Consider the following 72,089-nt stretch of genomic DNA (forward strand, 5'->3'; position numbering starts at 1 on the left):
AACCCACCCCTCACCATCTCTGTAATGCCCACCCCTCCTTATCTCTGTAAACCTACCCCTCCTCATCTCTGTAACTCCACCCTCACTCCTCAACTCTGTAACCCCCACCCTTCGGCACCCCTCCTCATCTCTATAATCCCCACCCCTCCACATCGCTATAACCCCCACTGCTCCACATCTCTGTAACCCCCGCAACTCCACATCTCTGTAATCCCCACCCCTCCTCATCTCTGTACTCATTCCCCCTCCTCATCTCTCTACTCGTCCCCCTCCTCATCTCTGTACTCACCCCCCTCCTCATCTCTGTAATTGTCACCACTCCTCATCTCTGTAATCCCCACCCCTCCACATCGCTGTAACCCCACCCCTCCACATCTCTGTAATCCCCACCCTCTGCACCCCTCATCTCTGTAACTCCCACCCCTCTTCATCTCTGTGATCCCCACCACTCCTCATCTCTGTAACCCTCACCCTTCCTCTTCCCTATAATCCTCAAACCACTTCATCTCTGTAACCCCCACCCCTCCTCATCTCTGTAACCCCCACCCCTCCTCATCTGTGTAATCCCCACCCTTCCGCACCCCTCTTCATCTCTGTAACCCCGCCCCTCCTCATGTCTGTAACCCACATCCCTCCTCATCTCTGTAACATCCACCCCTCCTCATCTCTGTAACACCCACCCCTCCTCATCTCTGTGATCCCCAACACTCCTCATCTCTGTACTCATTCCCCCTCCTCATCTCTCTACTCGTCCCCCTCCTCATCTCTGTACTCACCCCCCTCCTCATCTCTGTAATTGTCACCACTCCTCATCTCTGTAATCCCCACCCCTCCACATCGCTGTAACCCCACCCCTCCACATCTCTGTAATCCCCACCCTCTGCACCCCTCATCTCTGTAACTCCCACCCCTCTTCATCTCTGTGATCCCCACCACTCCTCATCTCTGTAACCCTCACCCTTCCTCTTCCCTATAATCCTCAAACCACTTCATCTCTGTAACCCCCACCCCTCCTCATCTCTGTAACCCCCACCCCTCCTCATCTGTGTAATCCCCACCCTTCCGCACCCCTCTTCATCTCTGTAACCCCACCCCTCCTCATGTCTGTAACCCACATCCCTCCTCATCTCTGTAACATCCACCCCTCCTCACCTCTGTAACACCCACCCCTCCTCATCTCTGTGATCCCCACCACTCCTCATCTCTGTAACCCTCACCCTTCCTCTTCCCTATAATCCTCAAACCACTTCATCTCTGTAACCCCCACACCTCCTCATCTCTGTAACCCCCACCCCTCCTCATCTGTGTAATCCCCACCCTTCTGCACCCCTCTTCATCTCTGTCACCCCACCCCTCCTCACTTCGGTAATCCCCACCCCTCCTCACTTCTGTAATCTCCACCCCCATCATCTCAGTAACCCCCACCTCTCCTCATCACTGTAATTGTCACCTCTCCTCATTTCGGTAATTCCACACCTCCTCACTTCTGTATTCCCCACCCCTCCTCATCTCTGTATCCTCACCCATCCTCATGTCTGTATCCTCACCCATCCTCATGTCTGTGACCCCCACCCCATTCATGTCTGCAATCCCCACCCCTCCTCATGTCTGTAACACACATCCCTCCTCATCTCTGAAACACCCATCCCTCCTCATCTCCGTAATCCCCAGCCCTCCTCATCTCTGTAACACCCACCCCTCAACATCTCTGTAATCCCTCCCCATCTCTGCAATCACTCCCCATCTCTGAGAACCCCACCCCTCCTCATCTCTGTAACCCCTCTGCACCCCTCTCATCTCTGTAACCCCACCCCTCCTCATCACGGTAACCCCACCCCTCCTCATCTTTGTAACCCCCACCTCTCCTCATCCCTGTAATTGTCACCTCTCCACACTTCTGAAATCCCGCCCCTCCTCACTTCTGTAATCCCCACCCCTCCTCATCTCTGTAATCCCCACCAGTCCTCATCTCTGTAATCGTCACCACTCCTCATTTCTGTAATACCCACCCCTCCTCATGTCTGTAATCCCCACCCTCCTCATCTCTGTAACCTCCACCCCCCCTCCTCAGCTCTGTAACCTCCACCCCTCCCTCCTAATCTCTGCAACCCCCACCCCTCTTTGCCCCTCATCTCTGCAACACCCACCCGTCCTCATCTCTGTAACCTCAACCCCTCCTCATCTCTGTATCCTCACCCATCCTCATCTCTGTATCCTCACCCATCCTCATGTCGGTGACCCCCATCCCTATTCATGTCTGTAATCCCCACCCCTCCTCACATCTGTAACCCACACCCTTCTTCATGTATGTAACACCCACCACTCCCCATCTCCGTAATCCCCACCTTTCCTCATCTCTCTACACCCACCCCTCCTCATCTCTGTAAAGTCCACCCCTCCTCATCTCTGTAACACCCTCCTCTCCCCATGTCCGTAATCCCCACCCCTCCTGATCTCTGTAAACCCACCCCTCACCATCTCTGTAATCCCTACCCCTCCTTATCTCTGTAAACCTACCCCTCCTCATCTCTGTAACTCCACCCTCACTCCTCAACTCTGTAACCCCCACCCTTCGGCACCCCTCCTCATCTCTATAATCCCCACCCCTCCTCATCGCTATAACCCCCACCGCTCCACATCTCTGTAACCGCCACAACTCCACATCTCTGTAATCCCCACCCCTCCTCATCTCTGTACTCGTTCCCCCTCCTCATCTCTCTACTCGTCCCCTCTCCTCATCTCTGTACTCGCCCCCCTCCTCATCTCCGTAATTGTCACCACTCCTCGTCTCTGTAATCCCCACCCCTCCTCATTGCTGTAACCCCACCCCTCCACATCGCTGTAACCCCACCCCTCCACATCTCTGTAATCCCCACCCTCTGCACCCCTCATCTCTGTAACTCCCACCCCTCTTCATCTCTGTAATCCTCACCCCTCCTCATCTCTGTAATCCCCACCCCGCTGTACCCCTTCTCATCACTGTAATTTTCACCCCTCCTCATTTCTGTAAACCCCACCCCTCTTCATCTCTGTAATCCCCACCCCTGATCTCTGTAATCCCCACCCCTCTTCATCTCTGTAACCTCAACCCCTCTTCATCTCTGTAACCTCAACCTCTCCTCATCTCTGTATCCTCACCCATCCTCATGTCTGTTACCCCCAACCATCCTGATGTCTGAAACCCCCACCCCTCCTCATGTCTTTAACCCACATCCCTCCTCATCTCTGTAACATCCACCCCTCCTCATCTCTGTAACACCCACCCCTCCTCATCTCTGTAACCCCTCTGCAACCTTCTCATCTCTGTAATCCCCACCACTCCTCATCTCTGTAACCCTCACCCTTCCTCTTCCCTATAATCCTCAAAGCACTTCATCTCTGTAACCCCCACCTCTCCTCATCTCTGTAACCCCCACCCTTCCTCATCTCTGTAACCCCCACCCTTCCTCATCTCTGTAACCCCACCCCTCCTCACTTCTGTAATCCCCACCCCTCCTCACTTCTGTAATCTCCACCCCATCATCTCTGTAATCCCCACCAGCCCTCATCTCTGTAACCTCCACCACTCCCTACTCACCTCTGTAACCTCCACTCCTCCCTCCTCAGCTCTGTAACCTCCACCCCTCCCTCCTATCTCTGTATCACCGACCCCTCTTTACCCCTCATCTCTGCAACACCCACCCAACCTCATCTGTGGAACCTCAACCCCTCCACAACTCTGTATCCTCACCCATCCTCATCTCTGTATCCTCACCCATCCTCATGTCTGTGACCCCCACCCCTATTCATGTCTGTAATCCCCACCCCTACTCCTGTCTGTAACCCACACCCCTCCTCATGACTGTAACACCCACCCCTCCACATCTCCGTTAATCCCCACCTCTCCTCATCTCTGTACAGCCACCCCTCCTCATCTCTGTAATCCCCATCCCTCATGATCTCTGTAAACCCACCCCACCTCATCTCTATCACCCCACCCGTCCTCATCGCTGTAACCCCGACAACTCCACATCTCTGTAATCCCCACGCCTCCTCATCTCTGTAATCCCCACCCCTCTTCATCTCTGTAACCTCAACATCTCCTCATCTCTGTAACCTCCACCCCTCCCTCCTCAGCTCTGTAACCTCCACCCCTCCTTCCTCATCTCTGTAACCCCACCCCTCCTCATCTCTGTAATTCCCACCCCTCTTCATCTCTGTAATCCCCACCCCTCTTCATCTCTGTAACCTCAACATCTCCTCATCTCTGTATCCTCACCCAACCATCCTGATGTCTGAAACCACCACCCCTCCTCATGTCTGTAACACCCACCCCTCCTCATCTCTGTAACCTCAACCCCTCCTCATCTCTGTATCCTCACCAATCCTCATGTCTGTTACCCCCAATCATCCTGATGTCTGTAACCCCCACCCCTCCTCATGTCTGTAAAACCCACCCCTCCTCATCTCTGTAACCCCTCTGCACCCCTCTCATCTCTGTAATCCCCACCACTGCTCATCTGTGTAATCCCACCCCTCCTCATCTCTGTAACCACCACTCTTCTGCATCCCTCCTCATCTCTGTAACCTCACCCCTCCTCATCTCTGTTATCCCCACCCCTCCTCATCTCATTAACCCCCACCTCTCCTCATCACTGCAATCGTCACCTCTCCTTACTTCTGTAATTCCACACCACCTTCTTCTGTAATCCCCACGCCTCCTCATCTCTGTATCCTCACCCATCCTCATGTCTGTATCCTCACCCATCCTCATGTCTGTGACCCCCACCCCATTCATGTCTGTTATCCCCAACCCTCCTCATGTCTGTAACCCACACCCCTCCTCACGTCTGTAATACCCACCCCTCCCCATCTCCGTAATCCCCACCTCTCCTCATCTCTGTACACCCATCCCTCCTCATCTCTGTAAACCCCACCCCTCCTCATCTCTGTAACACCCACCCCTCCCCATCTCCGTAATCCACACCCCTCCTGATCTCTGTAAACCCACCCCTCACCATCTCTGTAATCCCCACCCCGCCTCATCTCTGTAACACCCACCCCTCCCCATCTCCGTAATCCCCACCCCTCCTGATCTCTGTAAACCCACCCCTCACCATCTCTGTAATCCCCACCCCTCCTCATCTCTGTAAACCTACCCCACTCATCGCTGTAACCCCCACCGCTCCACATCTAAGTAACCCCCACAACTCCACATCTCTGTAATCCCCACCCCTCCTCATCTCTGTATCCTCACCCTTCCTCATGTCGGTGACCCCCACTCCTATTCATGTCTGTAATCCCCACCCCTCCTCATGTCTGTAACCCACACCCTTCCTCATGTATGTAACACCCACCTCTCCCCATCTCCGTAATCCCCACCTCTCCCCATCTCCGTAATCCCCACCTCTCCTCATCTCTGTACACACACCCCTCCTCATCTCTATAAAGCCCGCCCCTCCTCACCTCTGTAACACCCTCCCCTCCCCATCTCCGTAATCCCCACCCCTCCTGATCTCTGTAAACCCACCCCTCACCATCTCTGTAATGCCCACCCCTCCTTATCTCTGTAAACCTACCCCTCCTCATCTCTGTAACTCCACCCTCACTCCTCAACTCTGTAACCCCCACCCTTCGGCACCCCTCCTCATCTCTATAATCCCCACCCCTCCACATCGCTATAACCCCCACTGCTCCACATCTCTGTAACCCCCGCAACTCCACATCTCTGTAATCCCCACCCCTCCTCATCTCTGTACTCATTCCCCCTCCTCATCTCTCTACTCGTCCCCCTCCTCATCTCTGTACTCACCCCCCTCCTCATCTCTGTAATTGTCACCACTCCTCATCTCTGTAATCCCCACCCCTCCACATCGCTGTAACCCCACCCCTCCACATCTCTGTAATCCCCACCCTCTGCACCCCTCATCTCTGTAACTCCCACCCCTCTTCATCTCTGTGATCCCCACCACTCCTCATCTCTGTAACCCTCACCCTTCCTCTTCCCTATAATCCTCAAACCACTTCATCTCTGTAACCCCCACCCCTCCTCATCTCTGTAACCCCCACCCCTCCTCATCTGTGTAATCCCCACCCTTCCGCACCCCTCTTCATCTCTGTAACCCCACCCCTCCTCATGTCTGTAACCCACATCCCTCCTCATCTCTGTAACATCCACCCCTCCTCATCTCTGTAACACCCACCCCTCCTCATCTCTGTGATCCCCAACACTCCTCATCTCTGTACTCATTCCCCCTCCTCATCTCTCTACTCGTCCCCCTCCTCATCTCTGTACTCACCCCCCTCCTCATCTCTGTAATTGTCACCACTCCTCATCTCTGTAATCCCCACCCCTCCACATCGCTGTAACCCCACCCCTCCACATCTCTGTAATCCCCACCCTCTGCACCCCTCATCTCTGTAACTCCCACCCCTCTTCATCTCTGTGATCCCCACCACTCCTCATCTCTGTAACCCTCACCCTTCCTCTTCCCTATAATCCTCAAACCACTTCATCTCTGTAACCCCCACCCCTCCTCATCTCTGTAACCCCCACCCCTCCTCATCTGTGTAATCCCCACCCTTCCGCACCCCTCTTCATCTCTGTAACCCCACCCCTCCTCATGTCTGTAACCCACATCCCTCCTCATCTCTGTAACATCCACCCCTCCTCACCTCTGTAACACCCACCCCTCCTCATCTCTGTGATCCCCACCACTCCTCATCTCTGTAACCCTCACCCTTCCTCTTCCCTATAATCCTCAAACCACTTCATCTCTGTAACCCCCACACCTCCTCATCTCTGTAACCCCCACCCCTCCTCATCTGTGTAATCCCCACCCTTCTGCACCCCTCTTCATCTCTGTCACCCCACCCCTCCTCACTTCGGTAATCCCCACCCCTCCTCACTTCTGTAATCTCCACCCCCATCATCTCAGTAACCCCCACCTCTCCTCATCACTGTAATTGTCACCTCTCCTCATTTCGGTAATTCCACACCTCCTCACTTCTGTATTCCCCACCCCTCCTCATCTCTGTATCCTCACCCATCCTCATGTCTGTATCCTCACCCATCCTCATGTCTGTGACCCCCACCCCATTCATGTCTGCAATCCCCACCCCTCCTCATGTCTGTAACACACATCCCTCCTCATCTCTGAAACACCCATCCCTCCTCATCTCCGTAATCCCCAGCCCTCCTCATCTCTGTAACACCCACCCCTCAACATCTCTGTAATCCCTCCCCATCTCTGCAATCACTCCCCATCTCTGAGAACCCCACCCCTCCTCATCTCTGTAACCCCTCTGCACCCCTCTCATCTCTGTAACCCCACCCCTCCTCATCACGGTAACCCCACCCCTCCTCATCTTTGTAACCCCCACCTCTCCTCATCCCTGTAATTGTCACCTCTCCACACTTCTGAAATCCCGCCCCTCCTCACTTCTGTAATCCCCACCCCTCCTCATCTCTGTAATCCCCACCAGTCCTCATCTCTGTAATCGTCACCACTCCTCATTTCTGTAATACCCACCCCTCCTCATGTCTGTAATCCCCACCCTCCTCATCTCTGTAACCTCCACCCCCCCTCCTCAGCTCTGTAACCTCCACCCCTCCCTCCTAATCTCTGCAACCCCCACCCCTCTTTGCCCCTCATCTCTGCAACACCCACCCGTCCTCATCTCTGTAACCTCAACCCCTCCTCATCTCTGTATCCTCACCCATCCTCATCTCTGTATCCTCACCCATCCTCATGTCGGTGACCCCCATCCCTATTCATGTCTGTAATCCCCACCCCTCCTCACATCTGTAACCCACACCCTTCTTCATGTATGTAACACCCACCACTCCCCATCTCCGTAATCCCCACCTTTCCTCATCTCTCTACACCCACCCCTCCTCATCTCTGTAAAGTCCACCCCTCCTCATCTCTGTAACACCCTCCTCTCCCCATGTCCGTAATCCCCACCCCTCCTGATCTCTGTAAACCCACCCCTCACCATCTCTGTAATCCCTACCCCTCCTTATCTCTGTAAACCTACCCCTCCTCATCTCTGTAACTCCACCCTCACTCCTCAACTCTGTAACCCCCACCCTTCGGCACCCCTCCTCATCTCTATAATCCCCACCCCTCCTCATCGCTATAACCCCCACCGCTCCACATCTCTGTAACCGCCACAACTCCACATCTCTGTAATCCCCACCCCTCCTCATCTCTGTACTCGTTCCCCCTCCTCATCTCTCTACTCGTCCCCTCTCCTCATCTCTGTACTCGCCCCCCTCCTCATCTCCGTAATTGTCACCACTCCTCGTCTCTGTAATCCCCACCCCTCCTCATTGCTGTAACCCCACCCCTCCACATCGCTGTAACCCCACCCCTCCACATCTCTGTAATCCCCACCCTCTGCACCCCTCATCTCTGTAACTCCCACCCCTCTTCATCTCTGTAATCCTCACCCCTCCTCATCTCTGTAATCCCCACCCCGCTGTACCCCTTCTCATCACTGTAATTTTCACCCCTCCTCATTTCTGTAAACCCCACCCCTCTTCATCTCTGTAATCCCCACCCCTGATCTCTGTAATCCCCACCCCTCTTCATCTCTGTAACCTCAACCCCTCTTCATCTCTGTAACCTCAACCTCTCCTCATCTCTGTATCCTCACCCATCCTCATGTCTGTTACCCCCAACCATCCTGATGTCTGAAACCCCCACCCCTCCTCATGTCTTTAACCCACATCCCTCCTCATCTCTGTAACATCCACCCCTCCTCATCTCTGTAACACCCACCCCTCCTCATCTCTGTAACCCCTCTGCAACCTTCTCATCTCTGTAATCCCCACCACTCCTCATCTCTGTAACCCTCACCCTTCCTCTTCCCTATAATCCTCAAAGCACTTCATCTCTGTAACCCCCACCTCTCCTCATCTCTGTAACCCCCACCCTTCCTCATCTCTGTAACCCCCACCCTTCCTCATCTCTGTAACCCCACCCCTCCTCACTTCTGTAATCCCCACCCCTCCTCACTTCTGTAATCTCCACCCCATCATCTCTGTAATCCCCACCAGCCCTCATCTCTGTAACCTCCACCACTCCCTACTCACCTCTGTAACCTCCACTCCTCCCTCCTCAGCTCTGTAACCTCCACCCCTCCCTCCTATCTCTGTATCACCGACCCCTCTTTACCCCTCATCTCTGCAACACCCACCCAACCTCATCTGTGGAACCTCAACCCCTCCACAACTCTGTATCCTCACCCATCCTCATCTCTGTATCCTCACCCATCCTCATGTCTGTGACCCCCACCCCTATTCATGTCTGTAATCCCCACCCCTACTCCTGTCTGTAACCCACACCCCTCCTCATGACTGTAACACCCACCCCTCCACATCTCCGTTAATCCCCACCTCTCCTCATCTCTGTACAGCCACCCCTCCTCATCTCTGTAATCCCCATCCCTCATGATCTCTGTAAACCCACCCCACCTCATCTCTATCACCCCACCCGTCCTCATCGCTGTAACCCCGACAACTCCACATCTCTGTAATCCCCACGCCTCCTCATCTCTGTAATCCCCACCCCTCTTCATCTCTGTAACCTCAACATCTCCTCATCTCTGTAACCTCCACCCCTCCCTCCTCAGCTCTGTAACCTCCACCCCTCCTTCCTCATCTCTGTAACCCCACCCCTCCTCATCTCTGTAATTCCCACCCCTCTTCATCTCTGTAATCCCCACCCCTCTTCATCTCTGTAACCTCAACATCTCCTCATCTCTGTATCCTCACCCAACCATCCTGATGTCTGAAACCACCACCCCTCCTCATGTCTGTAACACCCACCCCTCCTCATCTCTGTAACCTCAACCCCTCCTCATCTCTGTATCCTCACCAATCCTCATGTCTGTTACCCCCAATCATCCTGATGTCTGTAACCCCCACCCCTCCTCATGTCTGTAAAACCCACCCCTCCTCATCTCTGTAACCCCTCTGCACCCCTCTCATCTCTGTAATCCCCACCACTGCTCATCTGTGTAATCCCACCCCTCCTCATCTCTGTAACCACCACTCTTCTGCATCCCTCCTCATCTCTGTAACCTCACCCCTCCTCATCTCTGTTATCCCCACCCCTCCTCATCTCATTAACCCCCACCTCTCCTCATCACTGCAATCGTCACCTCTCCTTACTTCTGTAATTCCACACCACCTTCTTCTGTAATCCCCACGCCTCCTCATCTCTGTATCCTCACCCATCCTCATGTCTGTATCCTCACCCATCCTCATGTCTGTGACCCCCACCCCATTCATGTCTGTTATCCCCAACCCTCCTCATGTCTGTAACCCACACCCCTCCTCACGTCTGTAATACCCACCCCTCCCCATCTCCGTAATCCCCACCTCTCCTCATCTCTGTACACCCATCCCTCCTCATCTCTGTAAACCCCACCCCTCCTCATCTCTGTAACACCCACCCCTCCCCATCTCCGTAATCCACACCCCTCCTGATCTCTGTAAACCCACCCCTCACCATCTCTGTAATCCCCACCCCTCCTCATCTCTGTAACACCCACCCCTCCCCATCTCCGTAATCCCCACCCCTCCTGATCTCTGTAAACCCACCCCTCACCATCTCTGTAATCCCCACCCCTCCTCATCTCTGTAAACCTACCCCACTCATCGCTGTAACCCCCACCGCTCCACATCTAAGTAACCCCCACAACTCCACATCTCTGTAATCCCCACCCCTCCTCATCTCTGTACTCGTCCCCCTCCTCATCTTTGTAATTGTCATCACTCCTCATCGCTGTAACCCCACCCCTCCTCATCTCTGTAACCCCACTCCTCCACATCGCTGTAACCCCACCCCTCCACATCTCTGTAATCCCCACCTTCTGCACCCCCATCTCTGTAACTCCCACCCCTCTTCATCTCTGTAATCCTCACCCCTCCTCATCTCTGTAATCCCCACCCCGCTGTACCCCTTCTCATCTCTGTAATTCCCACCCCTCCTCATTTCTGTAACCCCCACCCCTCTTCATCTCTGTAATCCCAACCCCTGATCTCTGTAATCCCCACCCCTCTTCATCTCTGTAACCTCAACCTCTCCTCATCTCTGTATCCTCACCCATCCTCATGTCTGTTACCCCCAACCATCCTGATGTCTGAAACCCCCACCCCTCCTCATGTCTGTAACCCACATCCCTCCTCATCTCTGTAACACCCACCCCTCCTCATCTCTGTAACCTCAACCCCTCCTCATCTCTGTATCCTCACCAATCCTCATGTCTGTTACCCCCAACCATCCTGATGTCTGTAACCCCCACCCCTCCACATGTCTGTAACACCCATCCCTCCTCATCTCTGTAGCACCCACCCCACCTCATCTCTGTAACACCCACCCCTCACCATCTCTGTAATCCGTCCCCATCTCTGCAATCACTCCCCATCTCTAAGAACCCCACCCCTCCTCATCTCTGTAACTCCTCTGCACCCCTCTCATCTCTGTAATCCCCACCACTCCTCATCTGTGTAATCCCACCCCTCCTCATCTCTGTAACCCCCACCTCTCCTCATCACTGTAATCGTCACCTCTCCTCATTTCTGTAATTCCACCCCTCCTCACTTCTGTAATCCCCACCACTCCTCATCTCTGTAAGCCCCACCAGTCCTCATCTCTGTAATCGTCACCACACCTCATTTCTGTAATACCCACCCCTCCTCATTTCTGTAATACCCACCCCTCCTCATGTCTGTAATCCCCACCCTCCTCATCTCTGTAACCTCCACCCCCCCTCCTCAGCTCTGTAACCTCCACCCCTCCCTCCTAATCTCTGCAACCCCCACCCCTCTTTGCCCCTCATCTCTGCAACACCCACCCGTCCTCATCTCTGTAACCTCAAACCCTCCTCATCTCTGTATCCTCACCCATCCTCATCTCTGTATCCTCATGTCTGTATCCTCACCCATCCTCATGTCTGTGACCCCCACCCCAATTCATGTCTGTAATCCCCACCCCTCCTCATGTCTGTAACCCACCCCTCCTCATCTCTGTAATCCCCACCCCTCCTCATCTCTGTAACACCCACCCCTCCCCATCTCCGTAATCCCCACCCCTCCTGATCTCTGTAACACCCACCACTCCTCAACTGTGTAATCTCCACCCCTCCTCATCTCTGTAACCACCACCCTTCTGCACCCCTCCTCATCTCTGTAACCACCACCCTTCTGCACCCCTCCTCATCTCTGTAACCCCACCCCTCCTCATCTCTGTTATCCCCACCCCTCCTCATATCTGTTATCCCCACTCCTCCATATCTCTGTAACCCCCACTTCTCCTCATCACTGTAAGGGTCACCTTTCCTCATTTCTGTAATCCCCACCCCTCCTCATCTCTGTAATCCCCACCAGTCCTCATCTCTGTAATCGTCACCACTCCTCATTTCTGTAATACCCACCCCTCCTCATGTCTGTAATCCTCACCCTCTGCACCCCTCATCTCTGTAACTCCCACCCCTCCCTCCTCAGCTCTGTAACTTCCACCACTCCCTCCTAATCTCTGTAACCTCCACCCCTCTTTGCCCCTCATCTCTGCAACACCCACCCGTCCTCATCTCTGTAACCTCAACCCCTCCTCATCTCTGTATCCTCACCCATCCTCATCTCTGTATCCTCATGTCTGTATCCTCACCCATCCTCATGTCTGTGACCCCCACCCCAATTCATGTCTGTAATCCCCACCCCTCCTCATGTCTGTAACCCACCCCTCCTCATCTCTGTAATCCCCACCCCTCCTCATCTCTGTAACACCCACCCCTCCCCATCTCCGTAATCCCCACCCCTCCTGATCTCTGAATCCTCACCCATCCTCATGTCTGTTACCCCCAACCATCCTGATGTCTGTAACCCCCACCCCTCCTCATGTCTGTAACACCCATCCCTCCTCATCTCTGTAGCACCCACCCCACCTCATCTCTGTAACACCCACCCCTCACCATCTCTGTAATCCCTCCCCATCTCTGCAATCACTCCCCATCTCTGAAAACCCCACCCCTCCTCATCTCTGTAACTCCTCTGCACCCCTCTCATCTCTGTAATCCCCACCACTCCTCATCTGTGTAATCCCACCCCTCCTCATCTCTGTAACCCCCACCTCTCCTCATCACTGTAATCGTCACCTCTCCTCATTTCTGTAATTCCACCCCTCCTCACTTCTGTAATCCCCACCACTCCTCATCTCTGTAATCCCCACCAGTCCTCATCTCTGTAATCGTCACCACTCCTCATTTCTGTAATACCTACCCCTCCTCATTTCTGTAATACCCACCCCTCCTCATATCTGTAATCCCCACCCTCCTCATCTCTGTAATCTCCACCCCTCCCTCCTCAGCTCTGTAACCTCCACCACTCCCTCCTAATCTCTGTAACCCCCACCCCTCTTTGCCCCTCATCTCTGCAACACCCACCCGTCCTCATCTCTGTAACCTCAATCCCTCCTCATCTCTGTATCCTCACCCATCCTCATCTCTGTATCCTCATGTCTGTATCCTCACCCATCCTCATGTCTATTACCCCCAACCATCCTGATGTCTGTAACCCCCACCCCCCTCATGTCTGTAACACACATCCCTCCTCATCTCTGTAACAAACACCCCTCCTCATCTCTGTAACACCCACCCCTCACCATCTCTGTAATCCCTCCCCATCTCTGCAATCACACCCCATCTCTGAGAACCCCAACCCTCCTCATCTCTGTAACTCCTCTGCACCCCTCTCATCTCTGTAATCCCCACCACTCCTCATCTGTGTAATCCCACCCCTCCTCATCTCTGTAACCCCACCCCTCCTCAACTGTGTAATCTCCAGCCCTCCTCATCTCTGTAACCACCACCCTTCTGCACCCCTCCTCATCTCTGTAACCCCACCCCTCCTCATCTCTGTTATCCCCACCCCTCCTCATATCTGTTATTCCCACCCCTCCATATCTCTGTAACCCCCACTTCTCCTCATCACTGTAAGGGTCACCTTTCCTCATTTCTGTAATCCCCACCCCTCCTCATCTCTGTAATCCCCACCAGTCCTCATCTCTGTAATCGTCACCACTCCTCATTTCTGTAATACCCACCCCTTCTCATGTCTGTAATCCTCACCCTCCTCATCTTTGTAACCTCCACCCCTCCCTCCTCATCTCTGTAACCTCCACCCCTCCTCATCTCTGTAATTCCCACCCCTCTTCATCTCTGTAATCCCCACCCCTCTTCATCTCTGTAACCTCAACATCTCCTCATCTCTGTATCCTCAACCATCCTCATTTCTGTTACACCCAACCATCCTGATGTCTGAAACCACCACCCCTCCTCATGCTGTAATGCACATCCTTCCTCATCTCTGTATCACCCACCCCTCCTCATCTCTGTAACACCCACCCCTCCTCATTGCTGTAACCCCCACCGCACCACATCTCTGTAACCCCCAGCCCTCCTCATCACTGTACTCGTTTCCCGTCCTCATCACTGTACTCGTCCCCCTTCCTCATCTCTGTACTCCTCCCCCTCCTCATCTCTGTAATTGTCGCCACTCCACATCTCTGTAATGGCCACCCCTCCTCATCTCTCTAAACCCCACCCCTCCTCATCACTGTAATCATCACCCCTCCTCATTTCTGTAATCCCACCCCTCCTTATTTCTGTAATCCCACCCCTCCTCACTTCTGTAATCCCCACCCTCCTCATCTCTGTAAACTCAACCCCTCCCTACTCAGCTCTGTAAACTCCATCCCGCCCTCCTAATCTCTGTAACCCCCACCCCTCTTTGCCCCTCATCTCTGCAACACCCACCCGTCCTCATCTCTGTAACCTCAAACCCTCCTCATCTCTGTATCCTCACCCATCCTCATGTCTATGACCCCCACCCCTATTCATGTCTGTAATCCCCACCCCTCCTCATGTCTGTAACCCACACCCCTCCTCATGTCTGTAAAACCCACCCCTCCCCATCTCCGTAATCCCCACCTCTTCTCATCTCTGTACACCCACCCCTCCTCATCTCTGTAATCCCCACCCCTCCCCATCTCCGTAATCCCCACCCCTCCTGATCTCTGTAAACCCACCCCTCAACATCTCTGTAATGCCCAACCCTCCTCATCTCTGTATCCTCACCCATCCTCATCTCTGTAACTCCACCCTCACTCCTCAACTCTGTAACTCCTATCCTTCGGCACCCGTCCTCATCTCTATAGTCCCCACCCCTCCTCATTGCTATAACCCCCACCGCTCCATATCACTGTAACCCCCACAACTCCACATCTCTGTAATCCCCACCCCTCCTCATCTCTGTACTCGTTCCCCCTCCTCATCTCTGTATTCGTCCCCCCTCCTCATCTCTGTACTCGTCCCCCTCCTCATCTCTGTAATTGTCACCCCTCCTCATCACTGTAACCCCACCACTCCACATTGCTTTAACCCCACCCCTCCACATCTCTGTACTCCCCACCCCTCTGCACCCCTCATCTCTGCAACACCCACCCATCCTCATCTCTGTAACCTCAACATCTCCTCATCTCTGTAACCTCAACCCCTCCTCTTTTCTGTAATCCTCACCCGAGCTCATCTCTGTAATCCTCACCCCTCCTCATATCTCTATCCCCACCCACCGTCTTGTCTGTAACCCCCAGCCATCCTGATGTCTGTAACCCCAACCCCTACTCATGTCTGTAACCCCAACCCCACCTCATCTCTGTAACACCCACCCCTCCTCATCTCTGTAATCCCCACCCCTCCTCATCTCTGTAACCCCTCTGCACCCTTCTGCACACCTCTTCATCTCTGTAACCCCACCCCTCCTCATTTCTGTAATCCCACCCCTCCTCACTTCTGTAATCCCCACCCCTCCACATCTCTGTAATCCCCACCAGCCCTCATCTCTGTAATCGTCACCACTCCTCATTTCTGTAATCCCCACCCCTCCTCATGTCTGTAATCCCCACCCACCTCATCTCTGTAACCTCCAAGCCTCCCTCCTCACCTCTGTAACCTCCACCCCCCCTCAATCTCTGTAACCCCCATCCCTCTTTGCCCCTCATCTCTGCAACACCCACCTCTCCTCATCTCTGTAAACTCAACCCCTCCTCATCTCAGTGTCCTCACCCATCCTCATGTCTGTTACCCCGCACCATCCTGATGTCTGAAACCACCACCCCTCCTCATCTCTGTAACACCCACCCCTCCTCATCTCTGTAATCCCCACCCCTCCTCATCTCTGTAATTGTCACCACTCCTCGTCTCTGTAATCCCCACCCCTCCTCATCGCTGTAACCACACCCCCCACATCACTGTAACCCCACCCCTCCACATCTCTGTAATCCCCACCCTCTGCACCCCTCATCTCTGTAACTCCCACCCCTCATCATCTCTGTAATCCTCACCCCTCCTCATCTCTGTAATCCCCACCCTGCTGTACCCCTTCTCATCTCTGTAATTCCCACCCCTCCTCATTTCTGTAACACCCACCCCTCTTCATCTCTGTAATCCCCACCCCTGATCTCTGTAATCCCCACCCCTCTTCATCTCTGTAACCTCAGCCTCTCCTCATCTCTGTATCCTCACCCATCCTCATGTCTGTTAGCCCGCACCATCCTGATGTCTGAAACCACCACCCCTCCTCATCTCTGTAACACCCACCCCTCCTCATCTCTGTAATCCCCACCCCTCCTCATCTCTGTAACATCCACCCCTCCTCATCTCTGTAACACCCACCCCTCCTCATCTCTGTAACCCCTCTGCACCCTTCTCATCTCTGTAATCCCCACCACTCCTCATCTCTGTAACCCTCACTCTTCCTCTTCCCTATAATCCTCAAACCACTTCATCTCTGTAACCCCCACCTCTCCTCATCTCTGTAACCCCCACCCCTCCTCATCTCTGTAACCCCCACCCCTCCTCATCTCTGAATCCGCTACCCCTCCTTAACCTTGTAGTCTCCACCCCTCCTCATTGTGTAATCCCCACCCTTCTTCATCTCTGTAAACCCACCCCTCCTCACTTCTGTAATCCCCACCCCTCCTCATCTCTGTAATCCCCACCAGCCCTCATCTCTGCAAACGTCACCACTCCTCAGTTCTGTAATCCCCACCCCTCCTCATGTCTGTAATCCCCACCTTCCTCATCTCTGTAACCTCTACGTCTCCCTCCTAATCTCTGTAACCCCACCCCTCTTTGCCCCTCCTCTCTGCAACACCCACCCGACCTCATCTCTGGAACCTCAACCCCTCCTCATCTCTGTATCCTCACCCATCCTCATCTCTGTACCCTCACCCATCCTCATGTCTGTGATCCCCACCCCTATTCATGTCGGTAATCCCCACCCCTACTCCTGTCTGTAACCCACACCCCTCCTCATGACTGGAACACCCACCCCTCCCCATCTCCGTAATCCCCACCTCTCCTCATCTCTGTATACCCACCCCTCCTCATCTCTGTAATCCCCACCCCTCCTGATCTCTGTAAACCCACCCCTCAACATCTCAGTAATCCCCACCCCTCCTCATCTCTGTAAACCCACCCCTTCTCATCTCTGTAACTCCACCCTCGCTCCTCATCTCTGTAACCCCCACCCTTCGGCACCCCTCCTCATCTCTATAATACCCACCCCTCCTCATCTCTGTACTCGTCCCCCTCCTCATCTCTGTAATTGTCACCACTCCTCATCTCTGTAATACCCACCCCTCCTCATCGCTGTAACCCCACCCCTCCACATCGCTTTAACCCCACCCCTCCACATCGTTTTAACCCCACCCCTCCACATCTCTGTAATCCCCACCCCTCTGCACCCCCATCTCTGCAACACACACCCATCCTCATCTCTCTAACCTCAACATCTCCTCATCTCTGTAACGTCAACCCCACCTCTTCTCTGTAATCCTCGCCCCAGCTCATCTCTGCAATCCTCACCCCTCCTCATATCTCTATCCCCACCCATCCTCTTGTCTGTAACCCCCACCCATCCTGATGTCTGTAACCCCAACCCCTACTCATGTGTGTAATCCCCACCCCACCTCATCTCTCTCACGCCCACCCTTCCCCATATCCGTAATCCCTCCCCATCTCCTTAATCGCTCCCCATCTCTGAAAACCCCACCCCTCCTCATCTCAGTAATCCTCACCCCTCCTCAACTCTGTAACACCCACCTCTCCTCATCTCTGTAATCCCCACCCCGCTGTACCCCTTTTCATCTCTGTAATTCCCACCCCTCCTCATTTCTGTAACTGCCACCCCTCTTCATCTCTGTTATCCCCACCCCTCCTCATCTCTCTAATCCCCACCCATCCTCATCTCTGTACTCGTTCCCCCTCCTCATCTCTGTACTTGTCCCCCCTCCTCATCTCTGTAATTGTCACCACTCCACATCTTTGTAAACCCACCCCTCCTCATCGCTGTACTCGTTCCCCCTCCTCATTGCTGTACTCGTCCCCCCTCCTAATCTCTGTAATTGTCACCACTCCACATCTCTGTAATCCCCAGCCCTCCTCATCGCTGTACACGTTCCCCCTCCTCATCGCTGCACTCGTCCCCCCTCCTCATCTCTGTACTCGTACCCTTCCTCATCTCTGTAATTGTCACCTCTCCACATCTCTGTAATCCCCACCCCTCATCGCTGTACTCGTTCCCCCTCCTCATCGTTGTACTCGTCCCCCCTCCTCATGTCTGTCCTCGTCCTCCTCCTCATCTCTGTAATTGTTACCACTCCTCATCTCTGTAAACCCACCCCTCCTCATCTCTGTAACTCCACCCTCACTCCTCATCTCTGTAACCCCCACCCTTCGGCACCCCTCCTCATCTCTATAATCCCCACCCCTCCTCATCGCTGTAACCCCCACTGCTCCACATCTCTGTAACCCCCACAACTCCACATCTCTGTAACCCCTACAACTCCACATCTCTGTAATCCCCACCCCTCCTCATCACTGTACTCATTCCCCCCCTCATCTCTGTACTCGTCCCCCTCCTCATCTCTGTAATTGTCACCACTCCTCATCTCTGTCATCCCCACCCCTCCTCATCGCTGTAACCCCACCCCTCCACATCGCTGTAACCCATTCCTCCACATCTCTGTAATCCCCACCCCTCTGCACCCCTCATCTCTGCAACACCCACCCATCCTCATCTCTGTAACCTCAACCGCTCCTCATATCTCTATCCCCACCCATCCTCTTGTCTGTAACCCTCACCCATCCTGACGTCTGTAACCCCAACCCCTACTCATGTGTGGAATTCCCACCCCACCTCATCTCTGTAACGCCCAGCCTTCCCCATCTCCGTAATCCCTCCCCATCTCCTTAATCCCTCCCCATCTCTGAAAACCCCACCCCTCCTCATCTCTGGAACCCCTCTGCACCCCTCCACATCTCTGTAACCCCCACCCCTCCTCATCTCGGTAATCCTCACCTCTCCTCAACTCTGTAACACCCACCTCTCCTCATCTGTGTAATCCCCACAGGTCGTGATCACTGTAACCACCGTCCCTCCTCATCTATGTAATCCCCACCACTCCTGATCTCTGTAATCCCCACCACTCCTAATCTCTGTACTAAACTACCCTCTTCATCTCTGTAATCCCCACCCCTCATCTCTCTAATCCCTACCCCTCTTCATCTCTATAACCTCAACCCCTCCTCATATCTATCCTCACCCATCCTCATGTCTGTTACCCCCAACCATCCTGACGTCTGTAAACCCCATCCCTCCTCATGTCTGTAACCCACATCCCTCCTCATCTCTGTAACACCCACCCCTCACGATCTCTCTAATCACTCCCCATCTCTGCAATCACTCCCCATCTCTGAGAACTCCACCCCTCCTCATCTCTGTAACCCCTCTGCACCCCTCTTATCTCTGTAATCCCCACCCTCCCTCATCTCTGTACTCGTCACCACTCCTCATCTCTGTAACCCCCACCACTCTGCACCCCTCATCTCTATAACCCCAGACACCTCATCCCTGTAACCCCTCTGCACCCCTCCTCATCTCTGTAAACCCACCCCTCCTCATCTCTGTAACCCCCACCCTTCGGCACCCCTCCTCATCTCTATAATCCCCACCCCTCCTCATTGCTGTAACCCCCACCGCTCCACATCTCTGTAACACCCACAAGTCCACATCTCTGTAATCCCCAGCCCTCCTCATCACTGTACTCGTTCCCCCTCCTGATCACTGTACTCGTTCCCCCTCCTCATCTCTGTACTCGTCCCCCCTTCTCATCTCTGTACTGGTCCCCCTCCTCATACCTGTAACTCCCACCGCTCCACATCTCTGTAAACCCTACCCCTCCTCATCGCTGTACTCGTTCCCCATCCTCATCACTGTACTCGTCCCCTTCGTCATCTCTGTACTCGTCCCCCTCCTCATCTCTGTAATTGTCAGCACTCCACATCTCTGTAATCCCCACCCCTCCTCATCACTGTAATTGTCACCCCTCCTCATTTCTGTAATCCCACCCCTCCTCACTTCTGTAATCCCCACCCCTCCTCATCTCTGTAATCCCCACCAACCCTCATCTCTGTAATCGTCACCACTCCTCATTTCTGTAATCCCCACCCCTCCTCATGTCTGTAATCCCCACCCTCCTCATCTCTGTAAACTCCGCCCCTCCCTCCTCAGCTCTGTAACCTCCATCCCTCCCTCCTAATCTCTGTAACCCCCATACCTCTTTGCCCCTCATCTCTGCAACACCCAACCGTCCTCATCTCTGTATCCTCACCCATCCTCATCTCTGTATCCTCACCCATCCTCATGTCTATGATCCCCACCCCTATTCATGTCTGTAATCCCCACCCCTCCTCATGTCTGTAACCCACATCCCTTCTCATGTCTGTAAAACCCACCCCTCCCCATCTGCGTAATCCCCACCCCTCCTCACCTCTGTAACACCCACCCCTCCCCATCTCCGTAATCCCCACCCCTCCTGATCTCTGTAAACCCACCCCTCAACATCTCTGTAATGCCTACCCCTCCTCATCTCTGTAAACCTACTCCTCCTCATCTCTGTAACTCCACCCTCACTCCTCAACTCTGTAACTCCTACCCTTCAGCACCCTTCCTCATCTCTATAAACCCCACCCCTCCTCATTGCTATAACCCCCACCACTCCATATGTCTGTAAACCCCACAAATCCACATCTCTGTAATCCCCACCCCTCCTCATCTCTGTACTCGTTCCCCCTCCTCATCTCTGTACTCGTCCCCCTCCTCATCTCTGTAATTGTCACCACTCCTCGTCTCTGTAATCCCCACCCCTCCTCATCGCTGTAACCCCACCCCTCCACATCACTGTAACCCCACCCCTCCACATCTCTGTAATCCCCACCCTCTGCACCCCTCATCTCTGTAACTCCCACCCCTCATCATCTCTGTAATTCCCACCCCTCCTCATTTCTGTAACACCCACCCCTCTTCATCTCTGTAACCTCAGCCTCTCCTCATCTCTGTATCCTCAACCATCCTCATGTCTGTTAGCCCGCACCATCCTGATGTCTGAAACCACCACCCCTCCTCATCTCTGTAACACCCACCCCTCCTCATCTCTGTAATCCCCACCCCTCCTCATCTCTGTAATCCGCACCCCTCCTCATCTCTGTAACATCCACCCCTCCTCATCTCTGTAACACCCACCCCTCCTCATCTCTGTAACCCCTCTGCACCCTTCTCATCTCTGTAATCCCCACCACTCCTCATCTCTGTAATCCTCACCCTTCCTCTTCCCTATAATCCTCAAACCACTTCATCTCTGTAACCCCCACCTCTCCTCATCTCCGTAACCCCCACCCCTCCTCATCTCTGTAACCCCCACCCCTCCTCATCTCTGAAACCGCTACCCCTCCTCAACCTTGTAATCTCCACCCCTCCTCATTGTGTAATCCCCACCCTTCTGCACCCTTCTTCATCTCTGTAAACCCACCCCTCCTCACTTCTGTAATCCCCACCCCTCCTCATCTCTGTAATCCCAACCAGCCCTCATCTCTGCAATCGTCACCACTCCTCAGTTCTGTAATCCCCACGCCTCCTCATGTCTGTAATCCCCACCTTCCTCATCTCTGTAACCTCCACCCCTCCCTCCTCACATCTGTAACCTCCACGTCTCCCTCCTAATCTCTGTAACCCCCACCCCTCTTTGCCCCTCATCTCTGCAACACCCACCCGACCTCATCTCTGGAACCTCAACCCCTCCTCATCTCTGTATCCTCACCCATCCTCATCTCTGTATCCTCACCCATCCTCATGTCTGTGATCCCCACCCCTATTCATGTCGGTAATCCCCACCCCTACTCCTGTCTGTAACCCACACCCCTTCTCATGACTGGAACACCCACCCCTCCCCATCTCCGTAATCCCCACCTCTCCTCATCTCTGTATACCCACCCCTCCTCATCTCTGTAATCCCCACCCCTCCTGATCTCTGTAAACCCACCCCTTCTCATCTCTGTAACTCCACCCTCACTCCTCATCTCTGTAACCCCCACCCTTCGGCACCCCTCCTCATCTCTATAATACCCACCCCTCCTCATCGCTGTAACCCCCACAACTCCACATCTCTGTAAATCCCACCCCTCCTCATCTCTGTACTCGTCCCCCTCCTCATCTCTGTAATTGTCACCACTCCTCATCTCTGTAATACCCACCCCTCCTCATCACTGTAACCCCACCCCTCCACATCGCTTTAACCCCACCCCTCCACATCTCTGTAATCCCCACCCCTCTGCACCCCCATCTCTGCAACACACACCCATCCTCATCTCTCTAACCTCAACATCTCCTCATCTCTGTAACGTCAACCCCACCTCTTCTCTGTAATCCTCACCCCAGCTCATCTCTGCAATCCTCACCCCTCCTCATATCTCTATCCCCACCCATCCTCTTGTCTGTAACCCCCACCCATCCTGATGTCTGTAACCCCAACCCATACTCATGTGTGTAATCCCCACCCCACCTCATCTCTCTCACGCCCTCCCTTCCCCATATCCGTAATCCCTCCCCATCTCCTTAATCCCTCCCCATCTCTGAAAACCCCACCCCTCCTCATCTCAGTAATCCTCACCCCTCCTCAACTCTGTAACACCCACCTCTCCTCATCTCTGTAATCCCCACCCCGCTGTACCCCTTTTCATCTCTGTAATTCCCACCCCTCCTCATTTCTGTAACTGCCACCCCTCTTCATCTCTGTTATCCCCACCCCTCCTCATCTCTCTAATCCCCACCCATCCTCATCTCTGTACTCGTTCCCCCTCCTCATCTCTGTACTTGTCCCCCCTCCTCATCTCTGTACTCGTCCCCCCTCCTCATCTCTGTACTGGTCCCCCTCCTCATCTCTGTAATTGTCACCACTCCACATCTTTGTAAACCCACCCCTCCTCATCTCTATGATCCCCACCCCTCCTTATCGCTGTACTCGTTCCCCCTCCTCATCGCTGTACTCGTTCCTCCTCCTCATCGCTGTACTCGTCCCCCTCCTAATCTCTGTACTCGTACCCTTCCTCATCTCTGTAATTGTCACCTCTCCACATCTCTGTAATCCCCACCCCTCCTCATCGCTGTACTCGTTCCCCCTCCTCATCGTTGTACTCGTCCCCCCTCCTCATCTCTGTCCTCGAACTCCTCCTCATCTCTGTAATTGTCACCGCTCCACATCTCTGTAATCCCCACCCCTCCTCATCGCTGTACTCGTTCCCCCTCCTCATTGCTGTACTTGTCCCCCCTCTTCATCTCTGTACTCGTCCCCTTCCTCATCTCTGTAATTTTCACCACTCCACATCTCTGTAATCCCCACCCCTCATTGCTGTACTCTTTCCCCCTCCCCATCGTTGTACTCGTCCCCCCTCCTCATGTCTGTCCTCGTCCTCCTCCTTATCTCTGTAATTGTCACCACTCCTCATCTCTGTAAACCCACCCCTCCTCATCTCTGTAACTCCACCCTCACTCCTCATCTCTGTAACCCCCACCCTTCAGCACCCCTCCTCATCTCTATAATCCCCACGCCTCCTCATCGCTATAACCCCCACCGCTCCACATCTCTGTAACCCCCACAACTCCACATCTCTGTAACCCCTACAACTCCACATCTCTGTAATCCCCACCCCTCCTCATCGCTGTACTCGTTCCCCCTCCTCATCTCTGTACTCATCCCCCTCCTCATCTCTGTAATTGTCACCACTCCTCATCTCTGTCATCCCCACCCCTCCTCATCGCTGTAACCCCACCCCTCCACATCGCTGTAACCCCACTCCTCCACATCTCTGTAATCCCCACCCCTCTGCACCCCTCATCTCTGCAACACCCACCCATCCTCATCTCTGTAACCTCAACCGCTCCTCATATCTCTATCCCCACCCATCCTCTTGTCTGTAACCCTCACCCATCCTGACGTCTGTAACCCCAACCCCTACTCATGTGTGGAATGCCCACCCCACCTCATCTCTGTAACGCCCACCCTTCCCCATCTCCGTAATCCCTCCCCATCTCCTTAATCCCTCCCCATCTCTGAAAACCCCACCCCTCCTCATCTCTGGAACCCCTCTGCACCCCTCCACATCTCTGTAACCCCCACCCCTCCTCATCTTGGTAATCCTCACCTCTCCTCAACTCTGTAACACCCACCTCTCCTCATCTGTGTAATCCCCACAGGTCGTGATCACTGTAACCACCGTCCCTCCTCATCTATGTAATCCCCACCACTCCTGATCTCTGTAATCCCCACCACTCCTAATCTCTGTACTAAACTACCCTCTTCATCTCTGTAATCCCCACCCCTCATCTCTCTAATCCCCACCCCTCTTCATCTCTATAACCTCAACCCATCCTCATGTCTGTTACCCCCAACCATCCTGATATCTGTTACCCCCAACCATCCTGATGTCTGTAAACCCCATCCCTCCTCATGTCTGTAACCCACATCCCTCCTCATCTCTGTAACACCCACCCCTCACGATCTCTCTAATCACTCCCCATCTCTGCAATCACTCCCCATCTCTGAGAACCCCACCCCTCCTCATCTCTGTAACCCCTCTGCACCCCTCTTATCTCTGTAATCCCCACCACTCCTCATCTCTGTAACCCTCACCCTTCCTCTTCCCTATAATCCTCACACCACCTCATCTCTGTAACCCCCACCTCTCCTCATCTCTGTAATCCCCACCCCTCCTCATCTCTGTAACACCCACCCCTCCTCATCTCTGAAACCGCTACCCCTCCTCAACCTTGTAATCTCCACCCCTCCTCATCTCTGTAACCCCCACCCATCATTCATCACTGTAATCGTCACCCCTCCTCATTTCTGTAATCATACCCCTCCTCACTTCTGTAATCCCCACCCCTCCTCATGTCTGTAACCTCCACCCCTCCCTCCTCACCTCTGTAACCTCCACCCCTCCCTCCTAATCTCTGTATCCGCCACTCCTCTTTGCCCCTCATCTCTGCAACACCCACCTATCCTTATCTCTGTAACCTCAACCTCTCCTCATCTCTGTACCCTCACCCATCCTCATCTCTGTATCCTCACCCATCCTCATGTTTGTGACCCCCACCCCTCCTCATGTCTGTAACACCCACCACTCCCCATCTCCGTAATCCCCACTTCTCCTCATCTCTGTACACCCACCCCTCCTCATCTCTGTAACTCCACCCTCACTCCTCATCTCTATAACCCCCACCCTTCGGCACCCCTCCTCATCTCTATAATCCCCACCCCTCCTCATCGCTGTAACCCCCACCGCTCCACATCTCTCTAACCCCCACAACACCACATCTCTGTCATCCCCACCCCTCCTCATCGCTGTAACCCCCACCGCTCCACATCTTTGTAACCCCCACAACTCCACATCTTTGTAATCCCTACCCGTCCTCATCACTGTACTCGTTCCCCTTCCTCATCGCTGTACTCGTTCCCCCTCCTCATCACTGTACTCGTTCCCCCTCCTCATCTCTGTACTCGTCCCCCTCCTCATCTCTGTAATTGTCACCACTCCTCATCTCTGTAACACCCACCTCTCCTCTTCTCTGTAATTCTCACCCCTCCTCAACTCTGTAACACCCACCTTTCCTCATCTGTGTAATCCCCACCCGTCGTGATCACTGTAACCCCGGTCCCTCCTCATCTATATAATCCCCACCACTCCTCACGTCTGTAATCCACACTCCTCCTCCTCTCTGTAACATCCACGCCTCCCTCATCTCTGTAACCTCCACGCCTCTCTCATCTCTGTAACGTCAACCCCTCCCTCCTAATCTCTGTAACCCCCACCCCTCTGCACCCCTCATCTCTGCAACACCCACCCGTCCTCATCTTTGTAATCCCCACCCAACCTCACCTCATCTCTGTATCCTCACCCATCCTGATGTCTGTAACCCCCACCCCTCCTCATGTCTGTAACCCCCACCCCTCGTCAGTCTGTAACCCACACTCTTCCTCATCTCTGCAACACACACCCCGCCCCATCTCTGTAATCCCTCCCCATCTCCGTAATCCCTCCCCATCTCTGAAAACCCCACCCTTCCTCATCTCTGTAACCCCCACCCCACCTCATCTCTGTACACCCCACCCTTTCTCTTCTCTGTAATCCTCACCCCTCCTCAACTCTGTAACGCTCACCCTTCCTCTTCTCTGTAATCCTCACCGCTCCTCATTTCTGTAACCAGCACCCCTCATCTCTGTAACCCCCACACCCTCATATGTGTAACCCCTAAACATCTGCACCCCTCCACATCTCCGTAACACCCACCCTTCCTCATGTCTGTAACCCCACCCCTCCTCATCTATGTAACCGCCACCCCTTCTCATCTCTGTAATCCCCACCCCTTCTCATCTCTGTACTAGTCACCACTCCTCATCTCTGTAATCGTCACCACTCCTCATCTCTGTAATCGTCACCACTCCTCATCTCTGTAATCGTCACGACTCCTCATCTCTGTAACCCCCACCACTCTGCATCCCTCATCTCTATAACCCCAGACACTGCATCTCTGTAACCCCTCTGCACCCTTCCTCAACTCTGTAACACCCACCCCTCCTCATCTCTGTAATCCCTCCCCATCTCTGTAATCCCTCCCCATCTCTGTAATTCCTCCCCATCTCTGAAAATCCCACCCCTCCTCATCTCTGTAACTCCCACCCCTCCTCATCTCTGTACCCCCACCCTTCCTCTTCTCTGTCATCCTCACCCCTTCTCATTTCTGTAAACCGGACCCCTCATCTCTGTAATCCCCACCTCCTCATATCTGTAATCCCTAACCATCTGCACCTCTCCACATCTCTGTAATCCCCACCCCTCCTCAACTCTGTAAACCCACCACTCCTCATCTCTGTAACCTCCACCCCTCCTCATCTCTGTAATCCTCACCACACTTCATCTCTGATACCCCCACCCCTCTTCATCTCTGTAATCCTCATCCCTCCTCATCTCTGTAACCCCCACCCCACCTCATCTCTGTACACCCCACCCTTTCTCTTCTCTGTAATCCTCACCCCTCTTATCACTATACCCCCACTCCTCACCATCTCTGTAATCCCCACCCCTCCTCAACTCTGTAATCCCCACCCCTCCTCATCTCTGTAACCTCCACCCCTCCTCATCTCTGTAATCGTCACCACACTTCATCTCTGATACCCCCACTCCTCACCATCTCTGTAATCCACACCCCTCCTCATCTCTGTAATCCCCACCCCTCCTCAACTCTGTAAACCCACCACTCCTCATCTCTGTAACCTCCACCCCTCCTCATCTCTGTAATCGTCACCACACTTCATCTCTGATACCCCCACTCCTCACCATCTCTGTAATCCGCACCCCTCCTCATCTCTGTAATCCCCACCCCTCCTCAACTCTGTAATCGTCACCACACTTCATCTCTGATACCCCCACTCCTCACCATCTCTGTAATCCGCACCCCTCCTCATCTCTGTAACCCCCACGCTTCTCATCTCTGTAGACCCCACAACTCCACATCTCTGTAATCCCCACGCTCCCTCATCTCTGTACTCGTCACCACTCCTCATCTCTGTAACCCCCACCACTCTGCACCCCTCATCTCTATAATCCCTGTAACCCCTCTGCACCCCTCCTCATCTCTGTAAACCCACCCCTCCTCATCTCTGTAACCTCCACCCCTCCTCATCTCTGTAATCCTCACCAGACTTCATCTCTGATACCCCCACCCTTCTTCATCTCTGTAATCCTCATCCCTCCTCATCTCTGTAACCCCCACCCCACCTCATCTCTGTACACCCCACCCTTTCTCTTCTCTGTAATCCTCCCCCCTCCTCAACTCTGTAACCCTCAACCTTCCTCTTCTCTGTAATCCTCACCCCTCCTCATTTCTGTAACCAGCACCCCTCATCTCTGTAACACCCACACCCTCATATGTGTAACCCCTAACCATCTGTACTCCTCCACATCTCCGTAACCCTCACCCCTCCTCATGTCTGTAACCCCATCCCTCCTCATGTCTGTAACCCCACCCCTCCTCATCTCTGTAACCCCCACCCCTTCTCATCTCTGTAATCCCCACCCCTCTTATCACTATACCCCCACTCCTCACCATCTCTGTAATCCGCACCCCTCCTCATCTCTGTAACCCCCACCGCTTCTCATCTCTGTAACCCCCACAACTCCACATCTCTGTAATCCCCACCCTCCCTCATCTCTGTACTCATCACCACTCCTCATCTCTGTAACCCCCACCACTCTTCACCCCTCATCTCTATAACCCCAGACACCTCATCTCTGTAACTCCTCTGCACCCCTCCTCAACTCTGTAACACCCACCACTCTGCACCCCTCATCTCTATAACCCCAGACACTTCATCTCTGTAACCCCTCTGCACCCCTCCTCAAATCTGTAACACCCACCCCTCCCCATCTCTGTAATCCCTCCTCATCTCTGTAATCCCTCCCCATCTCTGTAATTCCTCCCCATCTCTGAAAATCCCACCCCTCCTCATCTCTGTAACTCCCACGTCTCCTCATCTCTGTACCCCCACCCTTCCTCTTCTCTGTACTCCTCACCCCTTCTCATTTCTGTAACCTGGACCCCTCATCTCTGTAACCCCCACCTCCTCATATCTGTAATCCCTAACCATCTGCACCTCTCCACATTGCTGTAATCCCCACCCCTCCTCATCTCTGTAACGCCCACCCTTCCCCATCTCCGTAATTCCTCCCCATCTCTGAAAACCCCACCCCTCCTCATCTCTGTAACCCCTCTGCACCCATCCACATCTCTGTAACCCCCACCCTTCCTCATCTCTATAACCCCCACCCCTCCTCATCTCTGTATCTCCCACCCTTCCTCTTCTCTGTAATCCTCACCCCTCCTCAACTCTGTAACACCCACCTCTCCTCATCTGTGTAATCCCCACCCGTCGTGATCACTGTAACCCCCGTCCCTCCTCATCTATGTAATCCCCACCACTCCTCATGTCTGTAATCCCGACCCCTCCCTCCTAATCTCTGTAACCCACACCCCTCATCTCCACCTCTCCTCATCTCTGTAACACCCACCCCTCACCATCTCTGTTATACCCACCCCTCACCATCTCTGTAAACCCACCCCTCTTCATCTCTGTAACTCCACCCTCACTCCTCATCTCTGTAACCCCCACCCTTCGGCACCCCTCCTCATCTCTATAATCCCCACCCTTCCTCATCGCTGTAACCCCCACCGCTCCACATCTCTGTAACCCCCACAACTCCACATCTCTGTAATCCCCACCCCTCCTCATCACTGTACTCATTCCCCCTCCTCATCCCTCCTCATCTCTATAATTGTCACCACTCCTCATCTCTGTAATCCCCACCCCTCCTCATTGCTGTAACCCCACCCCTCCACATCTCTGTAATTCTCACCCCTCCGCATCTCTGTATCCCCACCCATCCTCTTGTCAGTAACCCCCACCCATCCTGATGTCTGTAACCCCCACCCCTCCTCATCTCTGTAACCTTAACCACACCTCTTCTCTGTAATCCCCACCCCACCTCATCGCTGTAACGCCCACCCTTCTCCATCTCCGTTATCCCTCCCCATCTCTGAAAACCCCACCCCTCCTCATCTCTGTAACCCCTCTGCACCCTTCCACATCTCTGTAACCCCCACCCTTCCTCTTCTCTGTAATCCTCAGCCCTCCTCAACTCTGTAACACCCACCTCTCCTCATCTGTGTAATCCCACCCGTCGTGATCACTGTAACCCCCATCCCTCCTCATCTATATAATCCCCACCACTCCTGATCTCTGTAATCCCCACCCCTCCTCATGTCTGTAATCCCGACCCCTCCCTCCTAATCTCTGTAACCCACACCCCTCATCTCTGTAATCCCCACCTCTCCTCATCTTTGTAACCGCAAACCCCTCTGCACCCCTCATCTCTGCAACACCCACCCGCCCTCATCTCTGTAACCTCAACCCCTCATCTCTGTAATCCTCACCCCTCCTCATCTCTGTATCCTCACCCATCCTCATGTCTGTAACCCCCACCCCATCCACTTCTCTGTAATCCCACCCCTCTTCATCTCTGTAACACGCAACCCTCTACACCCCTCTCCTCTCTGTAATCCCCACCACTCCTCATCTCTGTAACCCTCACCCTTCCTCTTCTCTGTAATCCTCACCCTTCCTCATCTCTGTAACCCCCACCCCTCCACTTCTCTGTAAACCCCACCCCTCCTCATCTCTGTAATCGTCACCACTCCTCATTTCTGTAATCCCCACCCCTCCTCATGTCTGTAATCCCCACTCATCCGTCATCTCTGTAACCTCCACCCCTCCCTCATCTCTGTAACCTCCACGCCTCCCTCATCTCTGTAACCTCCACCCCTCCCTCCTAATCTCTGTAACCCCCACCCCTCTGCACCCCTCATCTCTGCAACACCCACCCGTCCTCATCTCTGTAATCCCCACCCCTCCTCATCTCTGTATCCTCACCCATCCTGATGTCTGTAACCCCCACCCCTCGTCATGTCTGTAACCCCACCCCTCCTCAGTTTGTAACACACACTCTTCCTCATCTCTGTAACACCACCCCTCCCCATCTCCGTAATCCCTCCTCATCTTCGTAATCCCTCCCCATCTCTGAAAACCCCACCCCTCCTCATCTCTGTAACCCCCACCCCTCCTCATCTCTGTAATCCTCACCCCTCCTCATCTCTGTAATCCTCACCCCTCCCCATCTCTGTAACCCCACCCCGCTGCACACCTCCTCATTTCTGTAATCCCCACCCCTCCATACCCCTCATCTCTGTAATCCCCACCCCTCCTCATCTCTGTAACCCTCACCCCTCTGCACCCCGATCTCTGTAATCCCACCCCTCCTCATCTCTGTAATCCCCACCCCCGGCTACTACTACCCTTCCTATCCCTCCCCAGCCCCCCTACACCCCTCTCTCGCTGTGACCACCAAATCGTTCCTACACCCCAAACCGTCCTTGTCTTTGCAACCCCTCAGCCCCTACACTCTTCCATGTTACTGAACCCTCCCCAGCCCCTACATCCCTCCCCAGACCCTGCACCCCTCCCCATCTCTGTGACCTCCTCTCCCCAGACCCTGCACCCCTCCTCGTCTCTGTGACCTCCTCTCCCCAGTCCCTGCACCCCTCCCCGTCTCTGTGACCTCCTCTCCCCAGACCCTACACCCCTCCCCGTCTCTGTGACCTCCTCTCCCCAGTCCCTGCACCCCTCCCCGTCTCTGTGACCTCCTCTCCCCAGACCCTACACCCCTCCCAGCCTCTGTGACCGCCTCTCCCCAGACCCTACACCCCTCCCCGTCTCTGTGACCTCCTCTCCCCAGTCCCTGCACCCCTCCCTGTCTCTGTGACCTCCTCTCCCCAGACCCTACACCCCTCCCAGCCTCTGTGACCGCCTCTCCCCAGACCCTACACCCCTCCCTGTCTCTGTGGCCTCCTCTCCCCAGACCCTACACCCCTCCCTGTCTCTGTGGCCTCCTCCCCCCAGACCCTACACCCCTCCCCGTCTCTGTGGCCTCCTCTCCCCAGACCCTACACCCCTCCTCGTCTCTGTGACCTCCTCTCCCCAGTCCCTGCACCCCTCCCCGTCTCTGTGACCTCCTCTCCCCAGACCCTACACCCCTCCCCGTCTCTGTGACCTCCTCTCCCCAGTCCCTGCACCCCTCCCCGTCTCTGTGACCTCCTCTCCCCAGACCCTACACCCCTCCCAGCCTCTGTGACCTCCTCTCCCCAGACCCTACACCCCTCCCCGTCTCTGTGACCTCCTCTCCCCAGACCCTACACCCCTCCCAGCCTCTGTGACCGCCTCTCCCCAGACCCTACACCCCTCCCCGTCTCTGTGACCTCCTCTCCCCAGACCCTACACCCCTCCCCGTCTCTGTGACCGGCTCTCCCCCGGCCCGACACCCCTCCCCGTCTCTGTGACCTCCTCTCCCCAGTCCCTGCACCCCTCCCCGTCTCTGTGACCTCCTCTCCCCAGACCCTACACCCCTCCCAGCCTCTGTGACCGCCTCTCCCCAGACCCTACACCCCTCCCCGTCTCTGTGGCCCCCCACCCCTGCCTACCAGCACTCCACTCCCCTTCATGTTGTTTACAAATCTCTATTTTGAGCAGCGCAGTCAAGTGAATTCATTCTATCACCAAACAGAGAGGCACTTTTACAAAAGAAATGAATCATTTAATGTGCGTTTGTAAAGAATGACTACACAGTGCGTTCGGGTAGAGTGCGGACAACACTACAATCCATTTCATTCATTACAAAATGGTGATTCACAAACATGCAAGAACACATCTCACATCTCTCCCTGTGCGCTCAGTTGCACCACAGGCAAAGGCTTCGATCTTGTCCCACTCGGGCCATTTGACTCATTGTGTTCCGTTCTGATCCCGCGTGGGCTGCTGATGTCTGCCCCGCTTCGAGGATATAGATATTTATGTGGGGTGAATGCCAAAACTAGGTTATCAGATAGGGAGAAGGAAGGAGAGGGATAGAGAAAGAGACGAAGAGTGAGAGGGTGGGGGAGGGAGCGAGAGAAAGGGGGAAGTGAGGGAGTGTGATGGGAAGGCAAAACGGGGATAGTGGGGGAGGAGAGCCAAGTGTGTGAAAGAGAAAGGGGAGGCGAGGCAGAAGTGGGGGGTGATAAAGAGAGAGAGGGAGAGTGAGGGGGAGCCAGTGAGACAGACAGAGGATGAGGGAAGTGTCTCCACCTCACCGCCCCTCCTGCAGTTGCCTCCCTTCCCCTGAATCTTCACTGCCTCCCTATCCTCCCCACACCCCTCCCTCCTCACCAACTTCTGCTAAACCTTGTACATGCTGAGACATTCCTTGAAGAACCGTTTCCTGGGCCAGAACAATTCAGGCAAGTGGAAGTAAACTGCCCAAGGCAGCTCTAAAGACAGAGATCCTAGAGGAACATTCCCACCCTCCGTCCCCACCAATCACAGTCCATGGACAATATCTCGCAGCCAGAAACCCCAGCGATGTGGGCTGAAGATTGGTAACACACACACAGTGCTGGAGGAACTCAGCCGGTTAGGCAGCATCAATGGAAGGGAATAAACAGGCGATGTTCTGGGCCAAGAACCTTCATCAGGAATGAAAAAGAGGGGGACAGAAGCCAGAATAAGTAGATGGGGGTGGGGGAGGTTAAGGATTATGAGCTGGAAAGTGTTAGGTGAGACCAGGTGAAAGGGAAGGAAGGTGGGTAGAGGAGGGAGATTGATGTGAGCAGTTGGGAGGTGATAGGTGGAAGGGCTGAAGAAGAAGGAGAGAAGAGTAGACCATGGGGAAAAAGGAAAGGAGGAGGCAATCCATAGGGTGGTAATGGGAAGTTGAAGAGAATAGGTAAGGGAGCCAGAATGGAAAAGGAGAAGGGGATGGAGGAGAAATTACCGGAAGCATTAAATCAATGTTCATGCCATCAGGTTGGAGGCTACCCAGATACATTATGAGGTATTACTCTTTCGTCCTGAGAGAGACCTCATCATGGCTGTGGAGGAAGACATGGACCGACAGGTCGGAATGAGAATTGGTAGTGCAAATAGTTGGCAGCAGGAAATCCTGCTTTTTTTAAATGGAGCAGAAGTGCTCAACAAAATGGTCCCTCAATCTACATTGTGTCTCACTGATGTAGAGGCCACGGCAGGAGCACCGGATACAGTAGATGACCCCGACAGACATGCAGGTGAAGTGTTACCTCATCTGGAAGGGGTAGGTGTAGCACTTGTTCCACTTGCAGAGATGTGTGTCAGGACAGAGATCAGAGGGGGGAATGTTGGCTTTCAATTCGGAGAAGAGCGAGGTGTCATAGTTTCAATGACAGGGGATTCAATATGAATAGCAGGACCTGGGGAGTGCTGTGGAACAGAGGGACTATGGGGAACAGTGACATGGGGACACAGGGTGGTGAAGAAGGCATTTGGTGCACTAAGCTTCATCGGACATGGAACTGAGTACATTATGTTGCAGCTGTCCAAGACGTTGGTGAGACTGCACTTCAAAGTATTGTGAGCAGTTTTGGACTTCTTACTGGCTTTGGAGAGAATACAGAGGTTTATCAGAGTGATATTGGAAATGAAGGACTTAACACACGAGGAGTGTTTGATGGCTCTGGGCCTCTACTTGCTGGAGTTCAGAAGAATAAAGGGGAATCTCATTGAAAACTACGGAATATTGGATATGAAGAGGATGTTTCCATAGTGGGAGAGTCAATGACCAAAGAGTGCAACATCAGAATAGAAGGATCACAAACAACAAAAAATCTGCAGATGCTGGGAACCTGAGCAGCACACACAATGCTGGAGATACTCAGCAGGCCAGGCAGCATCCAGGAAGAGTACAGTCACCATTTTGGGCCAAAATGAAAAGAAAGACATCCCTTTAGAAGTGTTGAGGAGGAATTTCTTCAGTCAGAGGGTGGTGAATCTGTAGAAATCATTGCTGATGGCTGTGAAGGTCAAGTCATTGGGTATATTTAAAATGGAGTTTGATAGGTTTCTTGATTAGTGAGGGGATTAAGGGTTTTGGGAAGAATGCAGGAGAAAGGAGTTGAGAAGGAAATAGCTCTTATCCTATATCATGCAAGACACCAGTGAGACTGTCCTTGTTCAGTTTTGGTTGCTTGGTCATAGGAAAGACGCCAATAAGCTTGAGAGGTTCACAAGGATGTTGATAGGACCCGATCAAGGGAGAGGTCAGACAGGTTGGGACTTTGCTCCTTCAAGTATAGGAGAGACCAAGGGGTAAACTTATAGAGGTGTATCAAATCATGAGGGGCATAGACAGTGAATGCGCAGTCTTTTCCCCAGGGTTGGGAATCAAGAACTAGAGGGTGCAGGTTTAATTTGAGAGGAGAGATTTAAAGGGAACCTGAGGGGCAGGTCTTTCACCGAGGGTGGGTCTATGGAACAAGCTGTCAGAGGAAGTGGTACAGGCAGATACAACAATCGCGTTGGACATATTGATGGACAGGAAAGATTTTGGCAAATCATAGGAAGGTTGAGGAGATTTACAAGGATGCTGCCTGGATTGGAGAATATGTCTCATGAGAAGAGGTAGAGTGAGCTAGGGCTTTTCTCTTTGGAACAAAGGAGCATGAGTGGTGACTTGATAGAGGTGTACAAGATGTTATGAGGCATAGATTCAGTGGACAGCCAAAATTTTTCCCCAGGGCAAAAATGGCTGAAATGAGGTGGCATAACTTTAAGGTAATTGCAGAAAAGTATGGGGGGGGGATGCGGTTATGGTAAAGGCAAGTTTGTTTTACACAGAGTGGTGGGTATATGGAGCGTGCTGCCAAGGGTGGTGGTAAAGGCAGATACATTAGGGACATTTCAGAGACTCTTACAAGGCACATGATGAAAGGGCTATGTGCGAGGGAAGTGTTCGATTGACCTTAGAGAGCCTATATTGTGCTGTACTGTTCTATATTCTAAGTAATGGGATTAGAGAGCCTATATTGTGCTGTATTGTTCTATGTTCTAAATAATGGGATTAGTCTGTTGGGTTCCGTTAGAATGAATGAGATGGGCTGAAGGGCCTGTTTCCACGCGGTTTGACTTTGACACTGTCCCTCCATCCCTCCCTTCCTTTTCTAGTCTGATTTTTCTCACCACAGGGTGGAAGCCCAGCCCCACCCTTCCCTGATTCAGGACAGGGTCTGTGCCCAGGGTACCCGATTCAGGATGGGGTCCATGCCCAGGGTACCAGGAGGGGGAAGTGTACATTTGCCCAGTTGAGGTGATTGGAGGTGAAGACATCCAAGGTTGACCAAGGACCATGGCACAGGCGCACAGAGAGAGAGCGGAGAGACCTATTAGCAGGTAACATTGTACAAACACCGATCTTTCACCTTTGAACGCTGGAAGACACAGGAATTAATGGTTTGGCCTGGAGTCTTATGTCCCAGGAGCAGGCAGGGTTGGAGGGGCAATGGTGTGGGGGTGGGAGTTTCTCATCCCGGTCCTTCCACAGCCAAGGGTGGGGAGAGGTAGGACCAGTGCCTGGGGATCTCCCTCCACAGCCTCAGGTTTTGGAAGACAAGGGCAGGATTTTTGGGAATAACCGGGAAATTTAGACTTTCTCCACCCCGTGTGCTCAGAAGCACCCACTCAGGTACTGTTAGCTCCCCACCGTCCCGTTGTTGGGAGGTTGGTCACTGTGAAAATGGGTCAAGCCTTGGCTTCCACTCTGGCATGCAAACACCTGGACTAAAATCGTCATGGCAACTAAACAGGCTTCGGGCTCTGTTGCTAATTCACCAGTGGTTCAGGGATCCCTCCTTTGTTACAATGGGCAGGCACCATACAAACAAAACAGACCTCAGGCTGCTCTCCAGGCCATGTCACCAACTGGTGGTAAATCACCACAGCTACTAGCCATCTCAGTGGTGCTCTTCAAGAGGAAGGCAATCATGATGGAAATGAGCAGGGGCCTGGTATCCACCGTAGGCCGTGCAAGCTCCATGACAACAGATCAGTTCTGAGGCCCCTTCCCACAGCAGCCAATGGCTGAACTTGATTCACAGGCTGAAAATGAAGGCCAGAGCTGCCCCCCCCCCAGTGTCATGGCGATTGGCCCACGGAGTGAATGTGAGATAGCAGGCCAGTAGCTGACACTGAGGGCATTAATGGGGGTTCAGGATAGTGGGGGAGGGGGGGCAACAACTCCCATCATGCACTGGTGATGCGGGGATGGGGAAAAACCAATGCACCCCCAGCACTATCTCCTCAGGGAGGGAGTGAAGGGAGGAGGCCGAGGTCCCACACACTCAGTGACGGGTCAGGGCCCATTCACAACCCCTGGCCTTGCCAGCAGATTGGACCCCTTTCCAGAACTCAGCCCCCCCCCACCCGTCCCACTCCTCGCCCTCAGCCTAATCACTGCCGAGGGTGATGATAAGGCCGAGGGCTCCGAGGTAGATCCAGAGACCCCTCGACAGGGCAGCCCGGAGTCCGTGGGAGGGGTGTCCACCTGCAGAAGAGTAGAGGTAAGGAGAGAGGGAAGTGGGGGAAGGGGAGGTATAGAATGGGTAAGGAGGAAGGAGAATGAGAGGAGGTGGGAGAGAAGAGGAAGCATGAGCAATATGGATGGCATTACTCCAACTTCTCCCCCCCACCTCCCTGAAACTCCTACCCTTCCTCGCCACCTCTCAATCCTCTACCCTTCCCATTGGCTCCCTCACCCCTTCAGCCTAATTTCCCTATGACACCACTTCCCCACAAACGATCCCAGAGGGAGGGAGGGTGCCCCCAGAGAGTGTTTGGAGGAGCAATAACTCCCTCATCGAGGGGGGAACCCACTCACCATGGAGGAACATACTGGCACTCATTCCCCCCAGCCGGTTCGAGGCGAAGCACGTGTAATTCCCATAACTCTCCTGGGACACATTGAGGAACATCAGTAGCGATCTCGTCCGATCTTTCTGGATTCGTAAACCTTCGATTCCTCCCGAGAGCCTGAAACAGACAACGGAATGCTTGTTGCAGACCACAGAGAGAGACACCCTCTACACTGTCCCATCACACCCTCCCGGGGTCAAACACAGAGAGAGACACCCTCTACACTGTCTCATCACACCCTCCCGGGGTCAGACACAGAGAGAGACACTTCTACACTGTCCCATCACACACTCCCAGGGTCAGGCACAGAGTGAAACTCTCTCCACATTGTCCCATCACAAACTCTCAGGGTCAGGCACAGAGTGAAGCTCCCTCCACACTGTCCCATCACACACTCCCAGGGTCAGACACAGAGTGAAGCTCCCTCCACACCATCCCATCAAACACTCCTGGGGTCAGACACAGAGTGAAGCTCCCTCCACACCGTCCCACAACACACTCCCAGGGTCAGACACATCATGGAGCTGTTCTGATTGAGCTGGGAGAAATCGAGGAAAACCTGCTGCGTAAAGTTTGTGAGATACTCTGGTGGGGATTCGAAGGGTCTCTTAGACATCTGAGTGAGTGGCTGTTTTAGTGTGGAGGCTTTGTTCTGAGTTTTTTTGCCAGTTTGGACTGGGTTTGTTGGCGGCTGCTAACTATGTAGCTCCCAGATGCGGCTGTTGGTAAATCGCCAGGAAGCCGTTTCGCTCCAAAAACAAGGAGACAAACACCGTTGTTCCCCCACTAACATCGGGACAGCATCTCTCCTCCTTTGTCGTCGTGATTTTTGTTCGGTGTAGGCATCTCGATCTCTGATGGCCTGGGAGTTCTTCAGGACCCATGGAGCCTTTCCTGGTGGTGGAATTTCTGGCGCCGAGCCAGTAAGGTACTGTCGGGTTCTGGGTCCCTTCCTACTGTCCCAACAATCCTCTCAATTCCAGTTGTTTAAGGTGAATCTGAATAACCTGGAACGCTTCTCGTTGGGGTAGCCAGACCGACGGGATTGCTGACGCTGAAGTAAGTGCAAACTTTTCCGTCCAGTTACTCCACTTGCTCCAGGACTTTATCACCGGCACCGCCACATTTTTCCCCATTCGGACGTAGTGCCAGCATGCCGGACCGGTCTCCAGGGAGCCGCAGGCCTCCGGGGAGTAATGCATAGGCGGCTGCCTTTCCAGCCTCGGACAATGCCCTGTTTCAGTCAGTGGAGGATGAACGCGGGGTGCAATGTATTTTGTGTCCTGGAATAACCCTGGAACAATGTGCGGAGGACGCGGTTGGGGGAAAGGTGGTATTTTGGCCTCTGAGAAAGAGTTCAGTATTTTATCTGGGGAATGATGAGTTGGTGCACCGGGCTCTCAGTACGGGGATCATGGTCAGACATGTTTTTACAGATGGAGCTAATGACAGCTCCCACGCAATGAATCATCCTCGGTCACGTCAAGCCTTTGATCCCCAACGAGGTCCTGCTTCCCCATCTAGCCCGCGTGGACAAGGAAGGTCAGAGATATTTGTCATCAGACGTACCCTCAACGTAATCTCTTTCCAGGTGTTCATGTAGCTGACAGGGGAGGACGACGTTGAGGGCCAGTTTACTGTCCGGCACAAGGAGGTAGACTATCAGGTGTATTGGAGCTCTGAGCGCTCACGATGCCATGCGTGCAGGGAGGTGGGGCACTTTCGGAGGGATTATCCCTACACTCGAAACCCTAGGGAGTCCACTTCGGGCACCAGTGCCCCAGCTGCCTCTGTCCCTGTTCCTAGTCCTGCCCCTGTCCCTGCCCTGACCCCTGCCCCTATTCCTGCGTCGGTTTCAGCCCCTGCCCCTGTGGTTCGGGTGGGGATCTTGAGGCTATGGAGGTTCCAGCAGGGGACGGGGTGGAGCCTGTGCGGGGCAGGAAAGCGAAGAAGAAATCCAAACTCCCTCAGAAGTCGGCCCCCGAGAATGCAGCGCTCATGCCCACTTTCCCTGAAACGGAGCGGGAAGCCCGGGGAAGGCGCAGATGGAAGCGGAGAGTGCCACTGTATCGGTGAACCCTGCAGCTGTGTGCTCCTCCGGCTGGAAGAGGAGAAGGGGATCTTCCCCCAAGAGGGCAGGGAATGTAGATGCGGGGGTTCCCCAGGAGGGGTGGGAATCCGGGTGGAGGTTGGTTCTAAACCTGAGTCCCCAGATGTGGCCTCCAGTACTGTGGTAGGTGGAGAGTTTGTGCAGAAAGGTGGTGTTAGCCCTGTTTACGCAACTGAGACAGCCCTAGAGCCCTCCACCCAGGACTTGTAGTTAGCGCCTCCCTGGAGACAAGGGTCTGAAATAATGCAAGCGGAGAGGAGACCAAGCTCTCTCATTCTCAGCATCAGGCTGCTGGTGGACTCCTAGAACCGGAGTTGCTGGGGTCCACCTCGTACCTGTCTCCTGGGGAGGGTGATGTACTCTGCATGCCGACCCCATCAATTAATGGCTCGCAGGGAGTTCCTGGGGATTATCCCTCCATTGTTGAAACGGTGGGTAAGACTGATGCGACGGTGGAGCGGGCAGGTAGTGAGTGAGGTAGCCACTGCGCAATGTGGGTCACAAGTGCAGCCGTCTGTTAGAGCACACGAGGAGGAAGATGGGGGATCTATTTGTAGTGAGACGGTGGAGGGAGACTCCTTTGATCGCGAGACAATGGACATCGTCACCCCTCCTGAGAAATCCCTGTGGAGGAAATCACAGAATTCATTCTCATTTCTGAGGGGGCAAAGCATCAGTCTAAACTAGCCTCGCTGCACTGGCCCAGCACGCCGAGGCTGGTGAGGTCCCTGAGAGTCATCCTCAGACGGAATGGGGAGGGGAAGAGGAATGCGGTGTCGGGGAATGACAGGTGACAGCTGAAATCCTTCTTGGATGAGCTGGTGAGGGATATCAGAGCGCGAAGCAGCCTCGCTCCTTCGAGAGATGGTGGGTTACAGTGTGGCGATGGCTCCACTCGGGCCCGGAAAGCAAAGAACACTCTTGCTTTTTTTTTTGGAAATTGTGGTTGAGGGCGCCTCAGCTCTCACCGGGAAGGGTATTGGTGCTGAGGCCTAGTGTACTCCCAACATGAAGCTTACCATAGCTAGTTTAAATGTAAACGGTAGCAGGGGTTTTCTCCGCAGATTTAACAATCTCTCAGTCCTCAGGGATGGGAGACGTGGTGAATTTCCTGCAGGAAACCCATACCATCCCGGGGGACGAGTCCACTTGGTTCCTGGAGTGGCAGGGAGGGGTATACATGAGCCAGAAATTTCACCCAGAAATCATAAGAGTCCAAGATGTCGTGCCCGGCAGTCTGCTCCGCCTGGATGGTGTACCTGTGCATTTTATCAATGAGTCTGCCCCGAGGTGCGGGATGATGCAGACGCGCCTATTCTGTCAGCTGTCCACCCTGCTGATTTCCATCGACCCTGGGGACTGCATCATCCTCAGGGGAGACTTCAACTGTACCCTCGAGGCGGAGGACCCATCTGATCTCCATCGCGACCCAGCACAGGCAAAGAAGTTAAAGGAGCCAGTCAGCTCCTTTGACTTGGTGGATACCTGGCAGAATCTTCACCCCGACTCTAGTGCTTTCTCGAGAAGGTCTAGAGAGGGGAGTTCCTGCATAGACTGCCTGGATATCTCTCGGGAGTATGTCTCCCACGTATTGGCGTCCTCCATGTGGCCGGTGTCATGCTCGGATCATCACCTTGCGTGGATGGAATTTTCTCCCCTGCAGCCTCGGGTGGGATCTGGGTATTAGCATTTTAATCGGCTGCTGGAGGATAGCCGATTCCGGGATTCGTTCCGAGCGTTCTGGGTCACCTGCAGAGAGAGAGACAGGGAGATTTCTGCTCCCTCCAGCTATGGTGGGATATGGGCAAAGCAACATCCGGTTTTTATGTTGGGAGTACGAAGAGGCGGGGCTCTGAGGTTGAGCGGCTTCAGAGAGCATTGCTTGACCTAGAGTCCCGTCTTGGTCCGACCGCCGGGGACCAACAGCTATGGCAGGAATACCAGGAGAAGAAGGACGCACTAAGGAATCTGCAGCTCCAGTAGTCCCGAGGTGCGTACGTGAGGTCACGGATCCAAATGCTGCAGGATTTGGGCTGTGGCTCACCCTTCTTCTACTCATTGGAGAGGTGGCGGGGAGTCCTAAAGCACGAAGATATGCAGCTACCGCCGGCGGGTGTCAGCTGTGCTGCTTTGCAGAGGCTGCCCGGCTTCTATCAGGACCTACTGAGAGTCTGGAACATGGTTGCCTCAGGCCGGGAATCCCCTCCTCTGGCAGACGGGGGAGTCCTGGCCGACCCTTGCCCTGTCTCAACGGATGTCGGTGCGGCTCAGGTGTGTGGATCGACTCAAACTGAGCTGCTTGTCGGGCCCAGGCCCCGCAGCCTTACCCGAGAGACGAATCCACACAACTTGAGCTGTCTCTCATCGACGGCCACAATCCCATTCAGGGATGCAGGCAGGAGGTACCTTTATGGGCTGCTGCTCCACACCCTCCACTTCCTCGCCCTTGTCCACCGTCCCGACACGCCATGGCAGTCGGTCTTTCCACCTGGAGGTGAGGGGGGTCCCCAATGGAAGTCCCTTTACGAGGGGTCTTTCCTATGCACCTTGGGGATCTCGGCTGGAGGGTGCTGCACAGAGCGGTGCCCTGTAACAAGTTCTTTAGTCTGTACACGGATCTCCCAGCCGCGTGTCACTTCTGCGGGCTGGAGGAGACCGTGTACCATATGTACGTGGAGTGTGTAAGGCTGCAGCCCCTTTTTGTGTATTTGCGTGGGCTGCTTCTCACTTTCTGGTTGCATTTCAGTCCCACCCTATTCATATACGGTCATCCAGTAAGGAGGGGGGCACAGAGGGATGAGGATGTCCTTGTCAACTTGCTCCTGGGGCTGGCGAAAAGTGCCATCCGTGGCTCCTGGAAGAGGGTGGCAGGAGGATCTGCCCGGGCAGACTGCCTGGCTATGTTTAGCGGGTATGTTTGTGTTCGGGTAAATATTGAGAAGGAACACGCGCTATCCACAGCGACCATAGAGGCGTTCCGGGACCACTGGGATCCGCGGGGAGTAATTGCCATCATTGATAGAGATGGTAATATTTTGGTTTAATGTGTGTTGTCTATTTGGAGTGTAGTAATTGTGTTAGTCACTGGTCTGTATATATTGTAGCACTGAACTGGTAATAAAGATATTTTGTAAAAAAAAAACGGTCAGACACAGAGTGAAGCTCCCTCCACACCATCCCATCTCACACTCCCAGGGTCAGACACAGAGTGAAGCTCCCTCCACACTGTCCCATCACACACTCCCAGGGTCAGACACAGAGTGAAGCTCCCTCCACACTGTCCCATCACACACTCCCAGGGTCAGACACAGAGTGAATCACCCTCCACACCGTCACATCACACACTCCCAGGGTCAGACACAGAGTGAAGCTCCCTCCACACCATCCCATCACACACTCCCAGGGTCAGACACAGAGTGAAGCTCCCTCCACACTGTCCCATCACACACTCCCAGGGTCAGACACAGAGTGAAGCTCCCTCCACACCATCCCATCACACACTCCCAGGGTCAGACACAGAGTGAAGCTCCCTCCACACCATCCCATCACACACTCCCAGGGTCAGACACAGAGTGAAGCTCCCTCCACACCGTCCCATCACACACTCCCAGAGTCAGACACAGGGTGAAGCTCCCTCCACACTGTCCCATCACACACTCCCAGGGTCAAACACAGAGTGAAGCTCCCTCCACACTGTCCCATCACACACTCCCAGGGTCAGACACAGGGTGAAGCTCCCTCCACACTGTCCCATCACACACTCCCAGGGTCAGACACAGAGTGAAGCTCCCTCCACACTGTCCCATCACACACTCCCGGGGTCAGACACACAGTGAATCTCCCTCCACACCATCCCATCACACACTCCCAGGGGCAGACACAGAGAGGAGCTGTGCTGAATGAGCTGGGAGAAATCAAGGAAAAACTACTGCATAAAGTTCATCAGATAATTTGGAGGTTGGTTAAAATGTCTCTTGGACAACTGAGTGAGAAGCTGGTTTAGTGTGGAAGCTCGGTGTGGAGTTTTTCTGCCAGTTTGGACTGGGTTCGTTGGCGGCTGCTAACTGCGTATCTCCCAGCTGCAGCCGCTGGCAACTCGCCAGGAAGCCAGTTCGCTCCAAAAACTGGCGACGAACGCTGTCGTTCCCCCACTAACATCGGGGCAACGTCCCTCCTCCTTTATCTTCCTGATTCTTCTTCGGTGCAGGAGCTGGAGCATCTGAAAGGACGTTTCGACCTCTCACGGCCTGGGAATTCTGCAGGACCGACGGAGCCTTTCCTGGCGCCGAGCCAGCGAGGTACTGTTGACTGCAAACTTTCCCGGCCAGTTATTCGACTCGCTCCAGGACTTCTAACCGGCACCGCTGTAAGATTCTCGGACTGGAAATAGCGCCAGCATGCCGGACCGGTCTCCAGGGAGTCGCGGGCCTTCGGGGAGTTACGCAAGGGCGGCTGCCTACCCGGCCTCGGACAACGCCCTGTTTCGGTCGGTGAAGGTGGAACGTGGGGTGCAATGTATTTTGCGCCCTGGAATGACACTAGAAAAGTGTGTGGAGGCCATGGAGGACCTGGTGGGGAAAGGTGGTATTTTGGCCACCGAGAAAGAGTTCGGGAAGACAGTGTTCTATCTGACGAATGAAGAGTTAGTGCACCGGGCTCTAAGCAGGGGGGTCACGGTAGAAAACATCTTTTACCGATGGAGCTGGTGACAGCCCCCACACAACGTATCGTCCTCGGTCACGTTAAGCCTTTCATTCCCAATGAGAACCTGCTTCCCCCACTGGCCCGTTTAGGGCAAGTAAGGTCGGAGATCACTGCCATCCGACACAAATTTAAGAGGCTCACTCTCCGCACCGTAATCTCTTTCCGGCGTCAGGTATTCATGCGGCTGGAAAGGGAGGACGACGTTGAGGGCTGGTTTACTGTCCGGCATGGGGGTGTGGACTATCAGGTGTATTGGAGCTCCGAGCACCCACGGTGCCATGCGTGCAGGGAGGTGGGGCATTTTCGGAGGGACTGTCCTACCCCCCGAAACCCGAGGGAGCCCACTTCGGACACCAGCGTCCCAGCTACCTCTGCCCCTGATCCGACTCCTGTGCGTGCACCTGCGCCTGCCCCTGAACCTGCCCCTGCCCCGGCCCCTCACCCTGCCCCTACCCCTGCCCCTACTCCTACGGTTGGGTCAGTCGCTGATCCTGCCCCTGTGGCTCAGGTGGGGGATGGGGTGGAGCCTGTGCGGGTTAAGAAGGCAAAGAGGAAATCCAAACACCCTAAGAATACAGCCTTTGAGACTGCAGAGCTCACGTCCATTTGCCCTGAAGTGGAGCGTGAGGCACGGGGAAGTGCGCAGGTAGACGGGGCGATGGAAGTGGAGAGTACTGCCCCATCGGTGAATCCTGCACCTGTGTGCTCCTCCGACGTGAAGAGGAGAAGGGAACGTTCCCACAAGAGGGCAGGGGATGTAGATGCGGGGGAGTCCCAGGAAGGGGTGGGAATCCGGGCGGATGTTAGTTCAAAATCTGAGTCCCCAGATGTAGCCACCAGTCCTGGGGTAGCTGGTGTGGTTGTGCAGAAGGCTTGTGATAGCCCTGTTTGCACAAATGAGACAGCCCTGGAGGCCTCCACCCAGGACCTACAAGTCAGCGCCTCCCTGGATGCAAGTGTATCGAATAGTGTAAGTGGAGACGAGACAAAGCTCTCTCACTCTCAGCACCAGGCGGCCTGTGAATCCCTTGGACCAAAGGTGCCGGGTTCCCCTTCATACCTGTCCCCTGGGGAGGACGATATTCTATGCACGTCGACCCCAGCAATTAATGGCTTGCAGGGAGTCCCTGGGGATTGTCCCTCCACTGTCGCAAATGTGGATGAGACTGATACGACGGTGGAGCGGGCAGGTATGAGTGAGGTACCCGCTGCGCAGTTTGGGTCACAAGCACGGCCATCTATTGGAACATGCGGGGAGGACGATGGGGAATCTATCTGCAGTGAAGGGTTGGAGGGGGACTCCTTCGATAGTGAGACAATGGACATCCTCACCCCTCCTGAGAAGTCCCCATTGATGCCTGTAGAGGAAATTAAGCATTTCATTCTCACCTCTGAGGGTGCCAAGCATCGGCCTCAACTAGCCTCGCTTCGCTGGCCCAGCATGCCGAGGCTGGTGAGGTCCCTGAGAGTCATCCTCAGACGGAAGGGGAAGGGGAAGAGGAATGCAGTGTTGGGGAGTGACAGGCGACAACTGAAATCTTTCCTGGATGACCTGGTAAGGGACATCAGAGGGAGAAGCAGCCTCGCTCCTACGGGGGATGGTGGGTCACAGGGTGGCGTTGGTACCACTCGAGCCCGGAAAGCAAAAAGTATTCTTGCTTTCTTTCGGGACAGTGTGGTAGAGGGCGCCTCCGCTCTCACCGGGATGGGCACAGCTGCTGAGGCCTAGTGTACTCCTGACATGAAGCTTACCATAGCTAGTCTAAATGTAAACGGCAGCAGGGGTCCTCTTCGCAGGAATAACAATCTCTCAGTCCTCAGGGATGGGCGGTATGCGGTGAGTTTCCTGCAGGAAACCCATACCATCCCTGGGGACGAGTCTGCTTGGCTCCTGGAGTGGCAGGGCAGGGTCTACGTGAACCACCTCAGCTCCAACTCTAGCGGGGTGGCGATCCTGTTGGCCCCGACCTTCCAGCCAGAAATCGAAAGGATCCAAGACGTTGTGCCCGGCCGTCTGCTCCACCTGGCTGTGCGCCTGGATGGTGTACCTGTGCATTTTATCAATGTGTATGCTCCGAGGCGCGGTGTGATGCAGACGTTCCTATTCTGCCAGCTGTCCACCCTGCTGAGTTCCATCGATCCTGGGGACTGCATCATCCTCAGGGGAGACTTCAACTGTACCCTCGAGGCGGAGGACCGCTCGGGCCTCCAACGCGACCCAGCATCAGCAAAAAAGTTAAAGGAGCTAGTCGGCTCCTTTGACTTGGTGGACAGCTGGAGGAATTTTCTCCCCGACTCTAGCGCCTTCTCGAGAAGGTCTAGAGAGGGAGGTTCCAGGATAGACCGCATGTACATCTCTCGGGCCTACGTCTCCCGCGTGTCGGCGTCCTCCATGCGGCCAGTGTCGTGCTCGGATCATCACCTTGTGTGGATGGAATTTATTCCTCTGCACCCTTGGGTGGGATCCGGGTATTGGCATTTTAACAACCGGCTGCTGGAGGACAGCCGATTCCAGGATTCGTTCCGAGCGTTCTGGGTCACCTGGAAGGAGAGGCGGAGAGAGTTCTGCTCCCTACGGCTGTGGTGGGATGTGGGCAAAGCCCACATCCGGTTTTTATGTCGGGAGTACACTAGGGGCTCGACAAAGAGGCTCTGAGATTGAGCGGCTTGAGAGAGCGTTGCTTGACCTGGAGTCCCGTCTCGGTCCGACCGCTGGAGACCAGCAGCTGTGGCAGGAATACCAGGAGAAGAAGGACGCACTAAGGGACTTGCAGCTCCAGCAGTCCCGAGGTGCGTACGTGAGGTCACGGATCCAAATGCTGCAGGATTTGGACCGTGGCTCACCCTTCTTCTACTCGTTGGAGAGGTGGCGGGGAGTTCAAAAGCAGCGAGTGGAATTGCTGGCTGCCGATGGCTCCTCCATCACGGACCCCGAAGGAATTAACAACGAAGTTCGTTCATTCTATCGGTCCTTATTCTCGCCTGATCCGTCAAATGCGGAGGCGTGCAATGAGGTCTGGAAGGATTTGTCTAAGGTCAGACCAGAGGACGCGGTGCGTCTGGATGCCCCCCTGACTCGGGAGGAGCTGTCCACTGCCCTTCGGCAACTCCGGAGGGGCAAGTCCCCTGGTTTGGATGGACTAAGTGTTGAGTTTTATCAAGCTTTTTGGGATGTCCTGGAGGATGATTACAGTATTGTCCTAGGGGAGAGCCTAGCCACCGGAGAAATGCCCCTCTCATGGCGAAGAGCTGTTGTGGTCCTACTGCCCAAGAAGGGAGACCTCCGCCTGCTAAAGAACTGGCGGCCAATCTCCCTCTTGTGCACGGACTACAAGATCTTTGCCCGGGCAATGGCCAACCGTCTGGGTTCGGTAATTGGACAGGTGGTCCATCCTGACCAATCTTACACAGTCCCGGGCCGCTCCATCCAGGACAATGTCCACCTAGTACGGGACCTGATCCACCTGCTCCAGGAGACTGGGACCCCGGCAGCGTTTCTTTCTCTTGACCAGGAGAAGGCGTTTGACCAGGTAGACCACAGTTTCCTGGTGGGCACCCTGCAGGCTTTTGGGCTCGGACCACAGTTTGTAGCCAGAGTTTGGCTCCTGTACTCTGCCGCAGAGTGCCTAGTTAAGATTAACGGATCACTGACAGGACCTATTCCCTTCCGAAGAGGAGTGCGTCAAGGGTGCCCCATGTCTGGTCAACTGTATGTGATCTATGTCGAGCCATTCCTCAGCCTTCTTCGGCGAAGGCTGACAGGTCTGGTTCTGCGCGAACCGGACATGGGGGTCATCCTCTCGGCCTACGCCGATGATGTATTCCTCATGATGACAGACCCCTGTGACCTGCGGAGGATGCGCGAGTGCCAAGATGTTTTCTCGGCGGCATCCTCTGCGAGGATCAACTGGGCGAAATGTTCCGGACTCTTAGTAGGCCAGTGGCAGGTGGACTCCCTGCCAGAGGAGATGAGAGCTTTTGAGTGGAGCACCAGTCGCCTTCTCTATCTGGGAGTCTACCTGAGTCCTTCTGGGGAGACCTGGCTGGCGAACTGGCAGGACCTGGAGACAAAGGTCATGGCCCGGCTAGGGCGCTGGTCAGGCCTTCTCAGGGTGCTCTCCTATCGAGGCAGGGTGGTGGTCATAAACCAGCTGGTGGCCTCCATGTTGTGGTACCGGATGGTCACCTTGGCCCCTCCTGCCCCTTTTGTTGTGAGAATGCAGAGGAAGCTAGTGGACTTCTTCTGGGGAAACAGGAAACACGGGTCTCTGCAGCGGTTCTGAGTCTCCCAGTAGGAGAGGGCGGACAGTCACAGGTGTGTGTACGAACACGACTGGTGGCTCTCCGCCTCAGGACTCTACAGAGATGCCTGTAAGCCGAGTACCCTCCCAGGTGGCACGTGTTGGCGACTTTCTTCCTCCGGAGGGGCTGCTGTCTTGCCGAAGATATGCAGCTACCACCAGCGGGCGTCAGCCGTGCTGCTTTGCAGAGGCTGCCCGGCTTCTATCAGGACCTACTGAGAGTCTGGAACATGGTTGCCTCAGGCCGGGAATCCCCTCCTCTGGCAGAGGGGGAGTCCTGGCCGACCCTTGCCCTGTCTCAACGGATGTCGGTGCGGCTCAGGTGTGTGGATCGACCCAAGCTGAGCTGCTCGTCAGGCCCAGGCTCCGCAGCCTTACCCGAGAGACGAATCCACACAACTTGAGCTGTCTCTCATCGACACCCACAATCCCACTCAGGGATGCAGGCAGGAGGTACCTTTATGGGCTGCTGCTCCACACCCTCCACTTCCTCGCCCTTGTCCACCGTCCCGACACGCCATGGCAGTCGGTCTTTCCACCTGGAGGTGAGGGGGGTCCCCAATGGAAGTCCCTTTACGAGGGGTTCTTCCCATGCACCTTGGGGATCTCGGCTGGAGGGTGCTGCACAGAGCAGTGCCCTGTAACAAGTTCTTTAGTCTGTACACAGATCTCCCAGCCGCGTGTCACTTCTGCGGGCTGGAGGAGACCGTGTACCATATGTACGTGGAGTGTGCGAGGCTGCAGCCCCTTTTTGTGTACTTCCGTGGGCTGCTTCTCGCCTTCTGGTTGCATTTCAGTCCCACCCTATTCATATATGGTCATCCAGTAAGGAGGGGGGCACAGAGGGCTGAGGATGTCCTTGTCAACTTGCTCCTGGGGCTGGCGAAAACTGCCATCCATGGCTCCTGGAAAAGGGTGGCAGGAGGGTCTCCCCAGGCGGACTGCCTGGCTATGTTTAGGGGGTATGTTCGTGCTCGGGTGAACATTGAAAAGGAATACGCACAGTCCACGGCGACCGTAGTGGTGTTCCGGGACCGTTGGGCTCCGCGGGGTGTAAATGCCATCATTGATGAGGATGGCAATATATTGGTTTAAGATGTATTGTCTGTTTGTAGTGTAGTAAATATGTTAGTCACTGGGTTTGTAAATATTGTATAGCACCGACATTTGTAATAAAGAATTTTGTAAAAAAAAAGGGTCAGACACAGAGTGAAACTCCCTCTGCACCGTCCCATCACACATTCCCAGGGTCAGACATAGAGTGAAACTCCCTCCACACTGTCCCATCACACACTCCCAGACACACTCCCAGGGTCAGACACAGAGTGAAACTCCCTTTGCACCGTCCCATCACACACTCCCAGGGTCAGACACAGAGTGAAACTCCCTTCACACTGTCCCATCACACACTCCCAGGGCCAGACACAGAGTGAAACTAACTCCACACTGTCCCATCACACACTCCCAGGGCCAGACACAGAGTGAAGCTCCCTCCACACTGTCCCATCACACAGTCCCAGGGCCAGACACAGAGTGAAGCTCCCTCCACACTGTCCCATCACACACTCCCAGGGTCAGACACAGAGTGAAACTCCCTCCACACTGTCCCATCACACACTCCCAGGGTCAGACACAGAGTGAAACTCCCTCCACACTGTCCCATCACACACTCCCAGGGTCAGACACAGAGTGAAACTCCCTCCACACTGTCCCATCACACACTCCCAGGGCCAGACACAGAGTGAAACTAACTCCACACTGTCCCATCACAGTCCCAGGACCAGACACAGAGTGAAGCTCCCTCCACACTGTCCCATCACACAGTCCCAGGGCCAGACACAGAGTGAAGCTCCCTCCACACTGTCCCATCACACAGTCCCAGGGCCAGACACAGAGTGAAGCTCCCTCCACACTGTCCCATCACACATTCCAAGGGCCAGACACAGAGTGAAGCTCCCTCCACACTGTCCCATCACACACTCCCAGGGCCAGACACAGAGTGAAGCTCCCTCCACACTGTCCCATCACACAGTCCCAGGGCCAGACACAGAGTGAAGCTCCCTCCACACTGTCCCATCACACAGTCCCAGGGCCAGACACAGAGTGAAGCTCCCTCCACACTGTCCCATCACACATTCCAAGGGCCAGACACAGAGTGAAGCTCCCTCCACACTGTCCCATCACACACTCCCAGGGTCAGACACAGAGTGAAGCTCCCTCCACACTGTCCCATCACACACTCCCAGGGTCAGACACAGAGTGAAACTCCCTCCACACTGTCCCATCACACACTCCCAGGGTCAGACACAGAGTGAAGCTCCCTCCACACTGTCCCATCACACAGTCCCAGGGCCAGACACAGAGTGAAGCTCCCTCCACACTGTCCCATCACACATTCCAAGGGCCAGACACAGAGTGAAGCTCCCTCCACACTGTCCCATCACACACTCACAGGGCCAGACACAGAGTGAAGCTCCCTCCGCACTGTCCCATCACACACTCCCAGGGCCAGACACAGAGTGAAACTCCCTCCGCACCGTCCCATCACACATTCCCAGGGTCAGACACAGAGTGAAACTCCGCTCACCTCTTCTCCTCCTTGTACCACTGGAAGTCGGCAGCAGGTACAGAGTGAGCCTCACAGCGCAGAACTGCAGGTTGACCTTTCCTGCCCGTCACGTTCCTCACATCTGTGATCTCCGGGGCATCTGGGGGCAGTGAGGTGATATTCCACTGTGAGCGTCTCATATCGCTACCCTCCCAGGGAAACAGGCAGGGGAGGAGGGAGCAGCTGTCCTGTCATTGCTTAGTCACATAATTCTCACCCCACCCATTGGGTAACTGTGCGACTGACCAGTCCTGATCGTCTCCGGGCAGAGGGTCCAGTGTCCTGCAAAGCCAACCCCCCAGGGAAGCATGGTGGGAGATGATAGGGTAGGGCGAGGGGTGGAGACGGAGAGAGGGAGTGGGGGGAAAATAGGAGCAGAGGATCTAATAATGTCCCCCTCCCCATCCTCTCCTCCTCCACAAGCCTGGTGGGTGGGGGAGAGCAGGGTTGAGGCTAGTAGTCCCTGTTCCATCGGTAAGGCATCAACCATCAACCCCAGCCTAACCTACCTCTTCCCCCCACCCCTGGCCAGCGAAAGCCCCCGCCCCCTGTCCCCTTGTCCCACCCCCCTGTACCCCAGACTCACAGTTGACGGTGAGGTGGACACGGTGGGAGTCAGGTGTCCCAAGTCCGTTGGAACTACTGCACTCGTATTGTCCGGCCTGATACCGGCTGACAGCCGCCATCTCCAGATACTCCCCCTCGCTCTGAAACTGCTCCCCTGCGTGAAGGAGAGATCATCAGCCCGTGATGGGGTGCACCGACCCTGCCCACTGCACATAGCTCGACCCACACACCCTGACTCATCTAGCCCTCCCACACTCTCATATACCCCAAACCCCACTGACCCCACCCCACCTGTACACCAGCTCCACACCCCCTTCTGATCTCACCCACCCACACACCCCCTTTCCTCTCAACCTCCCACCATCTCCCTCTTTCTCACTACCACTCTCTCTCCCATCTCCCTTTCAGAATATCTATGATTGACAATACCTCTCTCCCACATCCCCTCTCACTCCATTGCACGCTCTCTCTCCCTCTTTCCCTCTTTCTGAAACTATTCACTCTTTCTCCCCAATTCTCTCTGAACTCTACTTCTCTCTCCATCATCGCCCCCTCCATCCCAGCCCTCACCTCCCACCCCCTCCCTCTGTATTCCTGACTCTGCCCCATTCTCACTCCAATTAACTTTTCATGTTTGGTGTTTGTTAGGACATCGCTGGTTTCCAAAGTTCAAGGAAATAGTGAGACGGGAGTAGGCGGTGGGGCAGTGCGATTAATTTCAACACACCTCCACAAGGACCACAACCTTGTCATGGTTTGGAGGCTTGTGTTTCTCAATGCCCCAGACCAGTGTGGGCTGGAGTCAGGGCATTTCGCTTTGCCTGATGGTAGGGTTAAAGGGGAGAGGCCAGACTAAGAGTGATCCACTGGTCCTCCATCTTCGGTGATTCAGCTCAGGGCTAACAACCCTAACTGGTCAAAGAAAACTGTTATGAATACAGCAATCTTTCTACATCTTGGGAGAGAGAAGATAAAAGGAGCAGATTTGGGCAAGGCTGGTCTTTTTGGGCTGTGCAGGCACAGAAATTGTCAGTGACAGAAGCCCAAACTCAGCTGCAAATAAATGGAGGGTAGGCTCAAGTGGAGCGGCCATTGTCTGAGTGTGCCAGTGATAGAGTGGGAAGGCTTTGGCTTAAAGGGCTTCTTCATGAACAGGCAGAGGCACAGTTAAGAAGAGGCGAGCCTTTTTTCTTTTTTCAGCAGAAAGTAGTTAGGATGGAATGCTCCTGTTTGATGTGGAAGCTCAGGATACCTGACAGTCTCCCTGATTACTACATTTGCGGGAGGTGCACGGACTACAGCACCTGACTGACCGGGTCGAGGAGTTGGAACTAGACTGGATGTACTCAGGATCATGTGGGAGGCTGAAGGTGTTATAGATGAGACTTTAGAAGAAGTGATGACACCCAGAGTACAAGCTTTGGACAGTAGATGGGTGACCACCAGGAGAGGTAAGTGGATTAAGCAGTCAGTGCAGGGACCCCTGTGGTCATTCCCCTCAGCAACAAGTACACCCCTCTGGATACTGATGGGGGGGGGTGGAGGGATGACCCATTGGGGCACGACCACAGCGCCAGACTGGGGGCATTGTGGCCAGCTCTGAGGCTCAACAGCAAATGGGTAAAGTCAGGCAGTGCAGTAGTTATAGCTGGAATGGGTGATTAATGTACCAGGTTTTTGAACTTTCAGAAATGATAGAGAAGGAAGTAAAGGGGGGGGGCTGCACTGCGATTCAGGGTCAATATCACTGCTGTACTCAGACATAATGGAGGCCTAGACACCAAGTCCATTGAGTGGAACTCAGGAATAGGAAGGGTGAAATCACACTAATGGGATTGTACTGCAGACCCCACAATAGTCACTGGGACATTGAGGAATAGAGATGTAATCAGATTAATGAAATGTGTGAAAATCGGGTTGTGGTCATGGGGGATTTCAATTTCCCTCATATAAACTGGGACCTTCTTAGTGTAAAGAGTTTAGATGGTGCAGAATTTGCTAAGTGTATCCAGGAAGGTATCTTAAATCAACATGTGGGGAGTTCAATGAGAGGAGAGGCCGTACTGGACCTGGTGTTGGGTAATGATGTCCAGAGAGGTGATGAATATAGTCGAGAAGAAAACAGAAAAATATGTGAAGCTTCAGAAGTTAAGATCAAATGAAGCACATGAGGAGGATAAAGAAGACAGAAAAAAACTAGGAATTAGGAAATTAGGAAATCCACGAGGGGGCCATGAAAAGTTCTTGGCAAGTAGGATTAAGGTATGCATTCTATACATTTCTATACATACGTCATGAGCAAGAGGATAACTAGGGAGAGGGTGGGACCACTCAAGGATAAAGAGGGGAACGTTTGCTTGGATGCTGAGAATGTGAGTGAGGTACTTAATGAGTACTTTGCTTCAGAGTTACAGAATACATGTGGACTAAGATGTTAACTGTCCTGTGCTATCACCAGTGGGATCATCAGCTGATCTTCCACCTGTCTTCAGGAGTTTCAGCCCGCTTATGATCAAGACTCCCTCGAGGTGGTGGGCCAGCAGTGCTAAAGCACCACCTCCCACTGGTGAGCTTAAAAACTTGGCATCTGCCTCTATCAGTCACTTCCATCCAACAGATAGTCTACTCTTCAGGTGTCTATGCAACTACTGAAGGGTTTGCAAGATATGTATACACTGTCTGACTATCTGTCCCTCTGGACATACTTGGTCCACTCCCATGCTGATCCTTTTTCTGCTGCCTCAGCTACAGCCCTGCTGATTGACTTGATCTCTCTTCTAGTGAAGCCAAGGTCACGCAGCCACTTCTGGAGAGTGAACGCAATAAACCCACGGCAGCCTACTTCAAATGGATAGCATGAGACCTTCCACCCTCTGTCCCTGCACTCTGGTCTTAATTCTGCATACTTGGTTAACTTGCGCTTGTGGGCTTCATTGATGTTGTCTTCCCAGGGGACTCTGAGTTCACCAATAACCACTTCTCTGCTGGTGTCAGACCATACGATTATATGTGGACGCAATGTGCCGAAAGCTATTTGCTCTGGGAAACTGCCTTTCCCGTCGAGGTCGGCCTTGACACACCAGTCGTTGGCTGAAGAAAGTATGCTTGATCGTGAGCCTGCGCTGTACACCCTTGACTTGGAGCCTTCTTTCACAAATGATCTGCGATGTTCTGTGCAGCATGGGGCATGAGATAAGTTGTGCTGCAGTACTCTCTGCTCAACCGCTTCTGTCACAACTTTGAGAACGTTGTTATGTCTCCAAGTGTACATGCCGCTGGAAAGATTAACTCTGCATGCACTCACAATATGTTGAAGTGTTCCCTTCTCGCCACAAGCAGCACACCTGTCTGTCTTATCTTCATACCAGGTGCTGAGGTTGGCAGGTGTTGGGAGCAGATCGTACGCTGCTCTGCATAGAAAAGAAATGTGGAGTGGTTCCATCTGCCACAGAACATTCTAAGATAGATGTCGTTGTTCAACACTTTCCCACAGGGTCCAAGCCCCTTGTTTGGCCAGGCCAGCTGTTTTAGCTAACCTCTTCTCCTCTTTTACCTCTCGTATTTCTTGTGTTACAAGCTCACGGCGCTCCTTACCTGTAGAAGATGACCACCACTTATGGGTTGTCCATCCAAGTCCCTGGCGGTCTAGCTGGATAGCCCCAACCATCTCCTTGTGCTTCAATCTAGACTCTGTCTCATCAACTGCTACACGGGCTGACCACTTCTTGCCTGATCTCACATCCAGCTGGGTGTTCTTGATGACCCGGTCTTTTGAGTCTCGAAGCTTCAAGAATGATCTTACCCTGGCTACCTTGACCTCTTCAACACGGGATTGCACTGGGATGGTAAGCTTTGTCTGGCTACTGTGGATGGCAACATTGGTGAGGCTGCTCGGTACTCCAAGCCACTTCTTCACATACTTGTTGATCTTCTGTTCCATTGCCTCAACGTGGGACATTGCCACTTCATAGACAGTTAGTAGCTACGTTACCTGTAGCATCAGTCCATACTGCAAGCACCACAACTTCAATTTGCCAGGCAAACCACACTTGTCAACAGACATCAGACCTCTGCTGATCTGTTCTCCTGTCTCTTGAACCCTCTGGTGTCTCTCAGCAACTCTGTGTACCATCGCCCGAGGCTCTTAATACACTTTCCACTGCCTCCGTGCTGGGACCCAAAAGGGTGAGATCATCCATGAACACTCGTATTGGTGGTAACTCTCCTCTGTCATCAAGTGCGACACCTGGTCCCACTGATTCTGCAGCCCTCACAATGACCTCCATGGCTAACACAAAAAGGATGGGTGAAGTCACACATCCCATTGGGATTCCAACATCCAAGCTCTGCCTCCTAGTTGTAAACTGCTGAGTGGAAAACCTCATCCGGAAATCGTTGTAGTACTGCATAACAAAGTTCCTCACCTTAGCAGGAATTCATAGGAATTCTATCGCAAACCCAATCAGGGCATGGGGAACAGAACCATACGCATTTGCCAGATCAAGCCAAACTACAGCCAGATTTCTTCTCAAACTTTTCGACTCCTGGATGGTATGCCGTATCATACTAGAATGTTCAAGGCATCCCGGGAAGCCTGGTATTCCTGCCTTCTGCACAGATGTATTTACTAATCCATTCTCTATCACAAATGAAGATATTCTTTCTGCCAGAATGCCAAACATAATCTTCCCGTCTACATTCAGGAGTGAAATTGGTTGGAACTGATTCAATGTAGAAGAATTCTCTTCCTTCGGGATGTATACTCCTTCAGCCTCACTCCATGACAAAGGAACAACACCTTGTCTCCACACCACCTTTAACAATCTCCACAAGTATTTCCTCAGCTTTCACACTTCTTGAACACCTTATACGGCTCTCCATTAGGTCCTGGCACTGAGCCTGACCTTGCCTTGCTGATGAACCGTTCGACTTCTGCCAGTTTGGGTTCTGACAGATCGAACTTCACTCCTGGCTTGGTAGGCTTCACAAGCCCTGAAATGTCAAGCAAAGGAGCCTCCTGCTGTTCATTAGAGTAAGTGCTTGCGAGGTGATCCTCAAGTTCTTGTTGAGAGATGTTAAGCTGCCCGCTCTTACTTTGTTCAAACAGTTTCTTTGTGAACTGGTGAGGGCTCTCAAAGAACGACTTTCTTGCCTTATCTCCCTTCTTTCTCTTTTTACGTTGTGACTCTGCAGGACGGAGTAATGCTAACTTTATTCGAAAATGCTCTCGGAGATCAGCAAGCCCTGGCTTGTCACCCTCACTTGCTGCCTTCCACCTCTGTCTCAATGATCTAAGCTCTCTCCTCAACCTACTAATCTCTTTCTGGCGTCTGCTTGGTGTCTGTGTAGGCTTTGCTTTCTTCAACTCAACCTGTACTTTCCAACATCGTAAATCATATCGCCCATCACTTCCAACTTTCTCTTTGATGTTCCCCTGAGAGTGTTCTCCAACATCATACTGATATCCTCATCAAACACACACCAAGCCTTCTCATCTGCCATTGCTGGCCACTTGACCTTCCTCTTCTTCTCTACCTCCTCACCACTGCCATCATGGGAAGGATCTACCTGGGTACTGTGATCTGAAACCTGACCTGGGTTCTCTCTTGTCTGACCTGGAGTATGATGACTCTCTCCAGAGCGAATCACTGTGGCTTGTGAATCAGTGGTTGAAAAGACCACATCATCTGTGCTTGGCGAAGTAGTCTCATCTTCATCCACTGGGATGGAATAGCACTTCAACTTTGCTTGGTGGACTCGTAAACCTTTAATGCTGGAAAACACTCTCCCACACCAACACACTGGACACTCAGAGACTCTTATCCTAGCTCTTGGTCGTAGTCATTCCCTGTAATTAACTGTATCCGTCCGATTGGGTCCATCATTCTCCCTCCCTCTCGGAGGACCCCGAGGGTATGTTTCTCCATGTGAATCAGTATTTACCAACGAAAAGGATACAGAGGGCCGGGGATCAGTACTGAGTGTATAAATACATTCAGACATTTAGAGGTCAAGGAAGAGGAAGTGTTGGCCCTTCTAATGAATATTAAGGTGTACATGTCCCCTGGTCGTGATTGGATTTACCTCAGGTTATTGAAGGAGACAATAGGCGAGATGGCAGGGCACTTGACTGGTATCTTTGAGTCATCTTCACCCACAGGCAACATCCCAGAAGACTGGTGAGTGGTTAATGTTGTACTTCTATTTAAGAAGTGAACAAGGAAAAAATCCCTGGTGAGTCTCCTGTCAGTCGTAGGGAAATTGCTGGGAAAAATTCTTAGGGATAGGAATATATATATAGGCATCTGTTAGTCTCGTGAGACCATGGATTTGCGCCTTGGAAGGTTTCCAGGGCGCAGGCCTGTGCAAGGTTGTATGGAAGACCGGCAGTTGCCCATGCTGCAAGTCTCCCCTCTCCACGACACCGATGTTGTGCAAGGGAAGGGCACTACAGCTTGGCACCAGTGTCGTTGCAGAGCAATGTGTGGTTAAGTGCCTTGCTCAAAAACACAATACGCTGCCTCAGCTGAGGCTCGAACTAGCGACCTTCAGATCACTAAACCAACACCTTAACCACTTGGCCACGCGCCAAAACGGGATAGGAATAGGGAATAGGATATATGAATGTAATGCCCTGGTTAAGATTTCTGCAAAGTAGTTCATAGAAACAGAGAACCAGCACAATACAGGCCCTTCGGCCCACAAAGCTGTGCCGAACACGTCCTCACCTTAGAAATTACCTGGGGTTACCTATAGCCCTCTATTTTACTAAGCTCCATGTACCTATCCAGGAGCCTCTTAAAAGACCCTGTCGTATCGGCCTCCACCACCGTCGCCGGTAGCCCATTCCACGTACTCACCACTCTCTGCGTAAAAAACTTAAACCCCTGACATCTCCTCTGTACCTACTTCCAAGCACCTTAAAACTGTGTCCTCTCATGCTAGCCATTTCAGCCCTGGGGAAAAGCTTCTGACTATCCACACAATCAATGCCTCTCATTATCTCGTACACCTCTATCGGGTCATCTCTCATCCTCCATCGCTCCAAGGAGAAAAGGCCAAGTTCACTCAATCTATTCTCATAAGGCATGCTCCCCAATCCATGCAACATCCTTGTAAATCTCCTCTGCACCTTTACTATGGCTTCCACATCCTTCCTGTAGTGAGGTGACCAGAACTGAGCACAGTACTCCAAGTGGGGTCTGACCAGGGTCCTATATAGCTGCAACATCATCTCTCGGCTCTTAAACTCAATCCCACGATTGATGAAGGCCAATACACCGTATGCCTTCTTAACCACAGAGTCAACCTGTGTAGCAGCTTTGAGTGTCCTATGGACTCGGACCCCAAGATCCCTCTGATCCTCCACACTGCCAAGAGTATATTAATAGTATATCCTGCCATCATATTTGACCTACCAAAATATACCACCTCACACTTATCTGGGTTGAACTACATCTGCCACTTCTCAGCCCAGTTTTGCATCCTATCAATGTCCTGCTGTAACCTCTGACAACCCCCCACATTATCCACAACACCCCCAACCTTTGTGTCATCAGCAAACTTACTATCCCATCCCTCCATTTCCTCATCCAGGTCATTTATAAAAATCACAAAGAGTAAGGGTCCCAGAACAGATCCCTGAGGCACACCACTGGTCACAGACTTTGCAGAATATGACCCATCTACAACCACTCTTTGCCTTCTGTGGGCAAGCCAATTCTGGATCCAAAAAGCAATGTACCCTTGGATCCCATGCCTCCTTACTTTCTCAATAAGCCTTGCATGGGGTACCTTATCAATTGCCTTGCTGAAATCCATATACACTACATCTCCTGCTCCACATTATTCAATGTGTTTAATCACATCCTCAAAACATTCAATCAGTCTCATAAGGCCTGCCTTTGACAAAGCTATGCTGACTATTCCTAATCATATTATACCTCTCCAAATGTTCATTAATCCTGCCTCTCAGGATCTTTTCCATCAACTGAAGTAAGACTCACTGGTCTATAATTTCCTGGGCTATCTCTACTCCCTTATTCTTTCTTGAATAAGGGAACAACATCTGCAACCCTCCAATCCTTGGAAACCTCTCTCATCCCCATCGATGATGCAAAGAACATCACCAGAGGCTCAATAATCTCCTCACTCATCTCTCAGGGTAGCCTGGGGTACATCTCATCTGGTCCCAGAGACTTATTCAACTTGATGCTTTCCAAAAGCTCCAGGACATCCGCTTCCTTAATTTCTACATCCTCAAGCTTTTCAATCCACTGTAAGTCATTTCCACAATCGCCAAGGTCCTTTTCCGTAGTGAATACTGAAGTAAAGTATTCATTAAGTATCTCTGCAATCTCCTCTGGTTCCATACACACTTTTCCATTGTCACACTTGATAGGTCCTGTTCTCTTATGTCTTATCCTCTTACTCTTCACATACTTGTAGAATGCCTTGGGGTTTTCCTTAATCCTGTCCGCCAAGGCCTTCTCAGGGCCCCTTCTGGCTCTCCTAATTTCATTCTTAAGCTCCTTCCTGCTAGCCTTATAAACTTCTAGATCGCTATCATTACTTAGTTTTTTGAATCTTTTGTAAGCTTTATATTCACTCAAATCAAGGTTCCTTTAATTAGAACATCCCAACGTTCCTGTTTTGTTGAACCCCAAATCATACCAACCCTAGGCATATATTGTTATGAAAGGTGACCTTCTCACTGCTGAGTCACATAGCTATTAGCAGAGTTAGCCAACGAGCCAAGTTCAGTATGAGCTCCAACGTTATGTACACATTGGATTGGTTTCCCTGCAATCAGCCCTTTTCTTTTCCCTGTTAACTGTTTGAAGAAGCAGAGATTGGTAAATAGACTTTATACTTTTATGCAGTGTATTCCTTGCCGATCAATAATTGTGTATGAGCAGTGTTTACACAGCATTTGCTCAAATTGAGGTTTCTCTAATTGGAGCTTCACAACATTCCTGTTTGGTTGAACCCCAAATCATACCGACCCTAGACGTACATTGTTTATGAGATGTGAGCTTCTCACTGTTGAGTCACGTGTCTGTTAGCAGAGTTCGCCAACGAGCAGAGTTTCTATACGAGCCCCACTGAGAGGGTTACATGAGTATTTGGAAACCTATGCCCTAATTAGGGAGAGTCAACATGGCAAGACATGCTTGATACCAACATTGGTGGAGTTGTGGACAGTGTAGAAGACTGGCAAAGAATACAGCGTAATATAGATCAGTTGCAGATAATGGGCAGGAAAGTGACAGATGGAGTTTAACTCAGATATTTCTGAGGTGTTACGTCTTGGTAGAATATATGCAAGGAGACAGTATACTATTAAGGGCAAGATCCTTAACAGTGTTGCTGAGCAGAGAGATCTTGGCTCATAGCTCCTTCACAGTGGTTGCACAGGTCAATGTGGTGATTAAGAGGGCTTATGGATTGCTTGTTTTTATTAGTTGAGGCACTGAGTTGAAAAGTCAGGAGGTTATGTTATAACTTTATCAAACTCTGGTTGGGCCACATATGGCGTATTGCGACAGTTCCGGTTTCTCCACTGTAGGAAGGAGGTTCAGGCTTTGGAGAGGGTGTAGAAGAGGTTTACCAGGATGCTGCCTGGTTTAGAGGGAATGTGCCGTCACAAGAGGCTGGATAAACTTGGGTTGTTTTCTCTGGAGCGGCAGAGGCTGAGGAGACGTCTGATGATTATAAGAGGCAAAGATAGAGTATGTGTTTCCCAGGGTTGAAATGTCTAACACCAGAGGGCATCCATTGAAGGTGAGAAGATGTAGGTCCAAGGGAATGTGAGGGGTAAGTTTTTTTCCTCAGAGAGTGGTCGTTGCCTGGAATGTGCTGAAGGGTGTGGTAGCAGAGGCAAATACATAAGAGGCTCTTGATTAAGAGCAACTTGCTCAGCACATGGATGTAAGGAAGGTGGAAGGACATGGATTTGGTGCAGGTAGGAGGGATTATTATTTGGGTGTTTTTGATTTGATTTTCACCTGGTTCGGCAGAACGCTTGGCCAAATGGTCTGAACCTGTGCTGTACTGTTCGATGTTCTGTATTGTCTATGAGTGCGAGGGTATTCCTAAGCCCCACAAGAGGCTGGCATGGCTGACACCAGTGAAAACCAAGAGGAAGCTACCGTCAGCAAAGAAACACCTGAACACTGCCAAAGAAGGAGATTCTTCCTTGCTCCACTAAAGACCAGCAGCATAATGGTCAGTTAGTAAGTATGTACTTCAATACAAGAACCCTGTAGGCAAGGTAGACAGGCTCGAGGCAGCAGGTTGGTACAGGAGACCGGGATATTGACGGCGCAATGGGTCGGTACAGGAGACTGGGATATTGAATGGTCAATGGGTAGGTACAAGGGACTGAGATATTGAATGGTCAGTGAGTAGGTACAGGGGACTGGGATATTGACAGGGCAATGGGTAGGTACAGGAGACCGGGATATTGACAGGCCAATGGGTCGGTGCAGGAGACTGGGATATTGAATGGTCAATGGGTAGGTACAAGGGACTGAGATATTGAATGGTCAATGAGTAGGTACAGGGGACTGGGATATTCACAGGGCAATGGGTAGGTACAGGAGACCGGGATATTGACAGGGCAATGGGTCGGTACAGGAGACTGGGATATTGAACGGTCAATAGGTAGGTACAGCGGACTGGGATATTGACAGGGTAATGGGTAGGTACAGGAGACCGGGATATTGAATGGTCAATGGGTAGGTACAAGGGACTGAGATATTGAATGGTCAATGAGTAGGTACAGGGGACTGGGATATTGACAGGGCAATGGGTAGGTACAGGAGACCGGGATATTGACAGGGCAATGGGTCGGTACAGGAGACTGGGATATTGAATGGTCAATGGGTAGGTACAAGGAACTGAGATATTGAATGGTCAATGAGTAGGTACAGGAGACCGGGATATTGACAGGGCAATGGGTCGGTAAAGGAGACTGGGATATTGAATGGTCAATGGGTAGGTACAAGGGACTGAGATATTGAATGGTCAATGAGTAGGTACAGGGGACTGGGATATCGACAGGGTAATGGGTCGGTACGGGGGACTGGGATATTGAACGGTCAATGGGTCGGTACAGGAGACTGGGATATTGAATGGTCAATGGCTAGGTACAAGGGACTGAGATATTGACAGGGTAATGGGTAGGTACTGCGGACTGGGATATTGACAGGGTAATGGGTAGGTACAGGGGAATGGGATATTGACAAGGCAATGGGTCGGTACAGGAGACTGGGATATTGAATGGTCAATGGGTCGGTACGTGAGACTGGGTTATTGACAGGGTAATGGGTCGGTACAGGAGACTGGGATATTGAATGGTCAATGGGTAGGTACAAGGGACTGAGATATTGAATGGTCAATGAGTAGGTACAGGGGACTGGGATATTCACAGGGCAATGGGTAGGTACAGGAGACCGGGATATTGACAGGGCAATGGGTAGGTACAGGGGACTGGGATATTGACAAGGCAATGGGTCGGTACAGGGGACTGCGATATTGACGGGGCAATGGGTCGGTACAGGGGACTGGGATATTGACAGGGTAATGGGTCGGTACAGGAGACTGGGATATTGAATGGTCAATGAGTCGGTACGTGAGACTGGGATATTGACGGGGTAATGGGTCGGTACAGGGGACTGGGATATTGACAGGGTAATGGGTCGGTACAGGAGACTGGGATATTGAATGGTCAATGGGTAGGTACAGGGGACTGGGATATTGACAGGGTAATGGGTAGGTACTGGGGACTGGGATATTGACAGGGTAATGGGTAGGTACAGGGGACTGGGATATTGACAAGGCAATGGGTCGGTACAGGAGACTGGGATATTGAATGGTTAATGGGTCGGTACGTGAGACTGGGTTATTTACAGGGTAATGGGACGGTACAGGGGACTGGGATATTGATTGGTCAATGGGTCGGTAAAGGAGACTGGGATATTGAATCGTCAATGAGTAGGTACAAGGGATTGGGATATTGAATTATCAATGGGTAGGTACAGGGGACTGGGATATTGACAGAGTAATGGGTCAGTGCAGGGGACTGGGATAGTGACAGGGCAATGGGTCGATACAGGGGACTGGGATAATGAATGGTCAATGGGTCGGTACAGGGGACTGGGATATTGACAGGGTAATGGGTCAGTACAAGGGACTGGTATATCGACAGGGTAATGGCTCAGTACAGGGGATTGGGATATTGACAGGGCAATGGGTCGGTACAGGGGACTGGGATATTGACAGGGTAATTGGTCTGTACAGGAGACTGGGATATTGAATGGTCAATGGGTCGGTACGTGAGACTGGGATATTGACGGGGTAATGGGTCGGTACAGGGGACTGGGATATTGACAGGGTAATGGGTCGGTACAGGAGACTGGGATATTGAATGGTCAATGGGTCGGCACGTGAGACTGGGATATTGACGGGGTAATGGGTCGGTACAGGGGACTGGGATATTGACAGGGTAATGGGTCGGTACAGGAGACTGGGATATTGAATGGTCAATGGGTAGGTACAGGGGACTGGGATATTGACAGGGTAATGGGTAGGTACAGGGGACTGAGATATTGACAGGGTAATGGGTAGGTACTGGGGACTGGGATATTGACAGGGTAATGGGTAGGTACAGGGGACTGGGATATTGACAAGGCAATGGGTCGGTACAGGAGACTGGGATATTGATTGGTCAATGGGTCGGTAAAGGGGACTGGGATATTGAATGGTCAGTGAGTAGGTACAGGTTACTGGGATATTGAATGGTCAATGGGTCGGTACAGGGAACTGGGATATTGACAGGGTAATGGGTCAGTAGAAGGGACTGGGATATCGACAGGGTAATGTCTCAGTACAGGGGATTGGGATATTGACAGGGCAATGTGTCGGTACAGGGGACTGGGATATTGACAGGGTAATGGGTCGGTACAGGAGACTGGGATATTGAATGGTCAATCGGTCGGTACGTGAGACTGGGATATTGACGGGGTAATGGGTCGGTACAGGGGACTGGGATATTGACAGGGTAATGGGTCGGTTCAGGAGACTGGGATATTGAATGGTCAATGGTAGGTACAGGGGACTGGGATATTGACAGGGTAATGGGTAGGTACAGGGGACTGGGATATTGACAAGGCAATGGGTCGGTACAGGGGACTGCGATATTGACGGGGCAATGGGTCGGTACAGGGGACTGGGATTTTGACAGGGTAATGGGTCGGTACAGGAGACTGGGATATTGAATGGTCAATGAGTCGGTACGTGAGACTGGGATATTGACGGGGTAATGGGTCGGTACAGGGGACTGGGATATTGACAAGGTAATGGGTCGGTACAGGAGAATGGGATATTGAATGGTCAATGGGTAGGTACAGGGGACTGGGATATTGACAGGGTAATGGGTAGGTACAGGGGACTGAGATATTGACAGGGTAATGGGTAGGTACTGGGGACTGGGATATTGACAGGGTAATGGGTAGGTACAGGGGACTGGGATATTGACAAGGCAATGGGTCGGTACAGGAGACTGGGATATTGAATGGTCAATGGGTCGGTACGTGAGACTGGGTTATTGACAGGGTAATGGGACGGTACAGGGGACTGGGATATTGATTGGTCAATGGGTCGGTAAAGGAGACTGGGATATTGAATGGTCAATGAGTAGGTACAGGGGATTGGGATATTGAATTGTCAATGGGTAGGTACAGGGTACTGGGATATTGACAGAGTAATGGGTCAGTGCAGGGGACTGGGATAGTGACAGGGCAATGGGTCGATACAGGGGACTGGGATAATGAATGGTCAATGGGTCGGTACAGGGGACTGGGATATTGACAGGGTAATGGGTCAGTACAAGGGATTGGGATATCGACAGGGTAATGGCTCAGTACAGGGGATTGGGATATTGACAGGGCAATGGGTCGGTACAGGGGACTGGGATATTGACAGGGTAATTGGTCTGTACAGGAGACTGGGATATTGAATGGTCAATGGGTCGGTACGTGAGACTGGGATATTGACGGGGTTATGGGTCGGTACAGGGGACTGGGATATTGACAGGGTAATGGGTTGGTAAAGGGGACTGGTATATTGACAGGGTAATGGATAGGTACGGGGACTGGGATATTGACAGGGCAATGGGTAGGTACAGGGGCTGGGATATTGACAGGGCAATGGATCGGTACAGGGGACTGGGATATTGACAGGGCAATGGGTCAGTACAGGGAATGCGATATTAACAGGGTAATGGGTTGGTACAGGGGATTGGGATATTGACAGAGTAATCGGTCAGTACAGAGGACTGGGATATTGACAGGGTAATGGGTCAGTGCAGGGGATTGGGATATTGACAGGGTAAAGGGTAGGTTCCGGGGACTGCGATATTGACAGGGTAATGGGTAGGTACAGGGGACTGGGATATTGACAGGGTAATGGGTCAGTACAGAGGACTGATATATTGACAGGGTAATGGGTCAGTGCAGCGGACTGGGATATTGAGAGGGTAATGGGTCAGTACAGGGGACTGGGATATTGACAGGTCAATGGGGAGATACAGGAGACTGGGATATTGAATGGTCAATGGGTCGGTACGTGAGACTGGGATATTGAAAGGATAATGGGTCGGTAAACAGGACTGGGATATTAAATAGTCAATGCGTAGGTACAGGGGTCAGGGATATTGACAGGGTAATGGGACGGTACACGGGACTGAGATATTGACAGGGTAATGGGTAGGTACTGGGGACTGGGATATTGACAGGGTTATGGGTAGGTTCTGGGGACTGGGATACTGACAGGGTAATGGGTAGGTACAGGGGACTGGGATATTTACAAGGCAATGGGTAGGTACAGGAGACCGGGATATTGACAGGGCAATGGGTCGGTACAGGAGACTGGGATATTGAATGGTCAATGGGTAGGTACAAGGGACTGAGATATTGAATGGTCAATGAGTAGGTACAGGGGACTGGGATATTGACAGGGTAATGGGTCGGTACAGGGGACTGGGATATTGAACGGTCAATGGGTCGGTACAGGAGACTGGGATATTGAATGGTCAATGGGTAGGTACAAGGGACTGAGATATTGACAGGGTAATGGGTAGGTACCGCGGGCTGGGATATTGACAGGGTAATGGGTCGGTACAGGAGACTGGGATATTGAATGGTCAATGGGTCGGTACATGAGACTGGGTTATTGACAGGGTAATGGGACGGTACAGGGGACTGGGATATTGATTGGTCAATGGGTCGGTAAAGGGGACTGGGATATTGAATGGTCAATGAGTAGGTACAGGTTACTGGGATATTGAATGGTCAATGGGTCGGTACAGGGGACTGGGATATCGACGGGGTAATGGCTCAGTACAGGGGATTGGGATATTGACAGGGCAATGGGTCGGTACAGGAGACTGGGATATTGATTGGTCAATGGGTCGGTAAAGGGGACTGGGATATTGAATGGTCAATGGGACGGTACACGGGACTGAGATATTGACAGGGTAATGGGTAGGTACTGGGGACTGGGATATTGACAGGGTAATGGGACGGTACAGGGGACTGGGATATTGACAGGGTAATGGGTAGGTACAGGGGACTGCGATATTGACAGGGCAATGGGTTGGTAAAGGGGACTGGTATATTGACAGGGTAATGGATAGGTACAGGGGACTGGGATATTGACAGGGCAATGGGTAGGTACAGGGGACTGGGATATTGACAGGGTAATGGGTAGGTACAGGGGACTGCGATATTGACGGGGCAATGGGTAGGTACAGGAGACTGCGATATTGACAGGGTGATGGGTGGGTCCACGGGACTGGGATATCGACAGGGTAATGGGTAGGTACAGGGGACTGGGATATTGAATGCTCAATAGGTCGGTACAGGGGACTGGGATATTGACAGGGTAATGGGTCAGTACAGAGGACTGGGATATTGACAGGGTAATGGGTCAGCCCAGAGGACTGGGATATTGACAGGATAATGGGTCAGTTCAGGGGATTGGGATATTGACAGTGTAATGCGACGGTACATGGGACTGGGATATTGAACGGGTAATGGGTTGGTACAGGGGATTGGGATATTGAATTGTCAATGGGTAGGTACAGGGGACTGGGATATTGACAGAGTAATGGGTCAGTGCAGGGGACTGGGATAGTGACAGGGCAATGGGTCGATACAGGGGACTGGGATATTGAATGGTCAATGGGTCGGTACAGGGGACTGGGATATTGACAGGGTAATGGGTCAGTACAAGGGACTGGGATATCGAAAGGGTAATGGATCAGTACAGGGGATTGGGATATTGACAGGGTAATGGGTCAGTGCAGGGGACTGGGATATTCACAGCGTAATGGGTCGATACAGGGGACTGGGATATTGACAGGGTAAAGGGTAGGTTCCGGGGACTGCGATATTGACAGGGTAATGGTTAGGTACAGGGGACTGGGATATTGACAGGGCAATGGGTTGGTAAAGGGGACTGGTATATTGACAGGGTAATGGATAGGTACAGGGGACTGGGATATTGACAGGGCAATGGGTAGGTACAGGGGACTGGGATATTGACAGGGTAATGGGTAGGTACAGGGGACTAGGATATTGACAAGGCAATGGGTCGGTACAGGAAACTGGGATATTGAATGCTCAATGGGTCGGTACGTGAGACTGGGATATTGACAGGGTAATGGGTCGGTACAGGGGACTGGGATATTGAATGGTCAATGGTAGGTACAGGGGACTGGGATATTGACAGGGTAATGGGTAGGTACAGGGGACTGAGGTATTGACAGGGTAATGGGTAGGTACTGGGGACTGGGATATTGACAGGGTAATGGGTAGGTACAGGGGACTGGGATATTGACAAGGCAATGGGTCGGTACAGGAGACTGGGATATTGAATGGTCAATGGGTCGGTACGTGAGACTGGGTTATTGACAGGGTAATGGGACGGTACAGGGGACTGGGATATTGATTGGTCAATGGGTCGGTAAAGGGGACTGGGATATTGAATGGTCAATGAGTAGGTACAGGGGACTGGGATATTGACAGGGTAATGGGACGGTACAGGGGACTGGGATAATGTCAGAGTAATGGGTCGGTACAGGGGACTGCGATATTGACAGGGCAATGGGTTGGTAAAGGGGACTGGTATATTGACAGGGTAATGGATAGGTACGGGGACTGGGATATTGACAGGGCAATGGGTAGGTACAGGGGCTGGGATATTGACAGGGCAATGGGTCGGTACAGGGGACTGGGATATTGACAGGGTAATTGGTCTGTACAGGAGACTGGGATATTGAATGGTCAATGGGTCGGTACGTGAGACTGGGATATTGACGGGGTTATGGGTCGGTACAGGGGACTGGGATATTGACAGGGTAATGGGTTGGTAAAGGGGACTGGTATATTGACAGGGTAATGGATAGGTACGGGGACTGGGATATTGACAGGGCAATGGGTAGGTACAGGGGCTGGGATATTGACAGGGCAATGGATCGGTACAGGGGACTGGGATATTGACAGGGTAATGGGTCAGTACAGGGAATGCGATATTAACAGGATAATGGGTTGGTACAGGGGATTGGGATATTGACAGAGTAATCGGTCAGTACAGAGGACTGGGATATTGACAGGGTAATGGGTCAGTGCAGGGGATTGGGATATTGACAGGGTAAAGGGTAGGTTCCGGGGACTGCGATATTGACAGGGTAATGGGTAGGTACAGGGGACTGGGATATTGACAGGGTAATGGGTCAGTACAGAGGACTGATATATTGACAGGGTAATGGGTCAGTGCAGCGGACTGGGATATTGAGAGGGTAATGGGTCAGTACAGGGGACTGGGATATGGACAGGTCAATGGGGAGATACAGGAGACTGGGATATTGAATGGTCAATGGGTCGGTACGTGAGACTGGGATATTGAAAGGATAATGGGTCGGTAAACAGGACTGGGATATTAAATAGTCAATGGGTAGGTACAGGGGTCTGGGATATTGACAGGGTAATGGGACGGTACACGGGACTGAGATATTGACAGGGTAATGGGTAGGTACTGGGGACTGGGATATTGACAGGGTTATGGGTAGGTTCTGGGGACTGGGATACTGACAGGGTAATGGGTAGGTACAGGGGACTGGGATATTGACAGGGTAATGGGTAGGTACAGGGGACTGCGATTTTGACAGGGCAATGGGTTGGTAAAGGGGACTGGTATATTGACAGGGTAATGGATAGGTACAGGGGACTGGGATATTGACAGGGCAATGGGTAGGTACAGGGGACTGGGATATTGACAGGGTAATGGGTAGGTACAGGGGACTGCGATATTGACGGGGCAATGGGTAGGTACAGGAGACTGCGATATTGACAGGGTGATGGGTGGGTCCACGGGACTGGGATATCGACAGGGTAATGGGTAGGTACAGGGGACTGGGATATTGAATGCTCAATAGGTCGGTACAGGGGACTGGGATATTGACAGGGTAATGGGTCAGTACAGAGGACTGGGATATTGACAGGGTAATGGGTCAGTCCAGAGGACTGGGATATTGACAGGATAATGGGTCAGTTCAGGGGATTGGGATATTGACAGTGTAATGCGACGGTACATGGGACTGGGATATTGAACGGGTAATGGGTTGGTACAGGGGATTGGGATATTGAATTGTCAATGGGTAGGTACAGGGGACTGGGATATTGACAGAGTAATGGGTCAGTGCAGGGGACTGGGATAGTGACAGGGCAATGGGTCGATACAGGGGACTGGGATATTGAATGGTCAATGGGTCGGTACAGGGGACTGGGATATTGACAGGGTAATGGGTCAGTACAAGGGACTGGGATATCGAAAGGGTAATGGGTCAGTACAGGGGATTGGGATATTGACAGGGTAATGGGTCAGTGCAGGGGACTGGGATATTCACAGCGTAATGGGTCGATACAGGGGACTGGGATATTGACAGGGTAAAGGGTAGGTTCCGGGGACTGCGATATTGACAGGGTAATGGTTAGGTACAGGGGACTGGGATATTGACAGGGCAATGGGTTGGTAAAGGGGACTGGTATATTGACAGGGTAATGGATAGGTACAGGGGACTGGGATATTGACAGGGCAATGGGTAGGTACAGGGGACTGGGATATTGACAGGGTAATGGGTAGGTACAGGGGACTAGGATATTGACAAGGCAATGGGTCGGTACAGGAAACTGGGATATTGAATGCTCAATGGGTCGGTACGTGAGACTGGGATATTGACAGGGTAATGGGTCGGTACAGGGGACTGGGATATTGAATGGTCAATGGTAGGTACAGGGGACTGGGATATTGACCGGGTAATGGGTAGGTACAGGGGACTGAGGTATTGACAGGGTAATGGGTAGGTACTGGGGACTGGGATATTGACAGGGTAATGGGTAGGTACAGGGGACTGGGATATTGACAAGGCAATGGGTCGGTACAGGAGACTGGGATATTGAATGGTCAATGGGTCGGTACGTGAGACTGGGTTATTGACAGGGTAATGGGACGGTACAGGGGACTGGGATATTGATTGGTCAATGGGTCGGTAAAGGGGACTGGGATATTGAATGGTCAATGAGTAGGTACAGGGGACTGGGATATTGACAGGGTAATGGGACGGTACAGGGGACTGGGATAATGTCAGAGTAATGGGTCCGTACAGGGGACTGCGATATTGACAGGGCAATGGGTTGGTAAAGGGGACTGGTATATTGACAGGGTAATGGATAGGTACGGGGACTGGGATATTGACAAGGCAATGGGTAGGTACAGGGGCTGGGATATTGACAGGGCAATGGGTCGGTACAGGGGACTGGGATTTTGACAGGGTAATGGGTCAGTACAAGGGACTGGGATATCGACAGGGTAATGGGTCAGTGCAGGGGACTGGGATATTCACAGCGTAATGGGTCGATACAGGGGAC

The 72,089-nt window shown here is 52.9% G+C and overlaps 1 protein-coding gene across 1 annotated transcript; it reads right to left on the bottom strand.

Moving 5' to 3' along the window:
• Positions 1–32,657: 32,657 nt before the first annotated feature.
• iglon5 (IgLON family member 5) lies at positions 32,658–52,290 on the bottom strand. Its single transcript, XM_063039056.1, has 4 exons — positions 52,118–52,290; positions 51,511–51,631; positions 37,774–37,925; positions 32,658–37,440 (listed from the first exon to the last, which is right to left on the bottom strand). The coding sequence occupies exons 1-4, from the start codon at positions 52,215–52,217 to the stop codon at positions 37,343–37,345; spliced, it is 471 nt and encodes a 156-aa protein (XP_062895126.1). The 5' UTR covers positions 52,218–52,290; the 3' UTR covers positions 32,658–37,342.
• Positions 52,291–72,089: the final 19,799 nt, after the last annotated feature.

This window comes from Mobula hypostoma (genome assembly GCF_963921235.1).
Source record: "Mobula hypostoma chromosome 8 unlocalized genomic scaffold, sMobHyp1.1 SUPER_8_unloc_8, whole genome shotgun sequence".
NCBI lineage: Eukaryota > Metazoa > Chordata > Chondrichthyes > Myliobatiformes > Myliobatidae > Mobula > Mobula hypostoma.

Excerpts from the sequence above, each read along its gene's own strand:
- iglon5 (XM_063039056.1), bottom strand. The coding sequence starts at position 52,217 with ATGGCGGCTGTCAGCCGGTATCAGGCCGGACAATACGAGTGCAGTAGT. Across the intron at positions 51,632-52,117 it reads TGTCCACCTCACCGTCAACT|ATGCCCCGGAGATCACAGAT; the intron begins GTGAGTCTGGGG and ends CACTGCCCCCAG. Across the intron at positions 37,441-37,773 it reads TGCCAGTATGTTCCTCCATG|GTGGACACCCCTCCCACGGA; the intron begins GTGAGTGGGTTC and ends ACTCTTCTGCAG.